General features: G+C 42.2%; 1 protein-coding gene across 3 annotated transcripts; it reads left to right on the top strand.

Moving 5' to 3' along the window:
* Positions 1 to 9,750: 9,750 nt before the first annotated feature.
* Positions 9,751 to 41,060, top strand: rrm2 (ribonucleotide reductase M2 polypeptide). Of its 3 annotated transcripts, none has more exons than XM_078541615.1 (12): positions 9,751 to 9,885; positions 15,839 to 15,926; positions 33,026 to 33,132; positions 33,269 to 33,343; positions 33,720 to 33,860; positions 35,304 to 35,420; positions 35,511 to 35,644; positions 35,734 to 35,828; positions 38,613 to 38,746; positions 39,424 to 39,528; positions 40,327 to 40,440; positions 40,528 to 41,060. In XM_078541615.1, exons 3-12 carry the CDS (start codon positions 33,046 to 33,048, stop codon positions 40,678 to 40,680), a joined length of 1,155 nt encoding a protein of 384 aa, XP_078397741.1. In that variant the 5' UTR covers positions 9,751 to 9,885; positions 15,839 to 15,926; positions 33,026 to 33,045; the 3' UTR covers positions 40,681 to 41,060. The 3 variants fall into 3 exon arrangements, with proteins under 3 accessions (XP_078397741.1, XP_078397742.1, XP_078397740.1); XM_078541616.1 differs by having other exon boundaries at positions 33,013 to 33,132; XM_078541614.1 differs by having other exon boundaries at positions 9,798 to 9,929.
* Positions 41,061 to 70,431: the final 29,371 nt, after the last annotated feature.

The following is a 70,431-nucleotide window of genomic DNA, read 5'->3' as shown; positions in this document are numbered from 1 at the left end:
GCCGACTTGCTCACCTGCTTTGCTTGCCCAGCCCAGGTACTGCCTGAGCTGCTGCACCAAGTATTCCTTGTTTCTCCACTTGAAGTGTTTTCTGACCTACTCCAAGTGAGAACAACTGCTCACTGGCCTGCCCTGAGTAAATGCCATTTTACTCTCCTGCCAGCCTTAAGTGCTTCCAGTTCACTGCTGCTCTGTCTGGTCTGCCTGAGTGTTGTCTAATCCACCTGACCTCAGTGCTTCCAAGTCCTGCCTGTCTGCCCAACCCAATTTGGGGCTATTGCTTCAAATCTCTTTAGTCTTTAGTGTTTAGATACAAGATCAACAAAGGATTTATGGTTTCATTACAACAAACAGATGCCACACATGCAACCTGTTACTCAGAATGGCCAATTCTTCTGCTTCAGGAAAATGTGAGAGAGGTTATTTCTTTGTTGATATCTTCCTTGGAGTTCTTCTAGAGTTTGGTTGAGATCCTCTTGTGAGTAGGGTTGCCAACCCTCCAGGATTGGCTTGGGATCTCCAGGAACTGTTGTGTGCAATTCAGGAGAAAAATCATAAAAAAGATAGATTTTTTTTGTCATTTTCTGTGAACATTTCTCTTTACCAGATATAAAAATATTCAAAATGGGGAAAATAGTCTGGTTGACAGCCAAGCATCATTCAATTGGGTAATGAGTCTTTTTGCTTTCCAATTGGTGTAGGAAGGCAGTGTGTCACAAGGATTGATGTGTTGGCTAAAGTGTGGGGGAAAGTCACGTGATGAAACCTCCAGGAATTTATTTAATCACAGTTGGCAACCCTATTTCTGGGCTGTCTCTTCCTTTGACTTTAAAATGGCTGCTTGTATAACACACTTGCTTAAAGAAAAATCAGTAACTTTCCTCTTTCACTTTCTGCTACAAAAAACAGCACCAGTGTTTACAATGGTTTCCCATGGTCCCTCAAGGCCTCCTTAGATTTAGATTTCCAGACAGTCTAGCTAACACTTTCTGAATTTGACCAAAGGCATGCTGCCTTGAATAATCAGTTTAGCAATTCCTTTGTTGAATTTATCACTTGTTTAGCGGGTAATTTAATTAATCCAGATTTCTAGCCAATCTTTTAGTTTCCTTAAAGCTAGCATTGAAAAGTCCAAAGTCCCTCATTAATCTGCCCAGAAAGCTTTTGCTGCTCAGCATGCCACCATCAACTTCAAATCATTCCCACTGGAACCTGCTCATTTACTTGTGTGCCCATGGTGCTTCCCAGCCTGCTCTTGTCTGTTTATAGCCCTGAGTACTTCTGATCCCCCTATTAGTTCACTTACCCACCTAATCTCATGGGTTCTTGATCTTCCTTCCTACTTATGCCAAGTGTTTTCCATTTTGTCTGCCTGCCCAAGAACTTTCTGCCCTACTGAAAGAAAGGAAATTAAGGTGGAGAGAGAAGAAATGAGCAGGATGAAAGAGTGAGAGAAAGTAGAAGAGAGAACAGGGGATGTAGAGGAAGAGGTAAAGGGATAGAGATGGTGAGGGTGGAGGAATAGCTGCATTGCTGATTAGATCAGTGGATATCAGATAAGATGTTACACTCTTCTGCCCTTTCAGGTAGATGTAAAAAAAAAACCTCACAGCACTGTTTGAAGAAGAGCTGAAGAGTTATTTCTGGTGTCTTGACCAATATTTATCCCTCAACAAAAATCGTTAAAAGTGCTGAATTTCTGCTCATTATCCCAGTCCTGTTTCTAAGACCTTGCTGTGCTCAAATTGACTGGTGTATTTTTTTTACATTATAACAGTGACTACACTTCAAAAGTGCATCATTGGCTGTAAGGGTTTTTAGGATGTCCTGAGTGTTTGGGATCTGAAATGCAACATTACTACATGTCCTATCTGGCTTGCTGTAGTCATGCAACTTCTGCAATGAGGGACACTCTCTGCAAGCAGCCATCTTACAATCAGTTCAATAAAGAGTTTACATTAAGAAACACTGCAGTATTTGAACTCGAAACATAGCGCCAGAGTGGAGCTAAAATAGAGTTTGAAAACCTGGCAAAGCTGTGGAGAAGCCACAGCTACTTAAAAAAGGAACACATAAGGTCCAAGTCTGCTAAAAGCTGCTGAAACGGGACAAGGAAATGCAAACAAAGCTGAAGGCTGCAAGTAAAATACTGGGTGAGTTAAAATGGCTGTAAACTTTCCCCTTCCTGGTCCAGTAGAAATGAAAGGCTATATGTGGAAGAACTGGCAAGTTTTCCACTTGTAATAACAAAATTACGAGATTTCAACAAATTTAATTTACAAGTCAGAGCCCATACAAGTAGCCACACTTCTAACACTGCTGGAGTGAGACTGCTACAAATTGTAATCCACCCTAAACCTATCTGATGAGTAAAGGAAACAGACAACAGAAATTTTGAAAACCTTGAATGCACAGTCTGAACCCCAAGTGAATGTTAAGTCTTTATTGAACTCGAAACAAAGCAAACCTATACAGATTTCCACTGGAGAGATATCAGCAGAAGGGTCTGATGAAGTACTATACACGATACAACAGGTTGGTTCCATCAAGTCTATAGGTGATAAATAGTTTGTGACTGTTATAATAATGACTGCAGAAGGAAACTTTCAAGTGAACAAGAAGTGTGAGATAGACACTGGTGTGTCATGCAACATCATGACCTTCACAGACCTGTGCGAAGTGGTTCAACATGGCGATCCAAAAATGGAACCCTCAAAAATAAGATTGAGGCTGTATAATGACAAGGTGCTCATACCGAGAGGACAAATTAGTCTGACAGCCTAACACCAATAGCAAGAATGAAGATCTGGAGTTCCGGATCATAGATGCTATGCAACAGCCACTCATCTCCGCTGGAGCAAGTCTAAAGCTTGGGCTGGTAACCCTAAACATAGCAACAGATTTTCACAACGTGTCACAGCACACAAAACCATTACTGAACAGATCCTAGAGGAGTACAAAGATGTGTTTACAGGGTTGGAATGACTACCTGAAGAACATCATTTAGAAGTAGATGAGAGTGTAAGACCAATTCAGCATCTGCCAAGAAGAGTTCCAGCTGCCCTCAAGTCAAGCCTAAAAAACAAGATAGAAAAGCTGGAAAATAAGAGAGCAATCAAGAAAGTGACAACACCTACAGACTGGATGGGCAACATGGTAGCAGTGAAACAACCTGGAAAGCTGAGAGTATGTTTAGACCCAAAAGGTCTAAATAAAATGCTAAAGAGAACTCACCACCCCATGCCAACCATCAAAGGAATTTTGCCACAACCTGTGAAGGCAAAGACCTTTATTACCCTAGATGCAAAGAATGGTTACTTGCAAGTGAAGCTGGATGAAAGCAACAGCTTTCTAACTACATGCTTTCTTTCATTCATTCATGGGATGTGGACATTGATGGCTAGGTCAGCATTTAATGCCAATCCCTAATTGCCCTTGAGAAGATGGTGGTGAACTGCTTTCTTGAACTGCTGCGGTCCATGTGGCGTAGGTACACCCACAGAGCTATTAGAGGAGAGGGAGTTCCAGGATTTTGACCCAGCGACAGTGAAGAAACGGTGATACATTTCCAAGTCAGGATACTGAGTGATTTGGAGGGGAACTTCCAGGTGGTGGTGTTCCCATGCATCTGCTGCCCTTGTCCCTCTAGATGGTATTAGTTATGAGTATGGAAGGTGCTGTCTAAGGAGCCTTGGTGAGTTCCTGCAATGCATCTTGCAGATGATACACACTGCTGCTACTGAATGTTCTGACACTGTTCGGGAGATACAGGTGGTTGCTCATGCCATTTGGCATTTCCATGACTCCAGAAGAGTATCAACACAGACAGCATGAGATAGTCAGTGATCTTCCCGGAGTGGAAGCCATAGTTGATGATCTACTAGCCCATGAATGTGGAGACACAATGGAAGAAACCATAGCAGACCATAATCAGAATTTAATACGACTGCTAGAGAGAGCTCACCAGATGAACCTGAAGACGAACAAGAACAAATTGCAACTGTAGATGTCTGAAGTCAAGTATATGGGTCATGTACTGACAACAAAAGGTCTTTGCCTGGATCCTGACAAGGCGAGAGCTGTAGCAGCTATGCAGCAACCAACAGATGTGAAAGCAGTGCAATGATTGTTGGGATTTGTGAACTATTTAGCAAAGTTTTTGCCCAGGTTGTCATCAGAGTGTGAACCATTATGCGAGCTTACTGCCAAGGAGTTGCGGTGAAATTGGGGCACAGCCAACGAAAGAGCATTCACTAAAATCGAACAACTAATGATGACAACGCCAGTGCTGAAGTACAATGATATCAATAGTGAAGTCACCTTGCAGTGTAACGCCAACGAGACAGGTCTTAGAGCAACCCAAATGCAGCAAGGACAACCGGTCACAGTTATATCCAGGGCACTATCGCAAACGGAACTATGTTATGCTCAGATCGAGAAAGGATGCCTGGCCAGTGTTTTTGCTTGTGAGCATTTTCATCAATAACTGCTTGGGAGAGACAAAGTGACGGTGGAATCCGATCACAAGCCACTTCAAAGCATTTTTCTCAAACCGCTACTACCTGCTCCAAAGCATCTGCAAAGAATGTTACATTGTTTACAGAGATATCATCTGGACGAGACATATAGCAAGGGAAACAGATGTACATTGCTGACATGCTGTCGAGAGCAGTACTCCCAATGAAGAAAGCTGAGGATGCTACAACAGAATGTGAAATTTTCCAGATTCAATGTGAAGCAGCAGATTGACATGATCTGGCAGTCATCAACCCAGCAGAGACACTGAATCTGACAAAATGCAACTTTCCAAGTGCTATAAGAAGCAGTGATGAAAGGATGGCTTGAGACCATCAGGGACACACAAGAGCATATTCGGCATACGGAGATGAATTAGCAGCCCAAGATGACACCTTGTACAAAGGAAATAGAGTCATCATCCCTAAGGAAATGAGTGGAGAGATGCTGAAGCGTATCCACTGAAGCCATCAAGGAATTGAATTGAGCCTGAGAAAGGCAAGAGATGCACTCTACTGGCCAAACATGAGCAATGAAATTAAAGACTACATCAACCAGTGCAGTGCTTGTAACGAGTATGAAGCCAAACAAGCTAGAGAGCTGTTAATGATGCATGACATCCCAGACAGACCATAGATGAAGCAGGGACTCTACATGATAGCAGGAACTGACTATCTTGTCACTGTAGACTACTATTCTGACTACTGGGAGTTAGACCAGCTGACTTCAATGACAACAGGAGAAATAGTAGAATACCTGAAAGCAGTATTCCAGACATTGTGATGAGTGACAATGGTCCTCAGTTCACAAGTGAAGAATTCAACCGCTACACAAAGCATTGGGAAATTCAACACTATACATCATCTCCACACTATCCCCAGTCGAATGGAAAGGCTGAGGCAACAGTGAAAATTACCAAAGGAATCATAAAGAAATCAAACAGATCTAGCTCAGGTGTACACAAGGTGATCCTCGAGTGGAGGAACACATTGACTGAAGGCATGGAAAGTGGTCTAGACCAAAGACTAATGTTACTCCACACACAAGCTACTCTTCCAATAGCAAAAATGCCACTGGAACCAGGAGTATGAATAGGTGTGAGTGAAAAAATCAAGGTAAAATGGCAGAAAACAATATTTCAGTTTGACAAGACTGCCAAACCATTGCCAGAGTTGGGCATTGGAGAGCCAGTCAGGGTGCAAACCTTCAACGCTGTCAACAGGAGTCAGCCCACATGGCAACTTGGAACATGTGTAGAGAAGTTGTCACCTCAATCGCGTGCAGTAAAATTGAGCGACCAAATATACACAGTGCAGCTGCAAGCATACACAAACAAATAGAGAAGCTGTTCCTTCACCGCAGTCAGCCAGTCAGGAAGGTGGGATCTCACTAGCTGTACTGAGTACAGAACTACCATCAATCCCAGAGGTCTCCATGTCCCCAACAACTGCAATGGAACAACAAGTTACCATGACAACTGGTGTCATGGGAGCAACACTCCCCAGACAAGAAACATCACCCAGACGAACAGCCAATGACAACATGCAAGCATACCATTAAGAGACATGCACAATTTAAAGACTATGTATACAATGCAGGTGCAGAGACTGACTAGTAGAACAAACAATTGTTAATGCATGAGAACATTGGATGTATAGCGAGTAACTGCGGTAACTCACAGTTACACATAATTGTAATGCAAATGTGTCTTCTGTTCATTAGGAAAAGGTGGATGTTTGGATCTTTTGTTCATTAATAAAAAGGGGAGGTTTGTGTCTGGCTTGCTGTAGTCATGTAACCTCTGCCAGCAGCCATCTTACAATCAGGTCAATAAAGACTTTAAATTAAGGAACACTGCAGTCTTTGAGTTCGAAACACTGGAGTCATGAAAAGTGCTATATAAGTGCAAATCTTTCTCTTTCATCTGCATTCAAAAAATGCACTGAACAGAAATTTCTAGATATTTGGGATAAAACATTTTTGGGGGATCCTTATTTTTCTCCCTCTTTTTTTTTTAACAATTCTCTTCAGCCAGAAAAGCCTCCACAATGTCACTTATGAATGGTTAATAGGAAAATGTGGGACATGACCAAATGTGACTCAACTACTGATCACTTTACGACGCTGGTCTCTTCTAGATCCACTCAGTTTACCCTGTTTAATATTTCCACAGCTCAATATGACCAAATTTCATACGGTGTGATTTTTGCCTATTGGTAAGGTAGGAAGAGGGTAAAAATGAAATGGTTAGATGAAAAGGGTACCAGTCTGTCAGGCAGTCGCATCCCTTTTGTAATTTCCTAGCATTGGTGCTGGTGGGGTGAAAGGGGATTAGGGGAAAGGGAAGGGTAATGCCCAGAGAAAGAACCCAATTTGTACCTGGTCAAATTCCCCAGTCTTAATGTGGGCTGCATTGTTATCTCTGCACAGAGAAGGAACATCAGCCTTTTAACCTTCAAACTGCTAAACAGGCCTTTTGATAAGATGATGTCAAATCAGCAGCCATATGCCTTGAAATAATGTCTGCAGTTTTATTTTTTAAAATATCTATTGGAATAACCCTGCAAAGAGGAATCTTCATAGTTGTACACCTTGTAGAGTAAAATGCATCCCTACAAAAATTAGTCAAGCAATTTTATCAAATCTTGTTTCACAAAGGCTGCTTTGAAACACCTTGTCATGTTTTACTGTGTTAAAGGTGTATATGAATGCAAGTTGTTGTTGAATAATCTAACACTTTCTGTAAATGAGAATGTTTTAGACAGTCTTTGCATTGCCTATTAGGCTCTTCTAACTAAAGTATTATGCAAAGCTATTGGAAATAGTGGCAGCATATCTACTGCAACATCATAAAGTCAAGGATCTCACTCAGCTTGAAAAACAAACAGACCCCCATTTAACAACCTTCCAAAGTGTTCTGCATGATTGAATGCTGTTTCTTATTAAATGTTTCAGTTTATCTCGCTCTAACCTCTCCCCTGCCCCTCTATCCTTTCCAATGGAATGCAATAAAAGCACTTTAAGCTCTGTTGGGGATTTTTTTTTCCTCTGGTTAACTTTATAATCAAATGAATGTGAATGGTTCTGGTCTGGTATTCTCTTCATATTAGTTAAACAACAATATCATATCACATATTTGTGCTGGCTGCCTGAGGACTTCAACAAAAAAGAGTGAACTGTAGTCACCATGGCAATCAATAGTTATTCACGTTAAACACATGTTTAAATAACATGGTTTGGTTAAGGATCCTACTGGGGCTGCTTGTAAAACAGATAATTTGTCTTTGCCTTGAGTCAGATTTCAATGCATTATTCAGTTGAATAATGGACTGTAATATTGATTGCGGTTATCCATCTTGCCCTTTGTATTGATAATGCCATTAAATACCATGGATTGCTGCCACATCCATAGTCTTGTTATTTCCTTCAATTCTTAACTCCATTTTAGTAATTTGAATATCAAATCTTCCACAAGAAGATCATGGGTTGATCCAGTCTGAATGTAACTCCCTGGAACTTGTGCTGATCTTTTCACCTGAAATCAGACCACTCACTGGGCCTAGGTCACTCCAAAAGCTATTCAGCAAACTTCCATCACGATTTGTGCAGCCACTTTTTCAAATAATGTCTGCCTGTCTGTTGTAGTTTGGCTGCTTATCCAAGCTGTTTAGTCAGGATATGGGATGGCCCAGTAGCCGGCCGGCCAGTCAGTCATTTCAACAAATGGTGACAATAGCACTGCATTTAGGGTTCAGGAATCCTGGAGTCTCCAGGAATTAGAGATTCATCTCCTTGTCAGTTTTGTAGGTAACCAGGGAGAAAAATCATAGGGATGTTTAAAAAAATGGTGCAACTTTTTCAATCTTTTTGAACACTTTTTAAATTACATTTTTGTTTAATAGTTATCATTCTTTGGGATGTGGACCACATTGGCCAAGCAGACATTTATTGGCCAATCCTAGTTGCTTTTGAGCCACTACACTCCATATGGTGAAGGTCAGGGGTGTGGTGCTGCTGGCGCGCTGCTCCAGCACCTCCCACCAGGGCCCGGCAGGGCGGGGTGCAGATGGTTCCAAACACTGGGACCCAGGCTTGCTGTTTTAAACAGAGTTCTCATCATCCACATTGAGGGGCCAGAGCTTAGGACCTGACAGACTGGATTTTAAAAAAATCAGAACTTTCAGGATGAGAGTTCCGATTTTTGAAGCCGATCTGTCAGGTCAGTTTCACTCGTGATCAATACACAAGAAAACAACATAATAGTAGATTTAGAAACGATGTGAGCAACACATCTTACAGCTCCAGCACCTCAAAATTTGCACTACACACCTGGTGAAGGTGCTCCCACAATGCTGTTAGGTAAGAAGTTCAAGGATATTGTCCCAATCACAATGAAGGAAACAGCCACATGTGTCCAACGACATGGAAAAAGGCTTTCAATTGGGTGGGGTTGTTAACAGGAGGTCATGTGTTGATACCTCCAGGAATACCTCCAACCAGTCTTGGCAATCCGAACTGCAATGTGGGTTGACCTTGAAGATGTCCTTCAGTGTTGTGGAGATGAACAATTTTCTCTTATGTCCGCTGGCCAAAACAGGTAACTCCTCCCTTCAGAGAATGCTATCCCTGAATGACTAAAAATGGAATTCGATATTGGAGCGTCTAGTTTGGAGCATAATACCCTGGTAAGGGGCAGCATAGTGGTATCTCTTGAGTATTACCTACAGTGTTAAAGAGTGCGATTTACTAACACAGCAAATAAACAAAATGACACTGACTGATGTCTAGATACCAAGGGGTTTGATATTCAAAAGATACCTGAGTTGAGACCTGGTGAGGGCGGGATTTTAAAATCATCTCGGGGCGGGATCTCGACACCCCTGGAACAGATTTGAATATTGATAGGACCAGCCGGGGAGGGAACATCCTTCAGGAACTTGTTACGGGGACTGGCGCATTCGCGATTGCAATATTAAACCTCTAATTCGGAGAAATGAGAGAGTTCGGTGCACGTTAAGGTACAAGCTGTCGGGTTCATTAGAAACTTTGTCTTTGATTTTAAATTTTTTTCCTGCACCTCCTTATGCCAGTTCCAGGGCTCTACCGTCATTAGGCCTGCATGGTCCCTTTTTATTGTGGTGGACGCTTCTGGCAGCAGCAAGCCTCAACATGTCTTTGCCATTAGCACCAGGCAGACAGGCATCTATCTCCTACCTCGCGGAGGCGCTCAGAACCACTAGTTGTTCACCGACTTCACCTCCTGCCATTTGAATTTAAATATAGCGCTGCGAGGAACAACGCAGGGGGAGCGGGACCCAAAATTCACCTGGGTGTCGGCTTCCTGACCCCGCAGTGGAAACCTGGCCCGAGGTATTTACTCGGTACAAGTAGCTTTGTGCTGCTGGAAAATGAACGTGAGTTCAACAATTTTAGATCATCCCCACCCCCTTTCCGATCCCCCCCTTTTTTTTTCCAATAATTTATATAGATTCTTCTTTTCCCACCTTTTTCCATTATTTTTAAATGTATTTCCATCCATTGTTTTATCTCTACCTTTTAGCCTATTTCTATCCCTTCCCTTCACCCCACCCCACCCCAGGGATATCTGTACCTTCCTCGTCCTGCTTTCTACCCTTAATGTCACCTATTATCACATTCCTTAGATAATATCACCATCTTCAACACCTCTTTGTCCTTTTGTCTATGACATCTTTTGATTATCTCCACCTTTGTCTATGACATCTTTTGATTATCTCCACCTTTGTCTATGACATCTTTTGATTATCTCCACCTTTGTCTATGACATCTTTTGATTATCTCCACCTATCACTGGCCCTCTATCCAGCTCTTCTTGTCCCAGGCCCCCCCCCCCACCCCGTTAAACCAGCTTATATTTCACCTCTTTTCTATTTTTCCTTAGTTCTGTTGAAGAGTCATACAGAGTCGAAACGTTAACTGTGTTCCTCTTCGCAGATGCTGTCAGATCTGCTGAGTTTTTCCAGGTATTTTTGTTTCTGTTTTGGATTTCCAGCATCCGCCGTTTTTTGCTTTTGTCCTGTACTTGTACTCCTTTTACACAACGGCTGGGAAATCTGCATTATGTATTTACGCCGGGTCTGGACAGAATATTTGGAGGATTGCACAGTCTGCATCAGGTTTTATTTATTACGGCTTGCCTACATGATCAGATTCATATTTAATGGATGGAATTAAAAATATTGAAAACTCAAGGGTTTTTCATGTTTCTCTATCCAAAGCTAATATAATTGAACAAGAGTTGGCTGGCAAACTGAGGGGTGAGCACGCAGCCCTTTCTTTACAAACTCATTTTAAATGTAAAAACTAGGAGATATGGACTTCTAATCCATCCAGAACGCTGCTGTTGTTGGTGGCCATTGTTTTCTGATAACATGCAAACTAAATCTTTTGTCTTGTTTATACCTTGATTTTAAAAAAAATATATAACTTTTTACAGCAGGTCTGAATTTGCTTTTGTAATTTGAGTACAAAACTTAATACCTCTTTCTGGCATTTGCTAATTCTTTAATGAACTGTTAAATCTATTAGCTGCCCAGTAATCTCGTTTTATCACAAAGTGTCAGGCCTGGAATTCACTGGCTCCAGGAAGTTTGACTATTTTAAATGTGAACCTGTGGATTGCCAAGGACCTTGTTTCCCACCTTTGACTACAGGGCATGGGTAGTACATTGTACATTTGTAATTCAGCGATTGGACCCATCAGCCACACTACTTGAGGCTTTAAAACAAACAAACCCAAAATGATTTCCCTCTTTTCCATCTCCCTGCTGCCCCCCCCAAGCATAAAAATTTTTATGCTATATTTTTAATTTAGAACATTAAGAATGAGGGAGGTCATTTAAGGATGTGATAACAGGACACTTAGAAAATAATCAATGGGATTAGACAAAGTCAAGATGGATTTATGAAAGGGATGTTGGACAAACCTACTGGAGTACTTTGAGGATGTAACTAGCACAATAGATAAGGGAGAACCAGTGGGTGTGGTGCATTTGGATTTTCAGAAAGCTTTTGATAAAGTCCCACATAAGAGGTTAGTGTGCAAAATTAAAGTACATGGGATTGGGGGTAATATATTGGCATGGATTGGGAATTGGTTAGCAGACAGGAAACAGAGAGTATGAATAAATGGGTCCTTTTCAGAGTGGCAGACTGTGACTAGTAGGATACTGCAGGGATCACAATATATATTCACAATATATTATCAATAATTTGGATGAGGGAACCAAATGTAATATTTCCAAGTTTGCTGATGACACAAAACTTGGTGGGAATGTGAGCGTTGAGCAGGGTATTAAGAGGTGAGCTAGACAGGTTGAGTGAGTGGGCAAATACATGGCAGATGCAGTATAACTTGGATAAGTGTGAAGTTATCCATTTTGGAAGGAAAAACAGAATGGCAGAGTATTATTTAAATGGTGATAGATTGGGAAATGTTGATGTACAAAGGTACCTGGGTGTCCTTGTACACCAATCACTGAAAGCAAGCGTGCAGGTGCAGCAAGCAGTTAAGAAAGCAAATGGTATGTTGGCCTTTGTTGCGAAAGGACTTGAGTACAGGAGCAAGGATGTCTTACTATAACTGTACAGGGCCTTGGTGAGACCACACGGAGTGTTGTGTGCAGTTTTGGTCTCCTTACCTAAGAAAGGATATACCTGCCATAGAGGGAGTGCAGCAAAAGTTCACCACACTGATTTCTGGAATGGCAGGATTGTTGAATGAGGAAAGATTGAGCCAATCAGGCCTGTATTCACTGGAGTTTAGAAGAATGAGAGGAGATCTCATCGAAACATAAAATTCTGACAGGGATGGACAGACTGGATGCAGGGAGGATATTTCCTCTGGCTGGGGGATCTAGAACAAGGGATCACAGTCTCAGGACTGTGGGGTAGATCATTTAGGACCTATATGAGGAGAAACCTCTTTACTCAGAGGGTGGTGAACCTATGGAATTCCCACCCACAGAAGGCTGTGGAGGCCAAGTCAGTGAATACATTTAAGAAGGAAGTAAGCAGATTTCTGGACTCTAAAGGCATCTAGGGGTATGGGGAGAGTGCAAGATTACGACGTTGAGATAAAGGATCAGCCATGATCGTATTGAATGGTGGAGGAGGCTCGAAGGGCCGAGTGACCTACTCCTCTTATTTTCTATGTTTCTATGATCCATTTTAGTTCATTAAGAAAAATTCTAAATTCACACCTTTACAGCACCTAGTTGGTTCTTAAATGATTGCTGGGTTTTTGCCTCTTCTATACTACCTTGAATTCAATTCTAAGTATTCAATAATTCTTTGTGTGAAGGAAACCTTCCTGATATTCATTCTAAATTTGCCTCTCGCCAGCTTGCACTTTGTCCTAGTCACACAATTTATTTTAAAGCAAATCTCTGGATCTACTTTCTACATCATTAACTGTCCTATGAATCTCTATGAGATCAGGCCTTGAATGTTTCCTTTCAAGGATTCTAGTCAGACCACACTTTGGCCACGGAAACATAGGAAATATTCAAGTGCTAGAGACATTTCAGAGAAAACCTATGAGGATGGGATAGAAATGTTAGTAGCCACTAAATCTGTATCAAACCTTGGTTAGACCACACTTTAGAGGATTGTGTGCAGTTCTAGTCACCATATTATAAAAAGGGTATAAAGGCACTGGAGAGGGTGTAGGGAAGATTTACAAAGATGATACCAGAAATGCGTGGGGATACATATCAGGAAAGGATTGACAGGCTGGGTCTCTTGAAAAAGAAGGCCGAGGGGTGATCTAATAGAGGTCTTTAAAATTATGAAAGGTTTTGGTTGAGTGAATAGAGAAAAAATGTTTCCTCTTGTGGGCAAGAGCATAACTAGAAGCAATCAATATAAAATAATCACCAAGAAATCCAATAGGGAATTCAGAAGAAACTTATTTACACACACAATGCTGAGAATGTGGAACTCACTGCCATAGGGAGTGGTTGAAGCAAATAGTATAGGTGCACTTAAGGGGAAACTAGACAATCATATGAGGGAGAAGGGTTACAATTGTAGCTTTGGTGAGAAAAGACGGGAGGAGGTTCAAGTGGAGCAAAAACACTGGCATGGATGGTTGGGCTGAATGGCATGTTTCCGTGTCTTATATTCTATGTAATCCTAGACTCAGTTGGACCCAGTATTCAAGCAGTTGTCTGGCCAGAGCACTGGACAGTTTGATCAAAATTTCCTCTGAGTAGTAGCCCACTGTTTGGGCTGTGTAAGTTCAGTATTTTATTGACTTTATTGGTTACTGCTCTGCATTAAATGAACATATTGAGCGTTGAATTGATTAAGACTTCAAGGTCTCTTTCAAATGTATCCTTAGTTACTTCAGTACCGTACATGAACTATTCTGAGTTTCCCATTTTTCTTTCCTGTTTATAATTGTCTGCATTAAATTGCATTGGCAACATTTCTGCCTACTTATATATTTTGTCCAATTATTTTGGTAGAATTTGTCATGTCTCAACTCTTGCTGTTTTTGTTTTGTTATCAGCAAATTTGACCAATTTGCTTTGAGTTTCTGAATCCAAGTAATTGAGGCAAATTAAAAATGGTAATGGACCCACAGATATTTCTTAACTTGCTAAATATTTCCAGCATTTTCTGTTTTTATTTCAGATTTCCAGCATCCACAATATTTTGCTTTTGTATTGTGCTCCAAAACTGATATCTGAGGCATCCCATTTAGTACTTTTCCCCCACCCCAGCACAGTTCCTCTAATAAGAACCCATTGTGGATGCTTTGGTTATTTGACTCAATGGGCTGCACTTTAAAATAAAATAAAAATAGCAATGAAAACGTAAATAGAAATGTAGCTGAAAATAGAACTTTTTTCTTTGAGCGTTATATAAACAAAGTACAATTGGGAAAATGACAAATAAATTATGTCCCACATATGAGGAAGACTATTAGGCTGGAATAAACTGCATACCACAAATTGTCCTCTGTTTAATCTATATATACACAGTCTTCAAAAGTATATCAGCAGGGCTTAGGAGCTGTGTAACTGCAAAATAGAATGTCTTACAGCTCAACAACACAATTTTCAAAATTATTTTAAATTAATTTGATAGAAGGAATGATTTGCTGGTATTCATTTATTCTGTTATCTTGTCTGCGATTTTTCCAGTTTGGCACACCTGCCTGGCAACGATATAATGGAGAATGTGATTTACCACTTTGGACAATCCATCAGGTTGTGCCGTATACCAACAATAGCGACCAGCTAATAAACAGTGCTGATGGCAGGATGGTAACTTACTTTTGTGTCTGTAAAGACTAATAATGAGGCTTTGACTTGTCTGTAAGCTGATTTAAATATCATGGAATTGATATTCAAAGTGTTTGTACCTCTGCAGTACTATTTGCAGATTTTGTTTTGTCTTCCAGTTCAGATTGCCCCTGCAGAGGTTTTTACAGGTGCTTTGAATTCATAAGGAGGACTGAGCACAAGGGGCACAAGAAGCTCCTGCAGCAGTGGCTTTATGTCCTCAGTGAATACTGCAAGTAATTTTGCTTACTGTCAAACTGAAATTTTGTAAAATGATCTGTGAGCTATCTTGTTTGCACGAAAATTTGTGTTTTTTTAACCAAAGGAAAACTTTAAACTTAACAAGTTGTGATACCTGCAACTGCCACCACCTTTGATTGTAGTGTATATGTTCACAACCTCACAGGAGTAGGAGCAGGCCATTTAGTCTCTTGAGCCTGTTCTGTCACCAGATTAAATCAAATCTATATACCTGCCTTGGCTCCATATCTCTTAATATCCTTAACTCACATTTTTAACATTTTCCTTGAAGACAGAAATTAAATGAATAATTGCACCCTGAGACTTTTTTTCCTCCCTTGACTGGAAAGCAATGTTTTCAATCTCTCAAGTTGCATCCACAAGATGAAACTGTTCCTACTTTGGCACTAATTGACAATCTCTCAAATAGAGGCCACAAGATGGTAATTTTGGAAAATAAAAAATTATAACACCAACGTTCATCAACAGCCTTTCATAGGTTCATATACACATTAACTGGCGGGGGGATCCCCTCATCCATGAACCTTGTAGCATCTACGAAATCAATCAAGTTGATGAGATAGGACCACCTTTTCCAGAATCATGCTGAGATTCCCTAATCACACCTGTTCTTTCAAGGTATTCATATAATATATCTCTAATTATGTCCTCTAGCAACCTGCCTATAACTTATGAGAAACTAACGAGACCATAATTTTCTGATTCTAACTTACATCCCTTTTTGAATATAGGCACCACACTTATCTCTTTCCAGTTCCTGCCAGACCTCAACAAGCAACTAAAGATCCACCTACAGAAGACTCAGTAACCAGATTTAAGGTAATTGGTGAAAGAACCAGAGGTGAGAAGAGGAGATTTTTTTTTTAATGCTGCAAGTGGTTATTATTTGGAATACACCACCTGAAGGGTAGTAGAAGCTAATTCATTAGTAATGTCTAAAAGATATTTGGATACTCACTTAAACATGAGAAATCAGCAGGGAAATGGGGAAAGATTAATCAGAAAACTTTATCAGAGTGGGCATGGATTCAAAAGGGCTGAATGGCCTTTTTCTGTGCTGTGTGATTCTGATTCTATAATATGAGTCAACAGCTGACACAACACAGCATGCATTTCTCTGAGGGTCCTAGTGTGAGCACCATTGGAACAAATGCCTCATCTGCAACAAGGGCTTTAGTTCTATTAAGGACTATTGCCACATCCATTTTTACATGTTCAATTTGAACATCAATCAGCTCAGAATCATCCTCACTAGGGAAAACTGACACACAGGATGCATTCAGGATCTAAACAGGAGCAAATTCAATTTAAATTACACTGGGGTTGAAGTGTTCTTAAATCCACTTGAGGTTTGCTCTTGTATCTTTTATCATTATCTAGCCCTCCTGATTAGCCTTGCAATGAGTCCTGGTATTCGCTATTCTCTGTTCAATTACAATCAGCTATTAAGTGATACGTGTAAGATGATCAGTTAACTAACTCTTTCCTGGAACAGAAGACAAAATTATTAATAAGTTACTAAGGCGACAGAACAATAATTGACACCACCCACACCCCGCATTATATTGCTGAGGTGATTCCAATACCAATCAAAATCAATTTTATGTGATATTCAATATTTTAAGCTCATTGAAAAATTAACACTGACTTTCTGTCAATTTTTTTTTGAGTATGTTTTTGCCTCTCTTCCTTGAATTAACCCTTAATTCAAGATGCACTCAATTAACTAGTTAAGACAGAAACATAGGGGCCTGCATTTGATTGATCCTGCTACACATGTATTAATGTATCCCGTGGGTTTATTGCTTTCTGGAACAGTGCCTTTGATCACTCATGTAGAGTAGTGTGATCACAGTATGCCTGAAATTGTTGCTGTGCTATTTCACTTTGCCAACACTGGACAGCATCTTATCATCCTCGCCAATGGTCTGTATGAGCATAAAGCAATGGGATCTATGGAGTCTCAGAATCATTCCATTATGGTTGTCTGTAACTATTCTTCAAATGAATTGAAGAGGATAATGGCTGCATCTTGGAGTTTGGGCCCCAATAACTCTAACAGCAGTGAGAGCACTCATGAGAGATGTTCCTATTGCACCTATGACCTGTGTAGCTGAAGTAGCCAGCGAAGATATCACTACTGTTTAAATCATAGTACATTTCAGCACAGATATTGACCATTCATCCCATCAAGCTTGTGTTAGTGTTTTTATCCACATGGGCCACCTAGTCTAATCCCACTCTCCTACTACAACAACAGCTTACATTGATATAGCACCTTTAATGGAATAAAATATCCAAGACACTTCACAGGAATGTTATCAAATAAAATTTGACACTCAGCCACATGAGATCTCGAAGGGATGCAGGGCTGGGATAGCTTACAGAGATAGGGAGGTGCGAGGCCATGGAGGGATTTGAAAACAAACAAGAATGCACTCCAACACTGGACAGCATCTTATCATCCTCATTAATATTTCTCCTTTCTCCAAGCAGCTAATACCTTTATAAAATTTATGGGCTCTGCTTCAACAACAGTTTGTAACAGAGAGTTTCACAGTCAAACTACTCAATGTATAATAGGATTTTTCTAATCTGTGACTGTTAATCTATCAGAATCTCCTCATAGTTGTTGAACACCTCTGTCAAGTCATCCATTAATCTCCTCAACCCCACTGAAAATCCTCTAAATTCTCAAGTCTCTCCTCATCCTTGGTAACTTTGAATCTACACTGCACCATTTTCATTGATTTAATATCCTTTCTGTAACAAGGATTTCCCAAAATGCACAGAATATTCTCAAGTACAACTCAACAAAGGCCTTGTACAAGTTCAACATTGCCTCCTTGTTTCTGAATACCTCTAGATTCCATTTGTCCTTTTTGTGACCATATAAATGCCCGCCTTTGTTTTCTCTAAATAAGCCACATAGCAGGTGTTCCAGCATCCAGGGACAAAAGGGTAAAGAGGCAAGGCGGTGGAATGAGTGCCAATTCACAATACAACTTCTGAGATTTATTGAAAGCTCTTTGAAAATATGTTGCCATGTGCTCAGTAGCAGATTTCCACTTGTTTAAGATGGCATCACATATCCGGTTGTTTGGCAGCTCCAAATTACCCAGACTACACTTTACTGTTGTCTGCAAGGAGGATTATTTGACTGCCAAATACAAATCCTGCTGCTGCACCAAACTGATTCTCATAACAGGATCACTGGCATCTTTATTTTATGCGTAAAGGCAAAGCATATATAGAACTAGACCATACAAGTCAGAATGTCCCTGGTTTAATCCCTGGTCTATCCTACAGTAGCTAATTTCATTTAGGGAAGTCATTGACCTTTTTTATTCTACTGGACGAAAGAATGAAAAAACTTGTGTTTATATATCGTATTTCAGAACCTCATGATATCCAAAGGACCTAAAAGTGAATTAAGTTCTTTTGAAGCATAGTCATTTTGTAATAGAGACAAATGAGGCAGCCAGTTTTCACACAGTAAGATCCCACGAACATTAGTGAGAAAAATAGCCAGATTTTTTTTTTTGGTTATGTTAGTTGACAGTTGAGGTAGAGACATTGCACCTTTTACATCTACTTGAGAGGTCAGAAGGGTCCTCGGTTTGGCGTCTCATCTGAAAGACGGCACATTCAACAGTGCAGCATTCCCTCAAGTGAAGCACCATCTGAGAATATTTGCTCAGGTCTCTGGAGTGAGGCTTAAATTCTTGTCCTTCTGACTCAGGGCAACAGAAGAATTTCAAACTGAATAGTTTTAGATTGACCCCATTAAACCCTGTTATTCATTAATTCAACCACCCAGGCAAGAATATCAAGGAATAAATGTTGTTAAGGCTGTTGTGCCAGACAATAGCCCTGCTTTCAATAAAAGCAAAATGTGTGTCCGTCCATTTGTTTGTTGGCAAACTTCTCTGAGGTCCTCACAGAATCACAGAATTGTTATGGTGCAGAAGGAGGCCATTCAGCCCATTGTGTCTGCACTGGTTCTCTGAGCATTTTAACTTAGTGCCAATCTCCTGCTTTTTCCCCCATAACCCTGCACATTATTTCTATTTAAATAATCATCCAACGCCTCAATTGAACCTGCCTCCACCACACTTCCAGGCAGTGTATTCCAAACCCTAACTACTCGCTGTGTGAAAAAGTTTTTTCTCACCTTGCATTTGCTTCTTTTGCAAAACACTTTAAAACGGCGTCCCCTGGTTCTCGATCCGTTCACAAGCGGCCCTTGGGCCAATTTCAACCAAACTTGTTGGGATGATACCTTGGACGAATGGGCATGTCGTAAGGGAGTTGACATTTAACCACTGCCTTTAAGGGAGGGATGGGGCTTTGATCACCTAGCAGGAGATCCCGTGGCCCTGCCTACTCTGTGTCTCCGCTGACACCATAACTCAGACATGCTTTAACCAACATTAAGCATACATTCAAAGAAAGAACAGAATGAATTTACATCATAAATCCCTGACTTTCTTTCATACTTCAATTTTTTCTCATTTTAATTGTTTCATGTAAGTTGTAAGGGCAACTAGGGATAGGCAATAAATAGTGGCCCAGCCAGCGAAGCCCACATCCCGCGAATGAATTAAAAAAAGTTATATTCTGAGACACTACGTGTTAATACTTGGTAAGGGTCAGCGACAGTCAGCATTCAGAAGAAGGGTCAGCAGGGAAGATGATGAAACTAAAGCAAAAAGACAAAGAGCTGACAGAAAGCGACAGGCAGCAATTAGAAAAAAGGAAGATGAAGAGGCTAGAGGAAGAAAGCAAGATGTTGACAGACAGCGACAGAATGCAAGAAGAACCAGTGCTGCAAGAAAGAGACCAAGGCCTAAATTTTCCAGCTCTGCATGCGTGGGAATCGTTGTGGGTGGGAGGGCAAATTTGACAGACCAGCAAAAGGTCTGGTGACTTTGGGCGGGAATTTTTGGTTCTGTGGCGAGAAGGACTGGAAAATCCTGCCCCAAGTCTAAAAGCTTTCATTTATGATCCTCATCTTAATTAGGAGTCAGACCCCAGAATATGATATTGACAGTAGATCGGAGGTTTGTGAATCCCATGGTGCAACAAAGCGGAAAAAAAGCACCTTCAACGTGTTGTGCAAATGGTAAAGTACGATTGCCACCCTTAAGCGAGCCACCTGACCCACTGAATGTTCTTATGGGAACAACAATAAAATCAAAACGCTTCTGGAAAAACATCAGAAAACCTAACAGCTGAGAAGGATCACCAAGAAATCTCTTTATTTTGGCTCAAGAAGGAAGAACTTCTAATGTGATCTACCGTGAAATATCTAATGTTTCAACAAACATTGAAAATGCATTCAGTGACACTGAAAATGTAGAGTGAAACTAGAAATGTTGCCTTTGACACTAATATTCGGAGTATTAAAAACATTGCAATTAGATTGCAACATAAATTTTAATCCTGAGGATTTAGAGTGTGATGTAGAGATGATTAAATCTAATTAAACTAGAGTCAAGCCAAGTAAAGTGAAACAAATGAAAGTAAATTCATTGTGAAAGGAAATACCTTTTGTCAAATAATGCTTTTAAGTATAATAATTATGTGAATTTAGATATTGTGTTTCATACTAGGGATTAAAATTGTTAATTAAAATAATTGTATGAAAGAAGGTGAATTGTTGAATGAAATTTGTTGGTATGAAGAAATGCTTCAAAAAATTACTTCATAGAAACATTTTTGTGGTCTGATTTTCAGCTTTAATACCTATCTCATTCAGTCCATAAGCCTGTAGGGAGTATATCTGTTTATTACTTCATAAAAACATTTTATTTATTTTACTTTTTCCTGGACATTAGATGGGTCGTCTAGCTTGTTTTAAATAAAAACAGAAAACGCTGGAAATATTAGAAGGTCTGGTAATATCTGTAGAGAGAGAAATGGAGTTAAAGTTTCAGGTCGGTCAGAACTTTAATACAAAAGCAAAGTCCTGCGGATGTTGGAAACCTGAAATAAAAACAGAAAATGTTGGAAATACTCTGCAGGTCTCGCAATATCTGTGGAGAGAGACACAGAGTTATTATTTTCGGTCTGTGACCTGAAATGCTGTTAGACCTGCTGAGTATTTCCAGCATTTTCTGTTTTAATTTTAGATTTCCAGCATCTGCACTATTTTGATTTTGTACAAGTTAATTTTACTTTGATTTGGGCTCTGGGTTTCAGGGGCCTGTTTTTATGCAATAAAGTAGATTGGGCATCTGTGCAGACCAGCTTCCAAGACAGAAGATGAACTGGACCTTGTGAAACCTTGGTGATTTCTGCATCCACTCTCCATTCAGCCCACCATTGACAGCAGAGCCTTCAGTCACCTTGACCCTATTGGCTGGAACTAAACATCTTCACCTCTCCACATCAAATGCCTCTACAAATCCATTTTGACCATGCTTTCAGTTACCCCCACTAATCTTTTACTCCGTGACTTGGCATCCACTCTCTTTTATTCCCAATTTTGAAACACTTTGGGATGTTTATACACTAAAAACATTATGTCAATGCCTGATATTGTTGTTATGAATGTGCAGAAGGCCCTTTTGTTGGTGTAACAAGGTTTTGAGACCTGTCTGCAATTCTAATGCAAGCCAAACGCATATGTCAGTGTATTTAGCTCATGATCATGTCATTAGCTTAAGCCTGTGCAGGGGTACTAACCTACACAGTTTTGGTCTTATGTTTCCAACCCCTGGACAGGAAAAGACCATTGGAGTCATGGTGAATTTTTCCATCAAACTAATCCTGTGCCTGCTCAGCTTATTTCCAACAGAACAAAGCATTCTGATTACTCATAAAAATCTCCTATTGACTTTTCATTTTAGAAAACTTAAGGTGCCCTTCCCCAATTTACTTCTTCCAAGCAATCAGTAGTGATATCTTATTTATTCGTTGTTGTTTGGAGTCATGGAAGAAGAATTAGTGCTACAGCGATGGGGGTTTTGGGTGCAATCTGAGCCCAGGGAATGGGCAACATGTTATGGGGCTAGAGTGTATGGTCATTCATATCAAAATGCAGGTTGTCTTGTGGTAGGGGGAGTTCATTACTGAATGTAGTTGTTGATAACAGATTTCTGCATCAATCTCTTTGCCTGCAGATCATCTCCTGCAGTCCTCTGCCTCCTTATCTCCCTGTGAGACTATATTCCATTGGAGCTCTAACTCACTCTGCTGTTTACGTCCTCAGAACACTTCAAAGTGCTTCCAGTCTAGTCATTAATTTTTCAGTTTGGTTACTGTTGTTTTGTAAGCAAATACTGTTGCTGCTTTGTGTACAGGCAGGTCATACAAACAGCAAAGAGAAGAATGACCTGTTAATCCATTTTTGGTGGCATTAGTTGTGGGATAAATGATCATGACACAGGGAGAACTCCCCTGCTCTTCTTCAAATAAGGCTGCAGGAGCTTTTGCATCTCTGAGGAGGTAGCTAGGATCTTGGTACAGTGTCTTGTCTGAAGGATGGTACCTCTGGCTGAAGTGTCATCCTAGATTATGGCCTGAATTTTCCTGTCAGCGATTTGGGGGCAGGGCCCGCTCGCCGAGGGGAAAATGATGTGGGATGACGTCGGGAGGAACCCCTGGTGTCATCCCGCCCCATTTAAATATTCAGGAAGGCGAGCGGACAGCGAAATCAGCTGTCCGCCCGCCGACCTGTCAATGGCCAATTGAGGCCATTGACGATAATTAAGGTAATTAAAGGCTCTGCCCATCCAACCTTAAGGCTGGTGGGCAGGCCAGGAGCCCCAGCGGGCTTCTGATAAAACATGAAACCTCATCCACTGGCGGGAGAGGTTTCATGTCCGTTTTAAAAATCTTAAATAAACTTTGTGAGATTCATTAGCATGTCCCATCTCGTGTGACATTGTCACATGAAGGGGACATGTTAATTTTTTATTTTATTTTTCTATTTTAACACTTTGAAGCACTGTCAGCGCTTTCCCTGAGACAGCACTTAGTCTCGGAGCAGTGCGCTCTTTCGCGTGCATGTGCGAAAGAGTGCACTTTGACAGTTGGGGAATCCCTCCACCCCCCCGCACAGGAAGCGCATAGCGCTTCCCATCGGGCGGGCCTTAATTGGCCCGGCCACTTAAAATGGCGGCGGGGCCCGCTTCGGCGGAGGAGTTCGGCTGTCCGCCCGCCGCCAAGCTGGTGGGGCCTGCCCGCCAACCTAGGGCAAAATTTTTCCCTATGTGTTCAAGTCATGACCCAGGGGTATGGGTGCTGCTGCTGAACCAAGGGTGAAATGTGCAGCATGCAGCAAATGATGATGATGATCTTGGCAATATCGCCTGGACTTTGAAGCAGCAACTTGCCAGAATGATCCAAGCAATGTAATCATCACCCCTCTGGTCTGTTCCACAACTTGGGATGGAAGCATGGACTTTGTTATATCAATGTTCATCTGCCACTTGAGGGTTTCTAATTGGAGACATCAGTCATGGCTGCAAAGAGTAACTCTGGTCTCCCAAGCTCATCTATTTATTCTCTTACGCCCATCATTGGCTACTGCAGAATGAAGCATCACACCTGCTCCTTGGATAACTGTATTATCTTGCAGGATAACATTTCAGTTGTCTAAAATGACCACATCTATGGACTGGTACCTCTTCCTTTTGATGTATGCATTGGAGTTAATGTGTTGGCCCTTAACTCACTTGGGTTCCATCTGTCACCTTCTTGGGAAATCTACCAGATGATAAAACTTCTGGGCCGTTTTCAATTCATGTCTCTTTCCACTGGATAGAATGGTAATCAATTTGTGCACAGCAAACTCCCACAAACAGCAATGTGATAATAACCATATAATCTAGGGTTGTGATGTTGATTGAGGGATAAAGATTGACGAGGACCCCAGGGAAAACTCCTCTGCTCTTTTAAATACTGGGCCTTGGTTTAACATTTCATTCAAAGACAGCATGCCTGACAGTATAACACTGAAGTGCTAACCTTGATTTTTGTCCTCAAGTTTCTGCAGTGGGACTTGAACCCACAATGTTCTGCCTAAGAGGCAAGAATGTTACCAACTGAGCCACAATACAAGAATAAACTGTTGACTGGCTTATCTGGCAGATGGCCTAAATTGATTTTCTGGCATAGAAGCTTAATGTTGTAGTGATCATGACAGCTACAGGGAGGGCTGTCCTGTTTCTTAATGTTGTCTATAGATCAATATGCAGCAGATGGCATAGCCTCTCTTGTGAAGCAGTGCCTCTGAATACAGGTGCCACCTGAAGTACCCAGATAGTCTATGAGCGTGGATTCCTGAGTGATAACAGGTGCAGAAGTGTCTTTGTACCTGAAGGTGTTGACATGGAAAATCCATGAGGATGTTGGATTCTGGTGTAAGTGCTGGAATGTGCCTACAAACAGCCTCTGTTACCATTCCATCAAAGTTTATGGGTTTCCGAGGGTAGTCTGAGGCTGAATCTGTGGCATCCACCTGAAGAGGCTGGAAATGCTGTCCAGGCTTTTCAGTCTGGAAAAGCCTGGTCAGCATTGGTTTCTGATCAGGATTGGGGAAAAATGCTATCCCTACTGGACCCTATGTCAGTGGTCAATTGTGATGTTTATTTAAAAAAAATTGTTTCTTTCATCATCAAAAGTCCTTGCATCTTCCCCTGTAGGTGAGACAAATATGATGAGACCGAGTGTAACTACACCAGCCTGCTGCCAGGTCCCACCTGAAGGCTACAGAATAGAAATTCCTCACCTAGGAGTGAGATTTTAATTCACTCAAAATCCATTCATTTACACCGAGATACAATTGGGGAATCCCAATCCACGACTGCTCTCCCCTTACACTGATGGATGGTCTTTTAGTTGCAGAAGGAGGGCAACCCCCTCCCCCTCCACAATGTCATATCAGAAACTTTGCCCTTGGCTGAGGATCTGGTGTATCCGGGTCCTGGCTGAATGTTTGGCTTTTCTGGCAGTTCTCCACCAGAATTATGCTAGGGGTTCACTAGTACAGATGCCCATTTTCAGCCTATCGCATTTCCATGAATTGATCCCCCTCTTCCAATTCACACAGCACTAAGGAAATATGAAATAGTTTTCTATACTCTCACTTTGGTTAGCTACAGCTTGCACTGCAGTAATAACTGCCAAGGCTCCTGGAAACATAACTTCGATGTTCAATCAAACAATGGTAATAAATACTCTGAGGTAGCTCAGACTTTTCCCCTGCCAAGTGGGGAAGAAGTGCACAGAGGGTAGGGATTGGAGCCTTGCCCAAACTCATAAGAATTGGTAGGGACCTGATATGCATATTTTAATTACAATAATTTGGGTTGTGCAAGCCTGCAATAAGGCCTCTCCGTTTCTACCAAAATTGCCCATTGGAAATTCAGACATGCAGAGTTGGAACATGAGAACTTTAGGAACAGGAGGCCATTCAGCCCCTTGAGAATGTTAAGCCATTAAGTTAGATCATTGCTAATCTTCATCTCAACTCCATTTTTCCACCATTGCTCCATATCCCATGATACTTAGACCTAAAACCCAATAACGTCAACATTCCATTAGCATTTTTGGTTGCCTTTTTGTACCTGCCTATTGGATTTCAATGATTTATGTATTAGACAACCAACCTCTTTGCTCCTCTTTTGAACCATTTAAAAAATATTCCAATTCATGTTTCTTGCATCTAAACCTCACACTTGCACATATTGAACTCAATTTGACATAGTTTTGCCCATTCATTAATCTGCCACTGTATCTTTGCAACTTCCTGTTCCTATCTGCACACTTACTGACCCATCTAACTTAGTGTCATCTACAAACTTGGATATACAATTCCCTATTCCTTCATTCAAATTATTATTAAATATGGTGAAAAGTTGAGCACCCAGAACAGATCTCTGGGAAAGACCACTCGTTACAACCCAGTAGAGTATTTGCCCTTTATTTCCCATTTTCTGTCTCCTATCTTCCAACCAATTTCTAATGCAGGTCAAAATACTATGGCCAATTCCATGTCCTTTCATTTTTACAGGGAGCCAAATATTCCAATTTGCATCTGCCACATGGAGGCTCAACACAGTGGGCAGAGCTGCAGCAAGTTGGAGCTTTACTACTTGAGCTTAGTCATGAAGAATGACCAATTGAGTAACAAATGCTCAGTAGCTGTTGAATCACATTCACACAGGAGTCAACACTTTGATGAAAGGAAGAGAGGAGGGAAGGAAAGGGTAAAGGCAAAAACTGGACGCAACAGAATTTAAAAAGGCAGAAATTTTCAAGCTTTTTATAAAATGTTATTTATCTGAACGCAATTACCACTGTACTTGACATTCATTGTTTGATGGCTTACCCTCCTTTATAGATTTGCTGTTGCCAGCCATGATTGATGAAGGGTATCTGCAGACAGCTTTTTTGTAGATATTCTGGCTGTGCTGTGCTGCTTATTTATAGCTAGCATAGGTCCTTGAAGTTCAGCCATTTCCTGCCCTCACAGCTGTTGTTCAAATATATGATCTAACTACCATGCATCAATTACTTCAGATTGTAAGGCTTTATTTAAAGGTGAAGTATTTATTAATAGGGGTTAACTGGCATTGATGTCACTTTTACGTCAATCAGTTCAATGCTGTCAGCACAACTTCCTTAACCCACCACAAACCATAGGCGGTACAGAGTGGGAGGTGCTACTTAAAGTAATACTCACCTATTCTCATAGAAAATGCTGCAACTGATTGGGAGACGTTTTGCTGCAGGATTATAAGAGCTCAGTTGTTAAATGATTTTAAAGTAACTAGTAGCTGTACAACTTGCTGAATTCTTAAGATGCTTTGACCAATGCATTTTTTTCAATACATGGGAATCCTTCTGGCAGTTGCGCTCAAGCTAGGAGAAGATGATCAGCAGAAACAGGGAGAAGGAGCAAACAGATCTGTAACTGCAGGTGGACCAGTTAGAAGGAGGCAAGCTCATAGGAATCCTTACTCTCACAATAAAGACTTTAGGTTCAGGACTACATACCTGCAATTCTCTGAGGAGCAGTGTAGAAGGAGATTTTGCTGCTTGAGGGAGACCATTACAGTTATCTCGCCTCTTGCAACAAGACCTGCTACCCACATCTAAAGCTGGTATTGCATTATTTGTTTCAGTCAAGGTCACTGCAGCCTGAACTTCTTTGTCTCTGGCACCTTCCAGCCTGCAACAGGTTTTTAAAAAATTGTTTATTCATTCACGAAATGTGGGCATCTTCGGCTTAGCCAGCGTTTATTGCCCATCTCTAATTGTCCTTGAGAAGTGGTGGTGAGCTGCCTTGAACTGCTGCAGTCCATGTGTGGTAGGTACATCCACAATGCTGTTAAGAAGGGTGTTCCAGGATTTTGATCCAGCAACAATGAAGTAACAGTGACATAGTTCCAAGTCAGGATGGTGTTTGGCTTGGAAGGGATCTTGCAGTTGGTGGTGGTGTTCCCATGTATCTGCTGCCCTTGTCTTTCTGGTATTAGAGGTCGTGGATTTGGAAGGTTCTGTCGAATTAGCCTTGGTGAGTTCCTGCAGTGCATCTTGTAGATGTAACACACTGCTGCCACTGTGCGTTGGTGGTGGAGGGAGTGAATGTATAAGGTGTGGGTTGCTTTGTCAGCTTCTTGAGTGTTGTTGCAGCTGTACTCACCTAGGCAAGTGGAGAGTATTCCATCACACTTCTGATTTGTGCCTTATATGGCTGGTCCAGTTCAGTTTCTGGTCAATGGTAACCCCCAGGATGTTGATAGGTAGGGGATTCTGCAATGGCAATGCCATTGAATCAAGAGGAGATTGTTAGTTTCTCTCTTCTTGGAGATGGTCATTGCCTAGCACTTGTGTGGTGCAAATGTTACTTGCCACTTATCAGTCCAAGCCTGAATGTTGTCCAGGTCTTGCTGCATTTGGACATGGACTGCTTCAGTATCTGAGAAGTTGCAAATGTTGCTGAGCATTGTGCAATTATCAGCAAACCTCCCCACTTATGAGTTTATGATGGAAGGAAGGTCATTGATGAAGCAGCTGAAGATGGTTGGGCCTAGGACACTACCCTGAGGAACTCCAGCAGCATTGTCCTGGAACTGAGATGATTGACCTCTAACAACCACAGCCATCTTCCTCTGTGCTACATATGACACACATTCTATGGTGGAGAGTTTTTCCCCTGATTCCCATTGACTTTAGTTTTGCTAAGGCTCCTTTATGCCACACTTGGTCAATTCTGCCTTGATGTCAAGCGCGGTCACTCTCACTTCACCTTTTGAGTTCGGCTCTTTTGTCCATGTTTGGGTCAAGGCTATAATGTGGGCAGGCGCTGAGTGGTCCTGACGGAACCCAAACTGAACAACACTGAGCAGGTTATTGCTGAGTATGTACCGCTTGATAGCACTGTCGATGATCCCTTCCATCACTTTGCTGGTGATTGAGAGTAGACTGATGTGCCGTTGATTGACCGGGCTGGATTTGTCCTGCTTTTTGTAGGCAGGACATTTTCACATTGGGCAATTTTCCACATTGCCAGGTAGATGCCAGTGTTGTAGCTGTACTGGAACAGTTTGGATATCTGTAACATGTGCAGTTCATGCTTGCATTAAGCAGGTGACTGATGCTATGTTTGCTAACACTTTCATCATGCTTGCCATGGACAACTAACAACTGCAGGATCGGACTGTGTGGTTCCTACAGATTTTAGGGTTACCTCAAGTGCAGGACCTCGTTGACTGCAACAATGTTATCCTTTGGGCACCGTCAGACAAGCCCACTGCTCTCATGCACCACAAGGGCTTCCACCCCATTAATGCACAACTGATATATAATCGTAAGCAGTGTGTCAGGCACATCTGTGCCCATTTTATGATGCAGCAATCGTCCATGTCCCCCCCCCCCCCCCCCCCCCACATCAGCGATCTCCTAGACACTTGGCACAGGAATTCCCTCAATAACTGACAGTTGTCTACAATCACATCCACAGGTCATACAGAACCCACGTCCAATAGACAATTGAGTCCTCAAACAATGACTCTGCTGCCTTGTGTCTTCCTTCGACATGATGCAGAATGAGTGTCCTGTGTGTTATTATTCTGATGTACACTGCACAACTTTGCTTGCATTGGGAAAGCACAAGGAGCCACCACTGGACAAAAACCTCCAGCAATGTCAGAGACACTATGCTGATGGCCTCGAGGATGGTGAAGAAATGGAGGAGTCCAATACATTCCTACAGTAAGAGCTCTTTGGCAGCAGCTCATTGACGAGTATTTCAGCTGAACAATCTCTGCTCCCCCACATCTGTCCCAGTCTTCCTGGGGACCTCTGGTAAACAAAAATGCTCAAAGAACAACATTGATAGTCACCTGATATTGCAGAGCACTCTAGTGCTCCTGCAAGGTGATTCCTTAGCATGGGAGGTGGTGCGGCTGCAGCTAGGAAAAGGATTCTTGGCATCCTCATGGTCGGCGACTTGTAGGAGCTCAGGCTGAGCTGCAAGTTGGTTGCTGAGGAAGTCAGGGTCGACTGGTGTTTATGGTACCAGGTAGGGCGTTGGTTGAGGGGGTGGCAAGGGAGCAGATATGCTGTCGTCCTGATGGAGAGGGCAGCACGTTCCAGTCTCATTCTATAACACCCTCTGCTATTGGGCTGCAGATTTGTACTTCCGCTGATCTGTAGGAATCTATGATCTGATGGAAGTTTCTATCTATTTGGTCTCCAACTGGTCCAAGGTGACAGAGAGGAGAGCCTGAAAGATGCCGATACTGGTGCCTGACAGTTGAAAAGGTCCAGCTGCAGCTTATATTGAGATGATGCCATGCGCCAGTACTGCACACATGTTGCATGCTAGTAGGGGAGTCCTGCACTGCACAATTACCCATGTTGTGGTAAACCTTTGGCAAAGGGTCTGACACATTCATCAATCACCTGTACGCATTTTCCTTTACCAGTTTGGGGCACCTACAGCCTGCTTAAGACCTAAATTTGCCCTCAGGTTTTTTTAAATTATTCGTTCATGGGATGTGGGTGCTGCTGCCCATACCTAATTGCCATTTGAAAGTGAACCACATTGCTGAGAGTCTGGAGTCACATGTAGGCCAGACCAGGGTAAGGACAGGGGATTTTGGAAAGGACATTAATGAACCAGATGGGTTTTTACGACAATTGGTGATGGCTTTATGGTCATCATCAGACTTTTAATATTAGATTTTTATTCTGCTTTGGCAGAATTCAAACCTGGGTCTCTGGATTACCAGTACGGCGGCAATACCACTATACCACCGCCTCCCTCTTTTTCCTAGGCTACCCTTTTGCACTTGCACTTCTTCCGCACACTTGTGCGCTAAGTTCATTTTATGGTAGCAATGATTGTTAAGTCTTTGGTTGTTAACTATCAGATTTCATGCTGGTTGAAGAAAATTCAATTGACTGTAGTATCTTGTGTAAACCTCTCAAACACATTATCTAAATTGCCCAGGGCATTGCTTTCTGTGCTGGTGCTTGGAAGGCAAGTGATGGTGCATCTTGGAGAGGGTTGTCTCTCTCCATCAATGTAGTTGTAAGAAAAACAGGAATAGCTGGAAAAACTCAGCAGGTCTGACAGCATCTGCGGGGAGGAACACAGTAGACGTTTCGAATCTGTATGACTCTTCATCAGAACTAAGGAAATAGAGAAATGAAGTGAAATATAAGCTAGTAGGGGGGGTTGGGACAGATAGAGCTGGATAGAGGGCCAGTGATAGGTGGAGGCAAAGAAGAGATTGCCAAAGATGTCATAGACAGAAGGACAAAGAGGTGTTGATGGTGGTGATATTATCTAAGGAATGTGCTAATGGTGACATTAAGGGTAGCAAGCAGGACGGACAAGGTACAGATAGCCCTAGTGGGGGTGGGGTTGGATGGGGGGAAGGGATCGAAATGGGCTAAAAGGTGGAGATAAAATAATTGATCGAAATAAATTTAAAAATAGGTGGGAAAATAAATTTTTTTTAAAAAATTATAAATTATTGGAAAAAGGGGCTGAAAGGGGATGGGGATGGAGGAGAGAGTTCATGATTTAATTGAACTCGATATTAAGTCCGGAAGACTGTAAAGTGCCTAGTTGGAAGGTGAGGTGCTGTTCCTCCAGTTTGCGTTGAGCTTCACTGGAACATTGCAGCAGGCCAAGGATGGACATGTGGGCATGAGAGCAGGATGGTGTGTTGAAATGGCAAGCGACAGGGAGGTCTGGGTCATGCTTGCAGACAGACCGAAGGTGTTCCGCAAAGTGGTCACCCAGTCTGCGTTTGTTCTCTCCAATGTAGAGGAGACTGCATTGGGAGCAGCGAATGCAGTAGACTAAATTGAGGGAAATGCAAGTGAAGTGCTGCTTCACTTGAAAGGAGTGTTTGGGCCTTTGGACGGTGAGGAGGGGGGAAGTAAAGGGGCAGGTGTCGCTCCCAATGCGGACTCCTTTACATTGGAGAGACTAAACGCAGACGGGGTGACCGCTTTGCAGAACACTTTCGGTCTGTCCGCAGGCATGACCCAGATCTCCCTGTCATTTGCCATTTCAACACACCACCCTGCTCTCATGCCCACATGTGCGTCCTTGGCCTGCTGCAATGTTCCAGTGAAGCTCAACGCAAACTGGAGGAATTTGGATTTCCAGCATCCGCAGTAGTTTTTTGTTTTGAGCAGAATTTAATATTAACTTTTGGTCACTAGATGGTGCTAAAAAACGCTCTGGCGAATGGTTTTATGCTGGCAAGGATTGTAAAACTGGTTGTTAAATGTCATTTTCTTGCTGGCTGAAGGAAAGTCAACTATAACTTCTGTGCATGTTTTTAGGTGTAAATACTTGAACATTGATATGAAGAGTATTACATTATGTATGATGGACCATTCCCTTACTCGTTTTTATTGCACTAAAAATATTCATACCTGGTTTACTAATCCGTATTTTGTCCTGGGTCGTGAATGAATAGATTGATTGATGCAGATCATATAAATACATTCAACCATGGGATTAAAATCCATCTGAATATAATCGATAAGTACTACAGTTAAACTTGCACTGACGTTACAATGTCCGTCATTGTTCCTTTAATCATTAACGTTTAATGCAAAGACTTGTTAACTTTTGCATTGCAATTTTTGTTTCTTCGTTTGAAACTTATAGTAAAATTTAATCATTACAACGAACACTGTTTAATAATATTTCAATTAAAAGTTGCACAATCATCCTTAAAAAAAAAGCAACATCGGAGGCGTTAACTATTTGAAATCGGTGAGTAAGCCGCATGACTTTGCAGATTTTTAAGGAAACGGTTGAAAATAAAGTCAGAATCATGGTATATTTATGACGGTCTAAATACCCGAAACTTTTAACAGAAAACCTTTTGGATGGTTGGGAAGGGAGAGAGGGGGGGGGAGCGGGGGAAGGTTGCATTCTGTAAACGGAAAAGATAAATTGAGGATTTTATTTTCCCGCCAAAGCCGATCTAAGCGTCCGGATAAATTCCTTTGTCCGGCGGAGACTCCGCGCTCAATTCATCGCCAGCTGTTGAGAAATCGGAGTTGCCGCGGCAGGTCGGCGGGCGCTGATTGGCCGGCGGGTGTCCTGCACGTCACAATTAGGGGCGGCCCGGTCGCTGCTGATTGGACGGCGGGGTTCCGCGCCAAATTCCGAAAAGGATTTGAGGGTGAAGCCGGGCGCGCGGGCTGGGCAGCAGGAGAGAAACAGCAAAGGAGGAGGTCAGATCAGGCAGGAATCCTCTGGCTCAAAACAGCAAACTGGTTATTTCACAAACTGATAGACTTAACATTTAGTGAAAAGTTTTTTTTTTAAATCTACCCCATTGGGCAGCCAGTTAATTCATCTCGTTTTGTATTTCCCCCCCCCCAACTCCACTTCATTTTACAAACAAAGGCATCCCACAGAGTTGCCCCCCCAAATATCAAAATGCTGCCAGTCCGCACACCTCTCGCTGTCAGGAATGAGAATGTAGTCTCTGCTCAGATGAACAAAATCTCCCTGAAGGAGAATACGGTGAGTGAAGGCGGGACGACGAGCTTTTATTTTATTTTTAAAAAAATAATGCGAGGCGATCCTTTTTTTAAGTTTAAACCCAGCCGGTGAAGCGAACGGCAGAGTTAACTGTTTTTGTTCCTCTCTTTTTCCGCAGCCACCTTCTTTGAATAGCACTCGGATCCTGGCCAGTAAAACTGCTCGCAAGATTTTGGTGGAAGCCGATGTGACGGTATGTTTAAATGCCGAGGAGGTCTAATGTAAAAGTTTTTAAACCTTTGTACGGCTCTCTTTCAACTTTCCTTTACTTTAACTAGTGCAATAATGTATTGCTACATTCTGGCGCCAAACCACCCCCACCCCCCCCCCCTCTCCTTACTTCCCTCTGCAGGGAATTCATTTCAGTTTCCTGAAGGATAATGTCTTTCTGCAAACTGTGATCTTTTACATGTTTAAAATTTAACACGTCAGTCCTTTAAACTTGGGGAATTGTTTTGTTGGGAGGGGCGATGAAGTAAATGGCGCCGAATGTAAGCAAGGGACGAAGCCGCATTGTGTAAACTGGTCGTGTTCAAGCGCGCTTTGTAACTCAAAATTTTTATTCCCAGGTGAAATCTGAAAACTCGAGGTTAGAAGACGAACCTTTGTTGAGGGAAAATCCGCGCCGTTTTGTAATCTTTCCTATACAGTACCACGACATCTGGCGGATGTATAAGAAAGCAGAGGCGTCTTTTTGGACGGCAGAAGAGGTAAATAAATACCTTAAAATCTCTATTCATACAAAATGCGATTCTTTTATCAATTTTAGTATCAGCATCCTTGGGGGGGGGTTAACCATTGACCAGAAACAGAACTGGGCTTGCCATATAAATACTGTGGCTACAAGAGCAGGTCAGAGGCTAGGAATCCTGGGACAAGTATCTCACCTCCTGACTCCCCAAAGGCTGTCCACCATCCACAAGGCACAAGTCAGGAGTATAATGGAATACTCTCCACTTGCTTTGATGAGTGCAGCTCCAACAACACCCAAGAAGCTTTGACACTGTCCAGGACAAAGCAGCCTGCTTGACCGGCACCACATCCACAAGCATTCACTCCCTCCACCACTGATGCACAGTAGCAGCAATGTGTATCATCTACAAGATGCACTGTAGGAACTCACCAAGGCTCCTTAAACAGCACCTTCCAAGCCCACGACCAATACCATCTAGAAGGACAAGGTCAGCAGTTAGCTGGGAACACCACCACCTAGAAGCTCCCCTCCAAGTCACTCACGATCCCGACTTGGAAATATATTGCTGTTCCTTCATTGTAGCTGGGTCAAAATCCTGGAACTCCCACCCTAAGAGCACCATGGGTGTACCTACAGCACATGGACAGCAGTGGTTCAAGGCAGTTCACCACCACCTTCTCAAGGGCAACTAAGGGGTGGGCAGTAAATGCTGGCCTAGCCAGTGAAGCCCACATCCTGTGAATTAATTTTTAAAAATGTTTAACTGCCCTCAAAGGATCAAGACAATTAGGAACGGGCAATAAATGCTGGCATTATCTATAATAACCACATCCAGGGTGAACTTGTAAATAAAGAAAGTTTGACTTTGTACTCTTACTTTTCTCTCTATTCTGCACAGGCACCCTAATCTTTGATATGCATGTAATTCAATCTTCCCCATTACTCTCTGGATCTTTTGTCTTGCTCCCTCCCCTTCCTGTTATCCAGTCATACCTCCTTTTGTTTGTTTCCTCTTGGTTACTTGGTATCCTAATTACCAGTGGCCCCACTCACCAACCTTCCCACCCATTGCATTTGTTGGGAGATAAAATCTATATCTCTCTGCATCTGCCCTCTTATGAAGAAGCCCCATGCCATCCATGACCTCATTGTGGGTAGTTGCATCAGCATCACGAGACCTTCACTATCATTTCAGCTCACAGCTGATGACACCACTCCACCATATAGCCAGGTGGCTATACTTTTCACCACCTGCCTTGCTGAAACCGCTGTTAGTGATGTGACCATTAACACCAAACTTCACCCTGGGTGTCCCCCTATTTCTGACATTTCGAAGAAAAAAATCTATATTAATACTCCAATTTTTGTAACAATTTGGTACTTTCTTCCTGAATGGTAAACATGTTTTTACTGAGGAATTATGTGCAATAGTACTAATGTTTGCAAATAACATTAATAGGTTGACCTCTCAAAGGATCTCCAGCACTGGGATTCCCTGAAGTCTGAAGAGAGACACTTCATTTCTTACGTCTTGGCATTCTTTGCAGCAAGTGATGGCATTGTAAATGAGAACTTGGTAAGAATTTATTTTTTGACTTCGTGTGCATTAGACATCCTACTTGAATTCAAGATTTGGTGATCATATCGTTATTTTGTTTGTCAATAGGTGGAACGTTTCAGTCAAGAAGTGCAAGTAACTGAAGCTCGTTGCTTCTATGGATTTCAAATCGCTATGGAAAATATTCACTCAGAAATGTACAGTCTTCTTATTGATACTTATATTAAGGATCCTAAGGAGAGGTAAATGGATTCTCAGTGCAAGGGGTTCAAGATACATGGGCTATTCTGTTTAGATGTTATTTTAAAATCACAATTGTGTGTCTTCCTAGGGAGTATCTGTTCAATGCAATTGAAACTTTGCCCTGTGTGAAAAAGAAGGCTGACTGGGCACTGCATTGGATTGGTGACCGTCAAGCAACATTCGGTAAGCAGTGTGAGAGTATTGAAAGTGGAGGAGAAATAGGCATTTTTCAATTAGATTGTGTTCACTATTCAAAACACCCTGCGATGTAATTAGTTCTCATCACAATACATGTTTACTCTAGACAGCCATCTATATCAGGCAAATGGTGCTAACAACAGAACTGCTTATTACACACTGGCACAGAAATCTGGCATGTGGATTGTAGGGATGAAAGTTGGGAGATGTGTGTCAGGACCCTGCGCAACTCCTGATGCGCATACATGTGATGAAATTGCCTGGGAAGTTTTAAACTAACATACGAATTAGGAGCAGGAGTAGGCTACTCTGCCCCTCGAGCCTGTTCTGCCGTTCAATAAGATCATGGCTGAGCTGAGTGTAACCTCGACCCCACATTTCTGCCTACCCCTGCTAACTTTCACCCCCTTGTTAATCAGGAGTCTATCTAGCTCTGCCTTAAAAACATTCAGACTCTGCTTCACCTTTTGAGGAAGAGTTCCAAAGACTCTCAACCCTCTGAGAAAAAAAATTTCTCCTCATCTCTGGCTTAAATGGGCGACCCCATATTTTTGAACAGTGACCCCTAGTTCTAGTTTCTCCCACAAGAGGAAACATCCTCTTCACATCCATCGCACCAAGACCCCTCAGGATCTTAAGGGTTTCAATTAAGTTGCCTCTTACTGTTCCAAATTCCAAAGCATACAAGCATAGCCTGTCCAGCCTTTCCTCACAGGACAAACTGCATTCCTGGCATTAGTTCAGTAAACCTCTGAACTGCTTATAATACATTTACATCTTTAAATAAGGAGACCAGTACTGTACACACTATTCCAGATGTGGTCTCATCAATGCCCTGTACAACTGAAGCATAACATCCCTACTTTTGTAATCAATTCCCCTCACAATAAATGATAACATTCAATTAGCTTTCCTAATTACCTGCATACTAATCTTTTGTGATTCATGCACTAGAACACCCAGATCCCTCTGAATCTCAGAGCTCTGCAATCTCTCACCATTTAGATAATAAGCTTTTTTAATCCGACCAAAATTAACAATTTCACATTTGCCAGATCTTTGCCGACTCACCTAACCTATCTATGTCACTTTGTAGCTCCCCTTTTGTCCTCTATACAATTTACTTACCTACCTAACTTTGTGTCATCAGTAAATTTAGCAACCATTTCTTCAATCTCTTCATCCCAGCCATTTACATAAATTGTAAAAAGTTGAGGCCCCAGCACTATCCCCTACTACCACTACATTCCTTTTTGCTACCCCCCCACTTCCTATACCACGGTGCCATGGTTAGTTTGCTCATCCATCCTGCAGCCCCCGCTCTCATCCAAACAAGAGAACCTCAAACCTGTTGGACAATTGCAGAGGCTTGCACTCCTGCCCTCCTGGGTCCCCTTACCTGCCTCATTTGCAGTCATATCCTCCTTCCTGTCCCTGGCCGCTGACCAAATCGGAAGACCCTATCCTTAGTGGCATGTATGCCTCCTGGTATAAAACATCCAGGTAACTTTCCCCCTCCCTGATGTGTCACAGAGTCTGCAGTTCAGCCTCCAGCTCAATGACTGAGCTGAAGTTCCTCAAGCTGCAAACACTTGTTTTATTAACTTTATCACCAAGTGGTGTACTATTTTAAACCTTAGGGATAGGACAGAGCTTGCCCACTTGCCAGATACTACCAAACAACTAGCTCCTTTCCCTGTAGTAGAGCAAAAACCAATTTCTATGGGGTGAGAAAGATAGAAAGAGGAAACATACAACTCCTCCTTCCCCTTAATGGAACTCCCCCCTCACTAAACTCCCAAGTCTTCACTCAGTCAGCTGCACTCTGATTTGTGCTACCCAGGTCCTCTGCAAAGGTTTCTAACACAGCTCAGAGAGGAGACTTGGACCAATGTGTGGAAATCGTCTGAATACTTGCCCTGGAAATGTTACACAGTTTAGTACCTAGTTTAACTCTGAACAGTCAGTGTACCTGAATTGACCACCACAATTAACACCATCACGCACCCCAACCCAATGGACCATCAACCACCTATTCAGTAACTCAGTTACTTAACTGAAATACTTAGACCTTTTAAAAACTACCTGAATACAGCAGCTACTGTTGTGAAAAGGGGGCAAGTCCTCCCTTCTGTCTTTTGCGCCCGCTGATCTTCTCTGCTCACGTCTGCACTGACCCTTCAATGCTTCATATGGGATAAGAAGTCCTGAAAAATCATAAAAGGGTTGGGTCACAAATCTCTGCAGGCAGTGTCAATGTGCGCAACACTGACACTGACTGGAGGATCTCGGCCCTTAAACTTAGCAAGTATTTCAATAAACTCAGTACCTTGTTAAACGTGCTGATGGTTACTGCTGACCTAGGAGGCTGGTTGCTGTCCCCTTTTTGTTTTTAATGCTCCAGAAACAACTAATTGAAGTTGTGTAGTGTCTCTGTTTATTGACTGCTTTACATGTTAACAGTGCAAACAGCTGATTGACATTGCTTGACATCTCCATCAGCCGTTGGCTAGCATCATGCAGTATAGAACCAATGACTTTTTAATATGAATTCAGCATCCTTGAACCTATCCCTTCAAAATCTTAGGCACTAGGCAGACCAATGAATTTAATAATTGCTTTATTATGAATTTATATGGTTGGAAATTTATTACATTGGAATAAATTACTAGGCTGCTCATGAAATGCTATTTTGATTGTATTAAATTTGTTCATTGTTATGTAACAGTTGATCACATTTGAACATTTAAATCCACTTTAATTTGCCAGGAGAGCGAGTAGTAGCATTTGCTGCTGTTGAAGGAATCTTTTTCTCTGGATCCTTTGCTGCTATTTTCTGGTTGAAGAAACGAGGTTTAATGCCTGGGTTAACGTTCTCCAATGAACTTATCAGCCGAGATGAGGTATGATTTTTGAATTAGTTGTTCATCGTGTGCATTCAAATCTTGCATCTCGGACTTGACCATAATTTGGTTAATCTAGTTTCCCATTAGCACAAATTCTTAAGCTGCTCCTATTGTTGCTAATTTAGTTTTACATTTTGCTCTTCAATTTGTAAATGCTCACTTTCGATGGTATCTTTTGAAAGCATCAACTCTTGGGTAACTCTTATTTCATTTATTTTGACCACTTGAATGTTGTGGAGGGATTGACAATGTGCCAGTCTAGCCTGCTTAGCGCCTGCATAGACAGTTTGCTGCACTGGTCATCGGTCAAAACCTCACCCTTTATATCCTATAAAACAGACTCAACTGAGCTGCAAATCAGTCTAGTATTTCTGTCGTGCATCTTTTGGCCTGTTAATGTTTGCAATTTGCTGTTCGCTGAAAAATAGTTGCACCCAGTTGTTTAAATGGGCTTTCTGACTAATCACAGAGATATCCTATAATGGAATGATTCTTAAGGTAGAAATGGGTGAGCATTAATGTATATTGAGGCATGCCTAGTTTCTGGTGATGCTTCATCTGCTATACTTCCATTTTTTGTATTATGGCTGTATGATGCCCCATTACACACAGTAATGCTCTATTCTCAATACATTGCAACTCAATTTTTTCCATGTTCTTTTGTAATGTTACAGGGTCTACATTGTGACTTTGCCTGTCTGATGTTCAAGCATTTGATACACAAACCTTCAGAAGAGAAGGTGCGGTCAGTCATTCAGAACGCTGTCCAAATTGAACAGGTAATTGTTGTGTTTTGATTAACTTCTCAATTGCAAGGTACAAGTTGTCACTATCTGAAATGGAGATTTCTTTATGGAAATACACCAAGTACTGAAGACCTAGCTGATATCTGCGGTTCTACTACTTAATTCCATTCTGGATCCCAAAGCCATGTTGCTCATGTGCTGTAGTCTTGAAATGTAAAGTCATTAATTGGGCCACAGGTGAGCTTGGTGCCCAGTTTGTGGGTACCTGGCATTGCATGGAGACTGCAGCCAGCTCTAGATTGCACTGCATGACGGGGCTTGCTGCTGCCTTACAAAACTTAACAGATCAAGAGGACCCGCAGTGTCATGGTGCATACAAGTGGCCAAACAGTCAACCGGAAGGTACTTGACTTGCGACACCCAATTTTTACAATACTTCCATTTATCAACATCATATAAAGGTTCCTGACAGTTGTGCACTAACATGTGGCAGACTGTTCGGTCATCCAGGTCTTCACTTTGAAAATCTTCTGGCCATCCCCAGCCTGTTAACAAGCAACTTCAAGGAGCTTAGCAAGCAATTCATTGGAGGGAAGTGGTTGGCCAGCTCTCCTACCCACCTCTTTGAAAACACCAGCGTGTTCCAAAGGTCTGACACGCCACCTGGAAATGCTATTTTCAAAGCATGCCTGCATCTGACCATGTCCCCGAACATTTGAAAATCAAGCCTATGGAATCTATCTAACCTGTATCTCTAGAAGCATGAATGAACAGAATTGGTAGAAAGATGCAATGATATGAGAAATTTAAATGTAAACTTTTCTTTTTCAGGAATTTCTGACCGAATCTTTGCCAGTAAACTTGATTGGGATGAACTGCATCTTAATGAAACGTTACATTGAGTTTGTAGCTGACAGATTGATGTTGGAACTAGGTTTCAGTAAGGTATGTTATAGCTAGATTTGAATCTACAGTGCCAAATTCATTGCGGTGGGGGGGAAAACCAAGTTAATGGCTTGTGTCTCTTTGTAGATCTATAAAGCTGAGAATCCATTTGACTTCATGGAGAACATTTCTTTGGAAGGCAAAACTAACTTTTTCGAAAAGCGTGTTGGAGAATACCAGAGAATGGGTGTGATGGCTAAGACAGCTGATAATGCATTCACACTGGATGCTGACTTTTGAAAGGACTTGGAGATTTGCATGTGTCTGCAAATTGGATTGAAAAACCTACTTGAGCTAGTGGACTCAGATCACTGACTGGTTTGGTCAGTAAGCCTGTATGACCTACGTTTCAATTAGTGAATTGCACATTGTCTTTTAATAGGTTCCAAAAACAAGGTGGGAGATATTCACATTACCTCCAAATATGTAATTGTAAAATTATATAGTTTACAACAGTAATAACTACATTGGTGCAGGAACATTTTGGTTGTATGGTGGTATTAAGTAGTCAAAATGTTTTGAGTAACCAAAATGTTTTCTTTTTGTTTAATAGTTGTAATAATTTTTAAAATGTACATATTTTAATGAAAATGCACTTTCTGAATAAAATTCAAAACTTGCTTTACTGTGCCTTCTTTCACTGGCTAGTTTTTAGTACCTAGCAGGGGTTTAGGTTCATTGGGTAGGCATAATGGAGACAGTGGTGGTCAGGAGGATAACTAACGAGGATGGGTCCTTTCCACTTTGAAGAAACTATGGCCAGCATTTTAGCACCCTGTCGTGGCATGTCTCCCCTGGCGGATGTGGCAAGCCATTTAAATCTCCACTCAGTTTGGCGGGACCATAATATCCTGCCACGCAGGAGGGCTGTAAAATCCTGGCCAGTGTCGCAGGTAATAAGGGATAGGAGTTGAACATTTGGCCCTTCGAGCTTGCTCAGCCATTCAACAAGATCATGGCTGCTATATCTCTGTTTCATCTTCCCACACTATCCCTTAATTCCCTTAGTGCCTAAAAATCGACTGACCTTTGCCTTGATTAGTTGATGACTGAACATTCAATGTTCTTTACCACATTGGAATTCTAAATTCCAAAATGTTTCCTCATTTCAGTCTTAAATGGCCAATTCCTTATTCAGAGACTGACCTGGTGTACCAGATTCCCTAGCCTGAGGAAATATTTTCTTTGTATTTATCCTGTGAAGCCCCTTGAGAATTTAATGTTTCAATTTCATCACCTTGTTCTTGACTACTCAGCCCCATCAACCAGTCTAGCGACCCTTTTGTTGCAAGGATGCCTTCCTTGGGTCAGAACCAGAATTGCACAGGTTTGGCCTCACCTCTACCAATGTATTTGTAGCAAGGTATTGCTCTCATCTCTAATCCCTTTGTAACAAAAGCTAGCATTCCAGTTGCTTGCTGTACCAACATGTTACTTTCTGTGATTTGTGAAGGACACCTGATTCCTATGAATGTAAACATTTCCCAGTCTCACCATTTTTTTTAAAAAAAGCCTTTTTAAAAATCCTACAAAAGTGGCTAACTACACTTAATCATTGCATTCTATTGGCCATGTTCTTGCCTAATCTCTCCATATTTGTCTGCAACCTCTTTGTGTCCTCACTTAGTTTCCCACCTGCCTTTGTACTGTCAGCAAACTTGGGATATGTTACATGTAGTCCCCTTGTGTGGGACCTCACTGAATGTGTTTTGAAAATCCAAATACACTGCCCACTGATTCACCCTTAGCCCTTTTTAATAGCAATATCTTCAAAAGACTTAACGGATCTGTTGACATGAATTCTCTTTCACAAACTTGTTGACTGCTTAATTTTCCAAGTGTCCCGTTACCATGTCCCTAACAAATTCTGGCATTAATTAAAATTCAAAAATGCTGGAAATACTCAGCAGGTCTGGCAACATCTGTGGAGAAACTCTTCATGTTTGTGATCTGTGACCTCTGAGGAAAAATTGGAAATGTAGTTGGTTTTGCGGGCGGGCGATGATGACATCGTGGGCATGGATGATCGCTTTGTGAGAGCTTCCCGAAGGCAGGGAGCTGCAGACCTGCAAATAATAAAATAAAGCGCAAAAATGTCCATGCATCACAATCAAGCACCTGAAAGCATACCTCATAAAAATGCTGTCCCCAGATATTTCTTATTGTTTTATTTACTAATGGAGAGTTTGTCCCACCCTTGGATGAGGTTTCTTTAAAAAAATCTAAAGGCTGCCTGGCCGATTGGCCCATCCACCAACCTTAAGGTTGGACGGGTCACGAAAAATTGCATTCAATTGTGAACCTGATGTCTATGAGACGAGAGTTTGAAGAGTGCAGAGACCTTGCAGGTTGTAGGGCTGGAGGAGATTAAAGATAGGGAGCAGTGAGGCCATGGAGGGATTTGAAAACTATAATGAGAATATTAAAATTGAGGTGTTGCCAGACAAGGAGCCAATATAAATCAGTGAGCATGGGGTAGATGGGTGAATGGGACATGAACTTTACAGGGGCATAATTGAGCAATGTCATGGAGGCAGGATGATGGCAACGATCTGATCCAAAGCTCAGCTCAGTCAGGTATGACACCAAGATTGTAAACAGCCTTGGTTCAGTCTTAGTTGGCAGGGAGAGGGATGGAGTCAGCGGCGAGGCAACTGATTATGCTGTGGCAGCTGAAGATAATCTTCCCAATATTTAGCCAGAGGAAGTTCCTGCTCATTCAGTACTGGGTGTTGAACAAGCAGTCTGATCATTTCAAGATAGTGGAGGGTTGAAAAAGGTGATGGTGAGGTAGACCTGGGAGACGTCAGTCTACCTGTGGAATCGGAAGAGTTTTCGAATGATGTTGCTGGCGGCCAGCTTGTAGATGAGAAATAGGTTGGGACCAAGGATAGATCTTTGGGGACACTAGAGGTAATGGTGCAGGAGTGGAAAGAGTAGCTGTTGCAAGTGGAACTTTGGCTATGATTAGATAGATAAGAATGGAACCAGGTGAATGCAGTCCCACCCAGCTGGATGATGCTGAAAGGACATTGGAGGAACACTTCTCTGACTGAGATTCCTTTCTGCAGCTCTCCAACTACCATTTACTCAGTGGTTACTAATGAACTAGTCCCTCCCCATGGCAACCACCTCATCCTGGTATGGCCAAAAACTGTCTCCCGATGCATACTTTCCCCCCCAGAACAGAAAAAAGGCCATTTGACCCATTAAATTTGTGCTTTTGTGTTTCTCCCTACATGAGCTATCTACTACTACATTACAATAGTGACAACACTTAAAAAGCACTAGGTGAATGGGATTGGGGGTCACTGGGGTAGATTAGGATTAGCATGAACCTACAGCGAGGCCGCCATGGTTTATCAGGTAGTCTCCCTATGTGGCGGAGGACTCATCCGACACTGAAAAAACTAGTGGCAGCAGGAACAGACCCTTAAATGACCACTTAGGTGGCACAATAGGCTTCTGGGCAGTTGGGTCCATCCTCCAAGTTCTCTGCAGGAAGGCGATGTGCACCCCATTCCCCAACCTCCCTCTCAATTTTTTTCCCCCCCTGTTTCCTACCTCACTCTTGCAGGCCCCATAAAACTCAGCCCACCATGTGCAGATCCCACCTCTGTGCTACCCTCTCAAGTACACATTGCCGGTAGCCGTGACTGTGAGATTGAGCAAAAGTGTTTATTCTTCATCAGTGTCATCCTCTTCTTGGATTTCACACTCCTGCACCACTGCCTGGCCAGGTGGCAATTCCAGGGTATCTGAAAGGGTAAAGGCACAATCCTGTGCTGCATCCAGGTCCTTGGAGCTACACTGCTGGCATTGACAACAATGGCTACCTGGAGGGCCTCCTGGCTCCCTGAGGAAGACGGTCGCCCTCCTCCAGTGCACCAACTACGACAAGGCCTCTAGTGCTGCAATATCGGAGAACCTTGGCGAACATTCTCTGTTTTGTGTTATTTCCACTCTTCCTGCTCAGAGATTCTTCTGGAACCAGATCCAGCACGTGTTGCGACCAGAATACACCTCCCCTTTAAGAGGTGCAGTGTGACTTTTAAGAGGTGCAGGCTAGCTTTAAGTGGTGCTTCTCTCACAGGAACCCAGGACCCCTGCTGAGGAGTGCAGCTACTGAGGGGTCTGCCTAGCGCTGGGCTACGCACTAGCAACACTTAAGTAAGCAGGTAGCACAAAGATTGCACTTCAGGCCTAATTGTTCCCCTGGCGAGTTTAAAGCAATAATCAATCCCAAGGTTGGTTTTGCTGTTGCTAGGAATGATGTGAGAGAATTATTGGTTGGTTCAATCCATATACTGTCCATATGATCTTCGTATCATTGAGTATGCACACATTTTACAGCAGAGGGTGCTCATTACATGAAAACTCAGCTAATATTTTATGTTTCCATTGCCAATAAGATACAGAAGTGGATACAGATAGTGTCTCAAATCTGTCCAAAAACCAGAGTTGTCTGAAGACTGGACACTTTTATAATGCTCCACGCGTCAATTTTAACTGAGTAAAAATTTAAAAATATCTTACCTGGATGATTTGGCTAGACGCATTGGTACGGTTTGGCTCGAGAATAGTTATCAGTTTCGCTGCTCTATCCCATGCTCCAAGCGGCCCTTGACCCCACCTTGACCCGAACTGCCCACGGTCCGACCCGAAATCTGGCAAGGCCTCTGTTCCAGGGTTGGTGGATTTGAGGTACTGTATCTGTAATAGTGTTTGAATTTCAATATTGTTGAAGAATTTATGTTTTGATTATGTAAGGCATTTGGTGGTTCACTTGCTTTTTATTTTGTGTTTCTGATCTGCAAAGGTATTGAAAGCATTGTGCTTGGGTGATGTGCCTGTTATAGTTGAATAGCTGGTAGTGTATGCAAGCTGAGTGATTTGGGTGTGAAGCTTGCAGAAGTGCTAAGTGTGCGAGGGTGAGGTGAGCTTATGAATGTGAGGTCTGCCTTGTGCTAGGTACAGATTGTTGGTTGCTGAGTGGAGGGGGTTTAGTGAATGAAGCAGTGTGAGTTTCAATGACTTCATTCATAGTAGCATAGTCAGTTTTAGCAGTGGAACTTGTACAATACCAGGAAAGAAAAACTGACCCTACCAGGCCCAAACTATTTCATCTACACCTGAAATCTTCCCTCTCTGTATATCTAACTCCCATTCCTACTCTGGCTCTCAAACTTCCCAATGTCAGCTGCAACCTCTGCTCCATCAGTGGTTCTAGCTGTTCCTCTTTTGTTGAAGTATGAAATTGTAACAGATTTATTTTTCACTTGTTCATTTTCACTGCAGTGCAGGCGTTAAGGTTACAAAAAATGGTAAGCATGTAGGGAACCTTAAAGAAACCACTGATATCCCTTCAATGATCCGGTGAATAAATATATGATGCAAACACTTATACAGAGTAGCAAAGTCTGACGTTTAATCCTTGCCCTGTATTCAGTCGGTTGATCTCAGTCAGCGCTGAGACTGGTGTGAGCAACAATTGATCTTGGCATCACTGGGCTAAGCGAGTCCTGCTGGAGAGTAGACATTTGTGGATGTTATTGGGATTGGGCATGTTTGTGATGGTTTCTGTAGTTAAATAGCTTTGACAATCCAGTCTTGCCTCCTAGATGAAGAATAGCCAATTGTATGACAACCAGAAGGCTGTCGCAACTTCTGGTATTAATCAGGAAACTGTAGGCCAGTTAGCCTGACATCTGACTTTAGGAAAATGCTGGAATTCATTATTAAGGAAATAGTAGCAGGACATTTAAAAAATCATAATATAATCAAGCAATGTGGTTTTATGGAAGGGAAATCAAATTGTTAGTTTGAGGATGTAACAAGTGGGACAAAGGGGAACCAGTGGATGTAATGTATTTGGATTTCCAAAAGGCATTTGATATGGTGCCACATAAAATATTACTGCCTAAGATAAGAGCTCATGGTGCTGAGGGTAATATATTAGCATGGGTAGAGGATTAGCTAACAGGAAACAGAGAGTTTGGAATAAATAGGACAGTTTTAGGTTGGCAAACTGTAACTATTGCCTGCCACAGGGATCAGTGCTGGGGCCTCAACTATTTACAATTCATATTAATGAAGGGGCAGAGTGCATTGTAGCCAAAATTGCTCAAGATATGAAGATAGGTGGAAAGCAAATTGTGAGGAGGACACAAAGAGTCTACAAAGGAAGATAGAAAGGTTAAGTGAGTGGGCAAAAATTTGGCAGATTGAGTATAATCAGGGAAAATGTGAGGTTATCCACTTTGGTAGGAAGAATAGAAAAACAAAATATTATTTAAATTGAGAGAGACTACAGAACGTTATGATACAGGGGGATCTGGTTGCTCCTGTACATGAATCACAAACAGTTAGCATGCAGGCACAGAAAGTAATTATGAAGACAATGGAATGTTGGCCTTTATTGCAAGGGGGCTAGAGTATATAAGTAGGGAAGCCTTGCTATAATTGTACAGGACGTTGTTGAGACCACATCTAGAGTACTGCATATTGTCCTCATTTAAGGGGGGATATACTTGCATTCGAGGCAGTTCAGAGAATGTTCACTAGGTTGATTCCTGGGATGGGGGGTGGGTTTGTCTTATGAGGAAAGTTTGAGTAGGTTGGGCCAAGAGTTTAGAAGAATGAGAGGTGACTTTATTGAAACATATAAGGTTCAGAGGGAGCTTGACGGTAGATGCTGAAAAGATACTTTGACTCATTGGGAATCTAGAACCAGTGTGCATAGTTTCAGAATAAGAGGCCTCCCATTTAAGATGGAGATGAGGAGGAGCTTCTTCTCTCAGAGGGTCGTAAATCTTTGGAATTCTCTCCTCCAGAGAGGAGTGGAGGTTGGGTTATTAAATATATTCAAGGATGAGTTAGACAGATTTTTGGTCAACAAGGGAGTCAAGGGTTATGGAGGCAGGCAGAAAAGTGGAGTTGAGGCCACAATCAGATCAGCCATGACCTTATTGAGTGGCAGAGCCTATTTCTGCTTCTATTTCTTATATCCCTATCATCAGTTCACGATCCACTCCAGAGATTTGTGCATGTTACCCAGGCTGGCAGCTCAATGCGACACAGAGGAGCTGCTGCCTTTGGATGAGATTGAACTGTTTACACTCTGGGGGATGTAAAATATCTCATGGCAGCATTTGAAGAGGAAAATGGAAAGTCCTGTCAGTGATTTGGCCAATATTTACCACTCAACCTCCCCACTTTACCAGATTTTCCAAGCTTCCCTCCTCTTCTGCTATTCTGCTTTAACCATTTATTCCTTCTCTGGATCTTTTTTTGGTCCCACTATTACCCAGCTTTGTCTTTCTCAATCATCATTTTTGTCATTTAATCACTCCTACCCTCCACCCTGCCACAGACTTTCCCTTTTATCCTTTCCCATGTCTTTGCTTCACTTTAAAGCTCTTTGTCTCTTAACATCTTCCAGTTCTGATAAAATGTCATCAATCTGAAACATTGACCAGGATTTAATGTGGGTGTCGAAGGTCTCGCCTACCAGTTGGAGAACTGGTGGGAGCACAGTGTGGCTTTTCTCCCGGAGGCCCAATTCTATTCTGAGGTAATCAGGCACTTATGTGGGCAGCATTGGGCCTCCATCATATTAGGCTCCCAGTAGAGCAGAGATCTTGCCTCTTATTGGCTGGAAGCTCTCCAGTAACAGCAGCACCACCGGGAGTGGTGGCCACTGCTGGTGCTACATTGGGGCCTACCATGAGAACTGCTGATAGATCCCTAGCTGGAGGTGAGTGTAGGCAGGATGAAGGTAGCAGGGAGGAGTCACTGGTGAATGAGGTAAAGGGAGTTGCCGGCAAGGGGTGTAGTGGAGTCAGAAGCCAAGGGCAGTTGGCTTCCTGTCGAGCTCCCCCCTTCCTGATGCTGGGTCCCTCGATCGGGCACAGAGTAACCCTGCCCCACTGGTGGTCTAGCCATTTATCTCACAGCTTCCTTTGGGACCTTGTGTAGTGTAAATTGGCTGCCACGTTTCCCACATTACAACGGTGTCTGCACTTTAGAAGTACTTAATTGACTGTGAGTCATTTTGGGATGTCCTGAGGTCATGTACAGTGTTAGACAAATCAGTTGTTTCTTTCGTACTTCAGTACAAATGAGCATCTTTAGAAAGGAAAGGGAGAAAGTTGAAAGTGGAGAGAGGGAGCTAATAGAATTAATGGCCTGAATTTTTCGGATGACAGGGTTTCACTTCCCACTACATCCCTTTACCTTGTTGTGACCAAATGAAGAGGTTGAATAAAGAAGGGGAGGCAGCTCATTCCTCCTCACCCGGGAGCATAACAAAATTGGGGTCCCGTTCGGGAAGTTAACAAATTAGGGGGCCTTCCCCGCGGACCGGATGTAACACTGCACTGTCACCAACAAACAATTCTTACACAACATGTATTTTTATTCTATCATCAGCTCTGCCCCCGCCCCCATCGTTTACCCAAGGGGATGATGACATAATAGGGTGGGAGACAGATGGGTTACACAAGGCAAGTGACAGTGCTGCAGTAGACAGAAGAAATGCAGGAGGACGCCTGAGACTAAGCCTGGGCACAGGGGCCCAGATAAGTTCAAGGGGCCCCAGGGCAGGGAGGGTAGGGAAGGCCTGGTTGTCGCAAATGGGGCGATCAGGGGCTCGCAGGAGAGGCCACGGGATGGGGAGGGAGATCTGGTGAGCACCAGACCTTAACAGCAGCGGGTGGGGCCGACTTCAGAAGAGGAATCCTGATGGAGGTGCCCCTCCCTTCCCACCTGGGATCCAGTTCTGTTTAATTTTGGCTTTTTCCCACGTGAGTTCAATCTTACTGCCAGCCTAAAAATTGATGCTGGGTGGGAAATGGCCATTAAGTGGCCAAAAATTAAGGGCCTCAATTGGGGCGACCATAGGCCCCCTGTCCAAGGCCTTGCCCACCCCAGTGTAAAATCACTGTGTGTCGGGGCAGGCGTGAACCTGGAGGAAACCCCGTCCCTTCAATTTCACACTCCCCTCCTGCCTAAAAGTGGTGGGGGAGCATAAAACCCTGGCCAATGTCTAGCTACATATACAACAATAGCTACAGTACATTGGATGGTAAATCCAATGATTTTTGGGCGAACAATTAAATTTTAATTTGAAAACTGTTGCCAATCAGTTTTAGAAAATAAGACTGGGTTCAGTTCTGAAAAGACCTCAGGTCTGAAGTTTTGAGCTAAAAAGCTGGGTAGAAAATGCCACCATTTAACTAGAGCTGAAATAAAGAACAATTGTCTGATCCATTGTTCAGATTTGGACCTGAGACAAATCACAATTTTGCCAATTTAAGGGCTTATTGGTATAAACTGGCAAGCGCACCTTCCGCTTAAATCCTTGCCACATATCATCTATCTGTCTCCCACCTATTATGTCATCATCCCCTTGGGTAAATGAAGGAGAAGCTATCGGGTTGGGGGTGTGGGGGTGGCGGCAGAGCTGATGATAGGATAAAAATATATGTTGTGCAAGAATTGTTTGTTGGTGACAGTACAGTGTTATGAGCGGTCTCCGGGTGAGGTCCTCCAATTTGTTAACTTCCTGAATGGGGCCTCAATTTTGTTATGCTCCCGGGTGAGGAGGAATGAGCTGGCTCCCCTTCTTTATTCAACCTCCTCGATTGGTCGCAACAAGGTTAATTGTAAAAGGGATCCCTTCCCTCATGGATACCTTTTCCCTGTCCAAATGTATTTATTTTTTTTAGAAAGAGCCAATTTAACCAGGCTTTCTTGAGTCAAAGAAAGAATAAGTTTATTAGTTACTAAACCTGAAAGAAATAGTAAAAATGCAACACACATACACACAGATCAGAAATGAAAAGTTGAGAGTCCAAATAAAAGTTTTTAAAAATATGCATTAGCCTTTGGCTTCTCTGTGAGGCGTAGATGGTGATACATTGCGGCCATGACATTGGGTGATTCCAATACAGCTGACTTTGGCAGTTTCGCAGTGGGTTTGGAGATATTTGGTTCTGCAGGATAGTTGAAGAAGTTATCTGATTTCCTTTTTGATTGTGGCTTCTGCTGACTTGCCTTCAGCAACAGAGAGAGAGAGACTTCACCTGCAACTGCAGGGGTGACTAGTTGGTCTTCTTGTGCTGTACACTAACACACTAGCCCACTAGCAATCTCTGCAGCTAGCTTTTTAACTTATTTTTGCTGTAGGGGAAAGAAAACCATGTCTTGCACCCAGGGTCTGTTTTCTTTGATCTCTGACCATTTTACACATTCTGAGATATGAATCGACAGCTGATGGATTTTAGATGACTGCTGAGATGTGGTAGTCAGTCTTTTGTCTCTGCAACCACAGGAGATTAAAGTTCAGTCTTTTGCATCTTTCCTATCTCCCCTTCAAGTGTCTCTGCTTGAAGAAGGCCATCACACCTTTTCCGGTGTGACATTCCATGTTCTCTCAGGACAGGTCTGTCAGTATAACCCGCATAAGAATTTTCCAGAAAGTGGTCACTTTACATTATCAGCCATCTTTTGCTCAGTATCCTTGTTTGCATTTCTTTAGAAACACACGCCTTCCTTAAAAAAAATTCAATATGCCACTAAGTAATTCATGGCTGTAATCGGCTTTTATGACAACAGTAAAAACAAGTATGTTACAGAAATGTTGTACAGACAGTCCCAAACATTCACAGACGTATCTTACAGAAATGAAAATTAGATTTAAAAGTTGAGATCAATGCGGAGGCGTAGACTCTCTGACAGTATAAATCAAACACAGATCTGGGTCATAACTTTCAGCTTTTACTGCTGGGTAAGAGACATCACTGCATCACTGACTGTTTAGTCCTTACACAGTGAATCCAACATAATTACTCATTCCCTAATACAAAAAGCAAAGCTATTTGACAGATGCCAAGACAACACATTTTGCAATGTTCCTAAAGTTGTCCTTTAAAATCTTATGATATCCAATAAATAATAATCAGTTCAGCTTGCTTCTAAAAAAGGAAGTGCTTTTGGAATTATTGAATGAATAACAAAAATGTAGTGAATAGAAGATAAAACTTTTTCTTCCAGCTTCATCGTGTATGAATGAAACATATCTACTAATATACACTCAATCAAGAATCTATATTTTTGGCTTTAGGATTGATCAATGAAGCTACACTGGTGTCTGTAACATATCTAATAAGTTCATCAAGTGGCGATTGTGCTCTGGAGAGAGTGTTCCTAAGTCCTTTTACAAGAAAAGGAACTACAAACAGGGCACATTTTATAGATTAGGTTGCAGTAATTTTGAATATATAATATATGATTAACCTGTGTTCTAATATTTACCTTTCCTGTTTATAGAAGGCTTTGATTGATCACTTACGCTGCTGCTGCTAAACTACATTTCTGCTCATGGTAAGATTTTTGATCTGCTGGTAATAAATGTTTAATTTTTATGATGCTGGCTTTAAGAACTTAATTGAGACAAACGGATTTTATTTTTCTTGGTCTTCTTTTTATTTACCTGTAAATGTTTTTGTAAAAAAAAAAATCAGCCATCTTGTTTCTCAACTTTGTGATTTCTCTGGCCTTTCACACAGGGTCAATGGGGCAGAGGGTTGTGATGTCCAGTTGGTTAGATTCAGTGAGATTGCCAATATATTTTCTACCAAATGATGCTGAGTGTCCTAAAAAGTGTCTCTTCAATCCTTAGGAAACCAATTGGCAGCTGGAGGCTCCTAAGAAGCTGTCAATGTTTGCAGGTCAGCATGCATGTGTGAATCTCTAATTCCATGCCAAATGAATGGACACTATGACTATTTGTGTCCTGCTTGTTCCATCACATAAATGTGTGAGGTAACTGCTGTAAACAATAGCATTAAATTTTTTTTTCTCAATGGGTCACTCCCTGTTTTATTTATATTTCACACAAGTTCCCCTATAATTTCCTGGATCTCGATTCACTTCTGGCAGCCAGCTGTGAGGCCAGTGTTGTATTGTTCAACAGCAACTTGTATTTATATAGTGGCTTTGATGAAGGAAAAGGCGCTTCACAGAAGCATTACCAAACAAAATTTGACACCAAGCCACAAAGGAAATACTAGGGAAGGTGATCAAAAGTTGTGTCAAAAAGAGAGGTTTTAAGGAACATCTTCAAAGAGGAAAGAAAATAAAGCAGCAGAGAGGTTTAGGGAGGAAATTCCTGAAGTTAGGGTCTTGGCAGCTGAAGGCACACCTGCCAGTGGTGGATGGCTTAATATTGAAGATGCACAGATATCTCGGAGGTTCGTAGGGCTGTGGGGAATGGATGATCGCGAAGGGCAAAGCTATGGAGGGATTTGAAATCATGAATGACAATTTTAAAATTGAGATGTTACTTAACTGGGAACGGCTATAGGTCAGTGAACACGGGTGATGGGTGAAGGGGACTTGGTGCAAGAGCAGCAGAGTTTTGGATGGCCTCAAATTTACAGAGGGTGAAACATGTGAGGTTGGTCAATATTGCATTGGAATGGTCAAGTCTAGAGCCTTGGATGAGGGTTTCAGCAGCAGATGAGCTGAGGCGGGGAGGAGCATGTTGAAATTAAGCAGAGAGAGATAGTCGGCCTTAGTGATCGCATAGACATATGGTTGGAAGTTCTTCTCGGGGTCAAATATATTAGCAAGGTTGCAAGCAGTCTGGTTCAGCTTGGACAGGGACTGAAGACAATGGCTTTGGCCTTCCCATCATTTAGTTGGAGAAAATTTCTGCGTATCCAGTACTGGATGTTGGACAAGCAGTCTGATAATTTGGAGACAGTGGAGTGGTCAAGAGAGGTGGCATTGAGCTAGAGCTGGGTGTCATCAGTGTACATGTGGTATCTGGTGCTTTTTCAAAAATGATGCTGCCAAGAGGTAGAATATAGATGAGAAATAGTAAACCAAGGATAGGTCCTTGTCAAACACAAAGGTAACAGTGCAGGAGTAGGGAGAGAAGCTATTGCAGGAGATTCTCTGGCAATAATTAGATGGGTAAGAATTGGTGAGTGCAGCCTCGCCCAACTGGATGATGGTTGGGAAGCTTTAGTGGAGGATGGTGTGGACGACTGTGTAAAAGGCTGCAGATAGGTGGAGAAGAATGAGGGGGGAAAGTTTACCTTTGTCACAATCACATAGGATGTCATTTGCTACTTTGATCAAAGCCGTTACGGTACTGTGGCAGGGACAGAAACCTGACTGGAGGGATTCAAACATCATCACCTGTTTCTGAAGCTCGGTGTGCTATAGTGTGATCCTTTAAAAAAATTATTTGTACGCTGCTTCCATAATTGTGAAAGGTGTTGCACGAATACTCATTTTCTTTTTCTTTCTACGGGCTTAATAAATGATACAGAGATATCAATGGTTTCCAGGTCTTCTTCACTGCTACTTACATTAATGATGCCAATGCTTTACAGCTATTCATTACTCTTGAATTCTCATATTACCATCTTCATAGGCTCATCATACATCTTGTCTGTGTGACAATTTCTCAGTGAGCTGGGCTCTTAACAATGAGGCAACAAAGACCTCTGCTGCCTTAGGTTGAATGCCATTCGTGTCTTTGTACAGAAGTAATTCTAGAAATAAACATTCAAAGTTAGCAAATTAAACCATTGAGCACACATTAAAGCTGTAACTTACATTTGAATATCTTGAAACACCTACATGTTTGAAAGCTTCATCCATCAATCACTGTAACACCACCTAACATATTTACTTAATGACACCCATGATAGTTGTAACATCAGCACATGAGACTCATATTGGGCCTGGCACCTCAAGCTTTCCAGAGTGTGGGAGGGCTATTTATATTGAACTAACAGGTAAGTGAAAAGGAATTAAGTTGCTTGAAGGTAAGTAAGTATTTGGAGATGTAAATTCTGAAACCTTTATAAAGGCTTTCTCCCTGCTTTTAAACTGCAACAGCCATTTTAAAGGCTCATATGGAAAGGAGAAGAAGAGTCTACTAACTTTTACATAGAGATAGATAGTAGAACCTGTGGGCAAGTGGTGGAGCAGTGTTGTACCTGGTGAATGGTTGACAAGGTGGACAATGTCCTGTGTGAGGTGAATGTAAGGGGGCTGCCCTCTTTGCTATTCAAGGGCAGTTTCACCAGGTGAGGGCAATGCAGGTGGAAGTGGAAACTAGATGCTTGGTGCTTCACCTGCAAGACCCCAGTACAAATCCAAAAAAAAGTTGGTATACTTAAAATAAGCTGCCAAAATAAATTTATCATCTACATGGCCCATATATGTAAGCCACACTGTTTTCTTGTAACTTGTAGGATTTGCTGCAGGCCAAGGCCTACAGGCCTCTCATTATTGACTATATAACATGTTGGTGAAAAGATTGCAGCAGTAACTTACAATCGGAAGTTATTGCACTCCTGTATTTTCAAGGAACTTCACATAACTGTAACACAACCTCGCTGGATGATGTTTGGTTACTAAATGATGGGTGCAGCAGCTGCAAGATTATCACTACGTGCGTGTATCTTAACCCACAACATATCAAGACCTGGGCCCACACCCAAAATATAAACTTGCCTGTCCTCTCCACAGATGAGGCCTAACCAACTGTGTGTTTTCCAGCATTTTAGTTTTTGTTTCAAGTCTACTTTGTTATTTACACAACAAGATAACAATGCAAGCAAGGGAACTGTACGGGTCAGAAATTTTAATGCCCTTGATTCTCCTTGTAGGGACAACATTGCCTAGGAGAATGTCAAGAGGGGAAAAGAAGGTGAATCCTCAAGTCATGAGCCAGTAACAGGTTCTCAGCCCTGAAGTTCCACATGGTGAGTCATGCCACATTTGTACCAGTGAAAAGTGAGTGGTACCCATTGATAATCTGGAGAGCTATTTGCACAAGCATTTCATGGGTCACTTTCTTTTCATATTCATTGAATGGGTGACTGGAATCCAAAGAGCAGCCTTTTAAAAGTCAGCCCTGGCAGATTGTAGCAGCAGACGAGGGAGCAGCTGGCAAGTACCAGAGTGCTCGACATACACAGTTCACTACCAGATCGCTTAATCTGTGTTTCATGACTATTGTTATACCACTTTTCAAGAATGTCTACCACAAGAGCTGGTGGAAGAGGCAGGCAGAGAAATGGCACTGCATGATACAGAGGCACAAAAGAGCTACAATTTCAAAGAGTCAGACCTGCAAAACTGCTTGAATGAAATAAAGCAGCGTAGACACAGACTGCAGGCTGTCGCTGGGAGAAAGTCTCCAACAAAATCTCTGGTGCCCTGAGGGAAGTAACACTGACAATGTATGCCAACTCTCTTACTCCAAGGCCTACGGAACAAGTCTGTCCAAATCCAAGCCTGTTGGGATGGCAGAGTTGTGCAGGGCACAGCAGGCTGTGGAGCACGCCAGCTACAGCAACTTGTAAAGCCCCCTCCTGACCTGTCAAGGCGGTTGATGCTTCCCTTTGAAACCTAATGGTTCTCTTGCTAAACAATTTGATAAAGACATTTCTTTCGTTGTAGCAGCACTTTGTTGTCATTCAGAGCACTCTTGGCTGGGGGGTCATTATCCACGGGAGTATAGGCCTTGTTACCCACAAGCCATTTGTTGACTTTGATATTCTTCCTTGTAATCAGGGAGGGCCACATTCAAAAGGGTAAACGCATCATGACATTTTTTCTGTCGTCTTGCTGTGATGACAAAGGTGATGGATTCCCAGCTCCCACCCACCCCATAAACTGCATTAATTACCTGACAACTGCGTGTCCTAACTGCATCATGGCAAATATTACCATGATTCCCTCAATGGTGGCCTGTGCAGTCACCAGCTTCATAGCCAGAGACAGTGAGCCATGCAGGCAGAAAAGGGAAGAGCTCTCCTATTGCCTCTTGAGTGAAGTGAATTCTTGAATTATCTGTTCCTCCGCTTACTGGATTTACCCTCCATGGTCTTTCTAGGTCTCTCATCCACCGCACGTGCACTTTAAGTGCAGCTTCTTCATTCCCTCTCCCTAATGCTTATGTGGAGGCTCTAAGTGTTGTCACCATTCCTCCAACTCAAATCTGCATTCATCTTCTTCCCATCAGCCTTCCAACTTGATGACACTCCTTATCAGCAGCAAATATGCCCTTGGGCTTCTCCAGTTTCAGCAATTCTTTGAAGATTCTTTGACTCTTCTCTGAAGAGTCGTATGGACTCGAAACGTTAACTCTGTTTCTCTCTCCACAGATGCTGTTAGACCTGCTGAGTTTTTCCAGCATTTTCTGCTTTTGTTTCAGATTTCCAGCATCTGCAGTATTTTGCTTTTATATCAGCAATTCTTTGTTCTTTGTCTTTTTTCTGCGCAGTTTATCAGGAAAATTGTAGCTTACAATCTGCACTTCTACTAGTTCTGATGGCCCTGCTCTGTTTAATTTATATGCACAAATTCTAGGAGCCTGTCTTTCGCCCATAAATAGTAATCTAATCTCACTACTGCCTTGGCTGACAAGGAAGGTGGAGAAGGCCATGGTTAGTGAGAAGGATGAGGGGGTTTTCATGGCTGAAAATACATCAATACATTTTACGTTGTTGTAAAAATTTATAAAACTGTATTAAAATATTTAAAAAAGGATTTTAAGTAGAAAATAGAAAAGTAGCAAGCGAAATTAGAAGGCAGGCAAGATGAAGGCAAGCATTAACTAGGCTTAGAATGTGGAATAATGTTAAGGGCGCTTTACCTGAATGCACACAGCATTCACAACAAGGTAGATAATTTAAAGGGACAAATAGAGGTCAATGGGTTTAATCTCATTACCATTACAGAAACATGGCTATGGGGTGACCAAAACTGGGAACTGAATATTCAAGGATATTCGACATTTAGGATGGACGGGCAAAAAGGAAAAGGAGGTGGTGTTGTGCTGATAATAAGGGGTGGGATCATTGTGTTATTAAGGCAGGATCTCAGATCGGAAGAACAAAATGTGGAATCTGTTTGGATGGAGCTAAGAAACAGCAAGGGAAGGCAAATATTGGTAGGAGCTTTTTATAGGACATTAAACAATAGTGGTAGTGTGGGGCATGGTATTAATCAGGAGATTAGAAAAGCATGTAGCTTGGGTAATACAGTGATCGTGGGTGGCTTCAATCTGCACATAGGCTCAGTAAATCTAATGAGTTCTAATGCTGTGGAGGACGAGTTTCTGGAGTGTGTTAGGGATGGTTTTCTAGAGCAGTATGTAGATGAACCGACTAGGGAACAGGCTATATCAGATCTAGTATTATGTGACGAGAAATGGCTAATTAATAATCTTGCTGTAAAAGAACCTTTAGGATAAGTGACCATAATATGATAGAATTTTACATTATGTTGGAAAGTGAGGTAGTTCAATCTGAAGCCAGGGTGATAAATTTGAACAAAGTAAATTATGAAGGTATGAGGGACAAATTGGATGAGGTGGATTGGGAAAATACATTAAAAGGAATGATGGTACATAGGCAATGGATAGTCTTTAAAGAATTCTTACATAGTTTACAGCAATTATACATTTCTTCAAGGCACAAAAACCCCAAAATAAAAGTCAGTCAACCATGGCTAACAAAAGAAGTTAAGGATTGTATAAGATTAAAAGAAAAGGCCTATAAAGTTGCCAAAAATAGTAGTAAACCTGAGGATTGGGAGCATTTGGGTATAAAGCAAAGGAGGACCAAGAAACTGATAAAGGCAGAACAGAATTTGAATGTAAACAAGCAAAACGGACTGTAAAAGCTTCTATAGGTATGTAAAAAGGAAATGTTTAGCTAAGACAAACGTGGGTCGATTACAGGCAGAGTCAGGAGAATTTATAATTGGGAATAGAAATGACAGATAAGCTAAATGATTACTTTGTGTTTGTCTTCACTGAGGAAGTTACAAGAAATCTTCCAGAATTAGAGATCCAAGGCACCAAGGAGAATGAGGAATTGAAGGAAATTAGTAGTAGTAAGAAGATTGTATTGGAGAAATTAATGGGACTGAAGGTTGCTAAGTCCCTGCAGGACCTGATATTCTACATCCCAGGATGTTGTAAGAGGTAGCTATGGAGATAACGGATGATCATCTTCCAAAATTCTGTAGATTCTGGAACGGTTCCTGTAGATTAGAAGGTGGCAAATATCACTCCACTACTTAAGAAAGGAGGGAGCTAGAAAAAGAGGTACTCCAGACCTCTTAGCCTTGTATCAGTAGGGATCTGTTATAAAGAATGTGATAAATGGACACTTAGATAATAATGTTCTGATTGGGTATAGTCATCATGGATTCATGAATGGGAAATCATTTTTGACAAACCTGTTGGAGTTTTTTGAGGATGTTACTACCAGAATTGATAAAGGGGAATTGGTGGACGTACTATACTTGGGTTTTCAGATGGCTTGCGATAAAGTCCCTCACAGGAGGTTGGTTAGCAAAATTAAAGCACATGGGATAGGAGGTAATATACTGTCATGGGTTAAAGGTTGGTTCACAGGCAGAAAACAGTGAGTAGAAATAAATGGGTCATTCTCATGTTGGCAGGCTGTGATTAGTGGGGTACTGCAAAGATCACTACTTGGGCTCCAGCTGTTCACAATGAATACCAATGATTTGGATGTGGGGACCAAATGTAACATTTCCAAGTTTGTGGATGACGCAAAGCTCGGTGGGAATGAGTTGTGAGGAAGATGCAGAGCAGCTTCAAGGGGATTTGGATAGACTTAGTGAGTAGGCAAGAACACAGCAGATGGAATATAATGTGGAAAAATGTGAAGTTATTCACTTTGGTAGGAGGAACAGATGTGTAGAGTATTTCTGAAATGGTAAAATGTTAGAAAGTGTAGGTGTAGAAAGGGACCTGGGTGTCCTCATCAATAAGTCACTGAAAGCTAACATGCAGGTGCAGCAAGCAATTAGGAAGGCTAATAGCAATGTTAGCCTTTGTCGCAAGAGGATTTGAGTACAGCAGTAGTGAAGTCTTCCTTCAATTGCATAGAACCTTGGTTAGACTGCACCTGGAGTACTGTGTGGTTCTGGTCCCCTTACCTTAGGAAGGATATTATTGCCATGGAGGGAGTGTAGCGAAGGTTCACCAGACTTGTTCCCTGTCCTATGAAAAGAAATTGTGGAAACTGGGCCTATATTTTCTAGAGTTCCAAAGAATGAGAGCTGATCTCATTGAAACCTATGAAGTACTTAAAGGAATAGACAGGGTAGATGCAGGTAAGATGTTTCCCCTGGTTGGGGAGCCTAGAACCAGGGAACACAATTTCAAAACAAGGGGGAAGTTTCTTAGGACCAAAGTGAGGAGAATTTTTCGACTCAGGGGGTTGTGAATCTTTGGAATTCTCTACCCCAGAGGGCTGTGGAAGCTCAGTCATTGAGTATGTTTAAAGCAGAGATTGACAGATTTCTAAATGCTAATGACATAAAGGGACATGCGGATAGTGTGGGAAAAAGGCATTGAAGTGGACGATCAGCCATGATCATATTGAATGGCGGAGCAGGCTCGATGGGCTGAATGGCCTACTCCTCCTATGTTCCTATTTGTGCCCGCTTCTCAGGGCAGAATTACTTGATTTGAGTGTTTCTATTTTGCAAAGCTGCACTTTGTAATTTAATTGAAAAATGCTCCTTTTTTAACCAAAGGAGAATAATAGCAGTTACGTGAAACTTTGTTACAGTGCAGCTAATGACAGTCAGAAATAGTACAGTGCTGTAAAACATTGGTAACACATAGGAGTCACCGTACTGCGCAAAGTCACTTCCTTTGCATAAAAGGATTTGCAGCTTTAGTTGCTCTGCTTTTTGTTGATTTCCTGATTGAATGGATGTCTTTCCTTTTTCTCAACTCTATTGCGAATAATTGATTGTCGTATCACTCAGAGAAAAAAATTCATGTGTTTTTGATTAAGAAACCAAGCTTTAAGTACACAGAATTGATTGTTTCTTTCTACATGACTGGCAGGGCCTTAAGACCTCACTCTGCAGAGTTCCAGCATCAGCATCCTTTAGGTAAGTTGAACAAATCGTCAGATTTCACAAGGGGCAGCAGCAGTTGGGAGCAGGATGTGATCTGAAGGCAGCAGTACTCAGGAGGAATTTGCACAATGCTATTCAGATTACCTCTCAACCGTACAGCTTGTGTTATCTGTTAGGAACAGAACAGCGGAGTACAAGGTAGGTCAAAAGGAGCGCTTGGACACTGATTGAAGGGAAAGCGGGGGGTTGGTAGGGGTTGGGGTGTGAGGTGTAGGTGGAAGGGGTAGGAGAGAGAAGGAAAGTGTAGTATATTGTAACAGCTGATCACTTTGTGATACTGTCCTCTCTGTTGGAGGGTGTTGAAACATGTGACAACAGGAACTGGAAAAGTAAAGGTAAAACCTGAAAACACGAGTGGCAAACTAGGCAGTGGTAAATGTGGGAGCAAAGTGATAAAGTTAAGAATATAAGAAATAGGAGCAAGAGAACATCATACAGCCAGTTGAGCTTGCTTCGCCATTCAATATGACCATGGCTGACCTTGGGCTTCAACCCCACTTCCCTGTCCATTCCCCATATCCCTTGATTCCCTGAGAGATCAAAAATCTGGTTATCCCAGCCATAAATATATTCAATGATGGTACATCCATCACCCTCTGGAGTAGAGAATTCGAAAGATTAACAACCCTTTGAGTGAAGAAATTTCTCCTCATCTCTTTCCTAAATTCTGGCTCCTAATCCTGAAATTGTGCCCTCCTGTTCTAGACTTCCCAACCAGGGGAAACAACATTGCAGTATCTACCCCACCAAGCCCTTTCATAATCTTAAATGTTTCAATGGGATCAATTCTCATTCATTTAAACTCCAGAGAATATAGACCTAATTTACTCAGCCCCTCATCATAGGACAACCCCCTCAGTCCAAGGACCAATCTAGTGAATGCTTGCTGTACTGCCTTCAATAGTGATCATGGTGTAGGGGGTAACGTACTGGCATGGATAGAAGATTGGCCAGCTAAAGGGATCAGAGAATAGGTATAAATGGGTCATTTTCTGGTTGGCAGGACGTGATGAGTGGTGTGGCACAGGGATCAGTGCTGGGGCCACAACTCTGCAAGTTATAGAAATGATTTGGATGAAGGGACCAATGGTAAGCCTGCTAAATTTGCTGATGACACAAAGATAGGTAGGAAAGTAAGTTGTGAAGAGGACGTAAGGAGGCTACAAAAGGATATATTTAGGTTAGGTGAGCAGGCAAAGACCTGGCAAAGGGAATATAGGGCAGGATTTTCCCCCCATCGGGAGCAAAGTTGAAGTGTGGGTGCGCTGAGGCGTGCCCCCCGGTTGGGGGTACGCTACCATTTTACATGGGTGGGCCAATTAAGGCCTGATCAGCATGACGTCCGCACGAAAACGCTATGTGCTCCCTGTGTGGGCGAGAGGGGAATCACTAAACCTGAGAGTACGCTCTTTTGTGCATGCGTACGAAAGAGCGCACCCATCTCCCTGGGGCTAAGTGCTGCCTCAGGGAGATCGCCTGTACTGTCAAAAATATTAAAAATAGAAAAAAAAATTCCCTGACATGTCCCCTCGTGTGACACTATCACATGAGTTGGGACATGTCCATAATTTTTTAAAAAAACTTTAATTAAATTTTAAAAAACCTACATGAAATCTCATCCCACCCGTGGATGAGGTTTCATGCTTTTTCTAATTCCCGCCAGGGCTCCTGGCCTGCCCACCAACCTTAAGGTTGGACTGGCAGGTCCATGAATTAGTTTAATGACTCTGTCAATGGCCTCAATTGGCCATTGACAGACTGGCGGGCGCACAGCTGATTTTGCTGAGCCACCGCCGACCTGAAAATTTAATTGGGGCGCGGTGATGTCGGGAGTTCTGCCCGACATCACCGTGTGTCATTTTACGCATAGGCAAGCGGGCCCTGCCCCCCGCTCACTGATGGAAAAATCCTGCCCATAATGTGGGAAAATGTGAGGTTGTCCACTTTGACAGGACGAATAAAAAAGAAGCGTATCTAAATGGTGAGAGATTGCAGAGATCTGAGATGCAGAGGGATCTGGGTGTCCTAGTGCATGAATTGCAAAAGGTTTGTCTGCAAGTGCAGCAATTAATTACCAAAGCCAATAGAGTGTTATTGTTTATTGCAAGGGGAATTGAATGCAAAAGTAGAGAGGTTAAGCTACAGTTATACAGGGCATTAGTGAAACCACAGCTGGAATACTGTGTACAGTATTGGTCTACTTATTTAAGGAAAGATGTAAATGCATTGGAAGCAGTTCAGAGAAGGTTTATTAGACCAATACTTGGAATGGGTGGGCTGTCTTATGAGGAAAGATTGACATGCTAGGCTTGTTTTTGCTAGAGTTCAGAAAAGTAAGAGGTCACTTGACATATAAGATCTGGAGGGCACTTGACAGGGTGGATGTGGAAAGTATGTTTCCTTTTGTGGAAGATCTAGAACTAGGGGTCACTGTTTAAAAATAAGTGGTCACCCATTTAAGACAGAGATGAGGAATTTTTTTTTCTCTTTGAGGATTGTGAGACTTGGGAATCCTGTTCCTCAAAAGGTAGAGATAGGGAGATAGATTCTTGATAAGCAATGGGGTGAAAGGTTATCAGGGGTAGGCAGGAATGTGGAGTTGAGGATAAAATTTGATCAGCTATGATCTTATTGAATGGCGGAGCAGGTTGAATAGACCGAATGGCCTACTCTTGCTCCTAATTCGTGTTTGTAGTGCACCCTTACTTAAGCATGGAGACCAAAATTGCCCTAGCGTAGTCTCACCAATTGTAGCAATTTTACAATTTTAGCAAGACTCCATTATTCTTAGACTCTAATCTCCTTACAATAAAGTCCAACATACAATTTGCTTTCCTAATTGCTTGCTGCACGTGTATGCTAAATTTTTGTGTTTTTTGTATGGGTACAGCCAAGTCTCTCTGAACATCAACATTTACAAGTTTCACAACTTTTAAAAAATGTTCTGTTTTTTCTATTCTTACAACCAAAGAGAATAATCTCACACTTCTCCACATTATACTCTGAAGAAGAGTCACACGGACTCGAAATGTTAACTTTGTTTTTCTCTCCACAGATACGGTTAGACCTGCTGAGATTTTCCAGCATTTTCTGTTTTTATTTCAGAAGCTGAGTGACCCTGGTAGAATCCAAACTGAGTGCCAGTGGGCAGGTTATTGCTAAGCAAATGGCGCTTGATAGCACTGTTGATGACCCCTCCTAGCACTTTACTGATGATCGAGAGTAGACTGATGGGATGGTAATTGGCCGGGTTGGATTTGTCCTGCTTTTTGTGTACATGGCCTACCTGGGCAATTTTCCACATTGCTGGGTAATTGCCAGTGTTGGAGCTGTACTAATGGCACACATCGGCCAGAATATTACGCTTGATGGGCAGGCACGCGCTCAACCTGAATGAGGGTAAAATAACGCACGACGACGTCGGGTGAGTGTCCCGACGTCATCACACACTTGCGCGATATTTCGATCGGTGGGTGCACGTAGGAATCGGCAGCGCGCCTGCCGAGAATTAAAAGGCCATTAACAATTTAATTGAATTTTATTTTTCACTGCCCGTCCAACCATACGGATGACGGGCAGGCGAAAAGGCCAAGCTTTTTTGCGAAACCTCATCCAGGTTTCAATCCGTCATTAAAAAAAACTTTAATACTAATTTCTAACATGTCGCTGCTCATGCGACAGAAGCTTTATTTTTAATTTTTAAACTCTTCACCTTACAGAGCTGCCTCAGGGAGCTTTTCCAGCATGCTCCCATGCATATGTGTGAACTTGTGCTCTCGCCCTCCCCCTCCACCCCACCCCCACCAGCACCCCCCCACCCCCCCCCCCCCTTCATGCTGGGTGGGCCTTAATTGGTTCGCCAGTGTGAAACTGCAGTCTGGCCCCGATCGCGGATGGCAGTCGGCTTTCCGACTGCTCCCGTCTACCCCCGCCAAGCCCGGCCGACGGGTGCAAAATTCTGCCCATGGAGATAGATGTTCAGGTCTAATTGAACAACTTGGCTAGTGGCGTAGCAAGTTCTGGAGCACAAGTCTTCAGCACTATTGCTGGAATATTATCAGGGCCCATAGCCTTTGTGTTATCCAGTGCCTTCAGCTGCTTCTTGATATCACATGGAGTGAATCAAATTGGCTGAAGACCGGCACCAGTGATGTTGAGGATCTCTTTCTCGCTGAGCTTTTGTTCTTCAATGGAATGTACTTTTATTGAATATTTTGAATTGTTTCTTTAAATGCTTCCCACTTTTTATTCACTGCTATACCTTTTATTCTATTTATCCAGCGAACCTTAGCCAGATTTCCTCTCATACCAATCTAATTGGCTTTGCTTAAGTTTAAGATTTTTTTTTGATTGGAGTGTGTCCTTTTCAAATTTAATGTGAAATTCAGTTGTATTATGATCACTATTTCCCAGTGGATCTTTTACGATGATATTATTAATTAACCCTGCCTCATTGCACAATACTAGATGTAAAATAGCTTTATCCATAATTTGTTCCACAACATATTGCTCCAAGAAATTGTCACAAAAGCATTCCATAAACTCACCTTCCAGACCACCTTTACCAACTTGATTGATCCAGTCTAAATGAAGATTAAATCTCCCACAACAATTACATTACCTTTGTTACAAGTTCCAGTAATTTCTTGCTTAATGCTCTGTCCAATGGTATAACTACTGTTTAGGGCCTATAAACTATTCCCACCTGCATTTCCTAACTGTTACTATTGCTAATCCTTACCCATATTGATTCTACTTCCTGATTTTCTGAGCCATGATCCTTTCTCACTAATGTCCTTATGTCATCCTTTATTATTAGAGCTACCTCTCTTCCTTTACCATTATGCCTATCTTTTCAAAATGTTGTGTACCCTGGAATATTTGTTTCCTAACCTTGGTCACCTTGTAACCATGTCTCTTTATTGGTGATTAGATGTAAACATTTATTTCTATGTGTGTCACTAGTTCAACTATCTTATTGCAGATGACCTGTGCATTCAGAAAAAGTGACTTCAATTTTAGTTTTTTACTACTATTCCTTGCATGGACCTTACTTTCTGATGCACTATTATTGTTAAACTCTTTGCCCCTTCTTGTCCCACTCAGCTTGTCTTTACCCACATTGATATACTTTTCTATTGCCTCAATTTTTGTCTTTGTATTTCTAAATCTCCCTTTACCTGAAGCTTCCTCCCCCTCTGTTAATTTAAAGCCATTTCTCCTTGCTCTGACCATATTTGGCCCTCTCCTGTGTTTGTACGCTCTGTTCCTTCCCGTCACACTCTGGTTACCATTGCCTGTATTGCTACCCTACACTATTGCCTTGACCTTTAACTTTCCAAATCTCCCCTCATGTGAACCCGCCACTCACTTCCACCCACCCACCACACAAACTATTTACTTTAAGGCCCTGTCTATAGCCCGAGGTATATGACACACCAGAACACTGGTCTCAGCATGGTTCAGGTGAGGACTGTCCCAACGGAACAGCTCTCTCTTTCCCCAGTACTGGTGCCAGTGCCCCATGAATTGAACTCCATTTCTCTCACATCAGTTTTTGAGCCACGCATTCAAGTCTCTGATCTTAGTTTATCCTATGCCAATTTGCTTGCGGCTCAGGTAGTAATCCGGAGTTTATTACTTTTGTGGCTCTGCTTTTGAATTTAGACCCTAGTTGCTCATACTTCCTCAGCAGAAACTCTTTCCTAGTCCTCCCTATTTCTTTGGTACTCACATGAACCATGACAATTGGATCCTTCCCCTCCCGCTCCAGGTTCCTCTCCAGTCCAGAGGAGATGTCCTTAACCCTGGCACTGATCAGGCAACACAGACTTTGGGACTCGTGCTCTCAACTGCAGAGAACAGTATCTATCCTCCTAACCATACTGTCTCCTACTACAATTACATTCCTTTTCACTCCCCCTACCTCAATGGCTCCCTGCACAATGGTGCCGTGGTCAGTTTGCTCATCCATCTTGCAGTCCCTGCTCTCTTCCACACAGCTGCAAGAACCTCGAAGCTTTTGGACAATTGCAGGGGCTGAGGCTCCTCCAGTGCTATCTTCTAGATCCCCATACCTGCCCCACTCATAGTCACATCCTCCTGTCCCTGACCATGGACCAAATCCAAAATACCGAGCCTAAGGGTTGTGACTGCCTCCTGAAACAAAGTGTCCAGGTAACTTTCCCCCTTCCTGATGCATCACAGTGTCCGAAGCACAGATTTCAGCTCATCAACTCTGAGCCAAATTCCCTCAAGCTGCAGACACTTACTGCAGATATGGTCACCGTGGATCACACAGGTGTCCACCAGGATCCATACACTGCAGCGGCAACACATCACCTGCCCTGCCACCTTTATCGTGTTTTATTTAACTAATTGGGTTTCAAGTTTATAAATATCACTCAACTGTTATCTGTAGTTAAAATAGGTAGTTTAACTAGTTCAGCTATAAATTTAATGTAATACTCATATTTCCTCGGTACCAGTTTAAATGACTGCTGCTGTTTAGATGGATAAAACCTTAAAATTCACCAACTAATCACTTACCTGCTCACCTAATTAATACCTTTAAACACTTATCAGCTCCTGGAGGCTGAAAAAGGTCATAAAAAGCAGCACCTCCAAGTGCCTCTGCACCGAATTCTCACCTGCACCAAATTCCCAAGTTAGCACACATTCCTTGTAGTCTCCACTTTGTGTTAAAATATACATAGCTGCAGCAGGCAAATTTCTCCCCCTCCTTTCCCCCCCACCAATATTGACACATTGCATTGTCACTGTTTCTAAAGTTCATGAAAAGAGAGAAGTCATTTTGGAAATAAATCAATTTTCAAAATGCCCTCTCATGCAGGATAGCTTGAAAAATCATAGGATTATATGGAGGATTTAGAAAACATTTCCAAAGGTATATCAATTATATAACTTGAAGATCATGTAGATAGGTACCAGTACAAAACTGTAGCACTAGTTCATAGATGTCACAATAAATGGATTATACAATGTAAATATCAGAATGCAAGTGCATTATGTGGGAAACGATGCCTGAAGATTTCACTTGCATATTAATGCTTTTATGCAATCACTTATCCTGTATACAGATTGTGAGTATTTGTTATTTATGTGAAATTATGTCAGGTTTTGAATTAATTATGCTCCAGCTCTTCCCTACCGCTCTTGGCATCTGATAAATGCAAACCATTCATTATAGTGTATTTGTCTTTAAGGCCTGGTAATGCAATATTTTTGACAAAAATAAACAGGGGGAGCTTCCCCACCCATGAAACTATGGCCTGAATTTCAGCTTGGCGGGCGGGTGCGATGGGTGGGCCTGGGATCGGCCGGGAAACAGACTGTTGACCGTGATCGGCCCCCGACTGTGATTTCACGCTGGCTGGCACACTGAAAAGCTCAGCGCTGCTGGGGTGAGGGTGGGAAGAAGGCGGGCGATGACGCCAACGTGGCTGCGGTGAGCGCTGAGAGAAAGCTCGCTGAAGGCAGAGAGCTGCCTCAGGAAGCTGTAGACCCGAAAACCATCAAAAAACCGGAAAAAAGTGCCCAAGCCTCAGAATCAGGCAACTGAAAATATAGGTGATAAAAATGCTGCCCACAGATTTCTATTTTTATTTTACTTTATTTCATAACGGAAACCTCACCCTGCCCTTGGATGAGGTTTCATGAAAAATATAAAGGCCGCCTGGCCAAGTCGCACATTCGCCAACCGCAAGGTTGGACAGACCGCGTAAAATCAGAATCAATTGCCCTGTTAATGGCCTTAATTGCCCTCTAAATTGTTGGAAGCGCGCCCGCTGACCGAAATATCGCACGAGCGTGGGATAATGCCGGGACACTCGCCCGATATCAATTTGTGAAATTTCATGTCTGATCGGTTTGGGCATGTGTCTGCCCGTTCGGTGTGAAATTCTGCCCTATGTGAAGATTACTATTTTAAAGGACCTATGTTGTCCATTACTGTGTTTGTGGTCTAGGGGGAAAGATGAGTGTTGCAATGCACAAGCTGGTGCAGGTCATTTGGGGAAACAGCATCATAATGCCCTGGCTTGTCTGAAACTAAGCTGCATAATTAGGAGATCAATCCTGTGAGATCAAATTGAATGAAGCTAACCTCACACTCACAGTTAGACTACTTCTCACCAGAAATCTTCTCTGTTTTGGCCATCATTAAAGGAACCAAGAACCTGGCTGAATGACTATTATGCATTGTGGAAATCAAATCAGTCAGATAAAGCATTTCAATGTAAAAGTTGTACCATTCAGTCACTCCCTTTTGCAGCTGACATTGCAGCTCCTAAACAAAAATATCTGACAGTGCATCAGTGCTCCAGGTTTCTTTGTCTGTCTACCTTATTATTTTAATATTATAGGGCAGAATTTTTATCTCAACGGGTGGGTACACACCCGACCCACTCAAGCGTAAAATGACGCGCGTTATTTCGGTCAGTGGCCAAATGCGGGAATTGGCAGCGCACCCGCCAACCATTAAAAGACCTATTAAGGCCATTAAAAGTTAATTAACTTAAATATTTCACTGCCTGTCCAACCTCACGGTTGGCGGGCAGGCGAAAAGGCCAAGCGGCCTGTTCACTTTTTGGGAAACCTCATCTACGGGCGGGATGAAGTTTCCAAGAGCAAATAAAAATAAAATAAAAAATTTTACACTTCATTTATAACATGTCCCTGCTCATGTCACAGAGTCACATGAGAGGACATGTTTTATAACATTTAAAAAATCTTTATTTTCACCCTCCACCCCTTCGCACAGGGAGCGCTGAGCACTGCCGCTCGCATTTCATGCTGGGCGGGCCTTAATTGGCTCGCCAGTGTGAAATCGCGGTTCCAGTCCCGATCGCGGGCAGCGGTCGGCTTCCCGACCATCCCTGCCCACCGAGCCCGCCCGACAAGGGCAGAATTCTGCCTATAGAATACTTTGTCCAGTGTGCATTTCCTGTCTGCTGTACATAAATTTCTGCGTGCTTTAAAAGAACAACGAAACAAGGAATTTGATTGACAAAGTGCTCAGAAAATTTGCAAACTCTCAACGAAATTAACAAGGCAAAGAGGCAAATGCACCAATTCGATACAGAAGCCAGAATGCCTGTGAAAACTGAGTTGCTTTACAAAATCACACTTTAAAAAAAGCAGTTGGAATTATGATGACGTAGGGATAAATAACTGTAGCAGAAAAGCAGAGGTTTCCTTTACAGGTAAATGTTTTGACCCGGCTGATATTTTCTGCCTTTCTTTGCCCAGAGATCCAGTGTGCTTGTGTCATTGTCCCTCCTCAGCTGTAGATGCAAAAACAATCTGCAAAGAATGGAGATGAAAGTGGATCATTGCCTTGGAGCCTACCTTTTACAACCAGTTACAATTATCTTTCGACTGATCTCCACAGTCAATAATTAGTTGCTTTTACTAGCATTTAGAGCAACAGCCTTAAAGGCATAGGGGTAGATTAGCAGGGAAACGTCACAATTATGCTTCAGATCCAAGACTACTTGTGAATCACTGCATTGAGAGTGTAGTGGGACAGCTTTCCTTGGCAGGTGGTGTTCAGGGCAATAACTGCGTAAAGTGCTTGATGGTAAAGAAGTAGAGGAACTGGACCCCGGCTGTGCTCTCCAGAGATTGTGCCAAAAGAGGTTCTCTGATTTAAATAGAAATGATAAGGTCGGACACTGAGTGCTTGCGCTTCTCACCAAGGAAAAGGTGGCTGAAGTTCTGTCCCTTGTAATTGCAGTGATTCTCAAACCCTTTTCATTGAAGGACTCCTTTTCAAAAGGATATGTCATCACACAGCTCCCAAATAATCAGAATGTCATATAATGCTCACAATATGAAAGTGCTGCATGCAAAGGTTATTTTAATAGTGCTTTTAAGAAAACAGGTGTTTACTGCCAGATATCAGTGAGATGGGCGTGTCTGCTTCTCAATGCAGAGCCTGTTTCTCCTTATCAAGAGCGTGGAGAG

The sequence above is a fragment of the Cetorhinus maximus genome, chromosome 5, assembly GCF_964194155.1.
Source record: "Cetorhinus maximus chromosome 5, sCetMax3.hap1.1, whole genome shotgun sequence".
Taxonomy (NCBI): domain Eukaryota; kingdom Metazoa; phylum Chordata; class Chondrichthyes; order Lamniformes; family Cetorhinidae; genus Cetorhinus; species Cetorhinus maximus.
The sequence above is the reverse complement of the archived record's forward strand: the minus strand, read 5'-3'. Positions and strand labels throughout refer to the sequence as shown.

Bases quoted from the DNA above. Each gene is read 5' to 3' on its own strand.
- rrm2 (XM_078541615.1), top strand. From the start codon at position 33,046: ATGCTGCCAGTCCGCACACCTCTCGCTGTCAGGAATGAGAATGTAGTC. The intron at 38,747-39,423 runs GTATGATTTTTG...GTAATGTTACAG, and splicing joins AACTTATCAGCCGAGATGAG to GGTCTACATTGTGACTTTGC. The intron at 40,441-40,527 runs GTATGTTATAGC...GTCTCTTTGTAG, and splicing joins TGGAACTAGGTTTCAGTAAG to ATCTATAAAGCTGAGAATCC.